This window comes from Ranitomeya variabilis, chromosome 7, assembly GCF_051348905.1.
Source record: "Ranitomeya variabilis isolate aRanVar5 chromosome 7, aRanVar5.hap1, whole genome shotgun sequence".
NCBI classification, from domain to species: domain Eukaryota; kingdom Metazoa; phylum Chordata; class Amphibia; order Anura; family Dendrobatidae; genus Ranitomeya; species Ranitomeya variabilis.
In genome coordinates this window covers 4,374,472-4,446,560 of record NC_135238.1, presented here as the reverse complement: position 1 = coordinate 4,446,560, position 72,089 = coordinate 4,374,472, and the positions used below count along the sequence as shown (strand labels likewise).

Here is a 72,089-nt window from a genome sequence, read left to right as displayed (position 1 = left end):
GTGCTGCACACAATGGTTGTTCTATACTCCTCCACCAGAGGGAGCCGTGCTGCACACAATGGTTGTTCTATGCTCCTCCACCAGGGGGAGCCGTGCTGCACACAATGGTTGTTCTATACTCCTCCACCAGAGGGAGCCGTGCTGCACACAATGGTTGTTCTATCCTCCTCCACCAGAGGGAGCCGTGCTGCACACAGTGGTTGTTCTATACTCCTCCACCAGGGGGAGCCGTGCTGCACACAATGGTTGTTCTATACTCCTCCACCAGGGGGAGCCGTGCTGCACACAATGGTTGTTCTATGCTCCTCCACCAGGGGGAGCCGTGCTGCACACAATGGTTGTTCTATACTCCTCCACCAGAGGGAGCCGTGCTGCACACAATGGTTGTTCTATCCTCCTCCACCAGAGGGAGCCGTGCTGCACACAATGGTTGTTCTATACTCCTCCACCAGGGGGAGCCGTGCTGCACACAATGGTTGTTCTATACTCCTCCACCAGGGGGAGCCGTGCTGCACACAATGGTTGTTCTATACTCCTCCACCAGGGGGAGCCGTGCTGCACACAATGGTTGTTCTATACTCCTCCACCAGGGGGAGCCGTGCTGCACACAATGGTTGTTCTATACTCCTCCACCAGAGGGAGCCGTGCTGCACACAATGGTTGTTCTATGCTCCTCCACCAGGGGGAGCCGTGCTGCACACAATGGTTGTTCTATACTCCACCACCAGGAGGAGCCGTGCTGCACACAATGGTTGTTCTATACTCCTCCACCAGAGGGAGCCGTGCCGCACACAATGGTTGTTCTATACTCCTCCACCAGAGGGAGCCGTGCTGCACACAATAGTTGTTCTATACCCCTCCACCAGGGGGAGCCGTGCTGCACACCATGGTTATTCTATACTCCTCCACCAGGGGGAGCCGTGCTGCACACAATGGTTGTTCTATACTCCTCCACCAGGTGGAGCCGTGCTGCACACAATGGTTGTTCTATACTCCTCCACCAGAGGGAGCCGTGCTGCACACAATGGTTGTTCTATACTCCTCCACCAAGGGGAGCCGTGCTGCACACAATGGTTGTTCTATACCCCTCCACCAGGGGGAGCCGTGCTGCACACAATGGTTGTTCTATACTCCTCCACCAGGGGGAGCCGTGCTGCACACAATGGTTCTATACTCCTCCACCAGAGGGAGCCATGCTGTACACAATGGTTGTTCTATGCTCCTCCACCAGGGGGAGCCGTGCTGCACACAATGGTTGTTCTATGCTCCTCCAACAGGGGGAGCCGTGCTGCACACAATGGTTGTTCTATACTCCTCCACCAGGGGGAGCCGTGCTGCACACTATGGTTGTTCTATACTCCTCCACCAGGGGGAGCCGTGCTGCACACAATGGTTGTTCTATACTCCTAAACCAGGGGGAGCCGTGCTGCACACAATGGTTGTTCTATACTCCTCCACCAGGGGGAGCCGTGCTGCACACAATGGTTGTTCTATACTCCTCCACCAGGGGGAGCCGTGCTGCACACAATGGTTGTTCTATACTCCTCCACCAGGGGGAGCCGTGCTGCACACAATGGTTGTTCTATACTCCTCCACCAGGGGGAGCCGTGCTGCACACAATGGTTGTTCTATACTCCTCCACCAGAGGGAGCCGTGCCGCACACAATGGTTGTTCTATACTCCTCCACCAGAGGGAGCCGTGCTGCACACAATGGTTGTTCTATACTCCTCCACCAGGGGGAGCCATGCTGCACACCATGGTTATTCTATACTCCTCCACCAGGGGGAGCCGTGCTGCACACCATGGTTATTCTATACTCCTCCACCAGGGGGAGCCGTGCTGCACACAATGGTTGTTCTATACTCCTCCACCAGGGGGAGCCGTGCTGCACACAATGGTTGTTCCATACTCCTCCACCAGGGGGAGCCGTGCTGCACACAATGGTTGTTTTATACTCCTCCACCAGGGGGAGCCGTGCTGCACACTATGGTTGTTCTATACTCCTAAACCAGAGGGAGCCGTGCTGTTGTGAATTAGACCTTTTGGCTCCCTCTTTTGGTTACTTGTGATATGACTCTGGGATTGTCTTTCCTCAGTTTGGCACCCACCTGGGTCGTTAGTCCAGGGGTGTTGCTATATAAGCTTCCTGGATCCTTAGTCCAGTGCCTGGCATCGTTGTAATCAGATCCTTTCTGTTTGCTCCTGTCTGCTGGTCTTGGTTCGTGCTAAATTAAGCTAAGTCCTGCTTCCTTGTTTTTTGGTTATTTGCTTTGCTCCTATTTTTGTCCAGCTTGTACTAAATGTGATTCCTGACTCTGCTGGAAGCTCTAGGGGGCTGGTGTTCTCCCCCCGGGCCGTTAGACGGTTCGGGGGTTCTTGAATATCCAGCGTGGATATTTTGATAGGGTTTTTGCTGACCATATAAGTCATCTTACTTATTCTGCTATTAGCTAGTGGGCCTCTCTTTGCTAAATACCTAGCTCATTCTTACGTTTGTCTTTTCCTCTTACCTCACCGTTATTATTTGTTGGGGGCTTGTATCCAACTTTTGGGGTCTTTTCTCTGGAGGCAAGAAAGGTCTATCTTTTCCCTTCTAGGGTTAGTTAGTTCTCCGGCTGGCGCGAGACGTCTAGAACCAACGTAGGCACGTTCCCCGGCTACTGTTATTTGTGGTGCTAGGATTAGATATATGGTCAGCTCAGTTACCACTGCCCTATGAGCTGGTTTTTTGTGTTTGCAGACTTAGTAATTATTTCTGAGACCCTCTGCCATTGGGGTCAGAACAGTATGCCAGGCCAACATTGAATGTTTAATGCATTGCAGAAGTGGGATAATAAGAAAGGAAATTCTGAGGTTTTTTTTTTTTTTTTCCTCTCTTCCTCCCCTTTACCTTTGAGTGGCTTGTGCTTGCTGCAGACATGAATGTCCAGACTTTGATTACAAGTGTGGATCAGCTTGCTGCTCGTGTGCAGGGCATACAAGATTTTGTTACCAGTAGTCCAATGTCTGAACCTAAAATACCTATTCCTGAACTGTTTTCTGGAGACCGATTTAAGTTTAGGAATTTTAGGAATAATTGTAAATTGTTTCTATCTCTGAGACCCCGTTCATCTGGAGATTCAGCTCAGCAAGTTAAAATTGTTATCTCTTTTTTACGGGGCGACCCTCAGGATTGGGCTTTCTCGCTAGCGCCAGGAGATCCGGCATTGGCAAATATTGATGCGTTTTTTCTGGCGCTCGGTTTGCTTTACGAGGAACCCAATCTTGAAGTTCAGGCAGAAAAAGCCTTGCTGGCTATTTCTCAGGGCCAGGATGAAGCTGAAGTGTATTGCCAAAAATTTCGGAAATGGTCCGTGCTTACTCAGTGGAATGAGTGTGCTCTGGCCGCAAATTTCAGAAATGGCCTTTCTGAAGCCATTAAGAATGTGATGGTGGGTTTCTCCATTCCTACAAGTCTGAATGATTCCATGGCACTGGCTATTCAAATTGACCAGTGTGTGCGGGAGCGCAAAACCGCTAATCCTCTGGTGGTGTTGTCTGAAAAAACACCTGATTTAATGCAATGTGATAGAATTCAGACCAGAAATGAGCGGAAAAATCATAGACGTCAGAATGGGTTGTGTTTTTACTGTGGTGATTCTACACATGTTATATCAGCATGCTCTAAACGCCTAACAAGGGTTGTTAGTCCTGTCGCCATTGGTAATTTGCAACCTAAATTTGTTTTGTGTGTGACTTTAATTTGCTCATTGTCTTCCTATCCTGTTATGGCGTTTGTGGATTCAGGTGCTGCCCTGAGTCTTATGGATCTGTCATTTGCCAAGCGCTGTGGTTTTGTTCTTGAGCCGTTGGTTAATCCTATCCCTCTTAGAGGTATTGATGCTACGCCATTGGCGGAAAATAAACCGCAGTTTTGGACACAGGTTACCATGTGCATGACTCCTGAACATCGGGAGGTAATACGTTTTCTTGTTCTGCATAAGATGCATGATTTGGTTGTTTTGGGGTTGCCATGGTTACCGACCCATAATCCAGTCTTGGACTGGAAGGCAATGTCAGTGTCAAGTTGGGGCTGTCAGGGAATTCATGCTGATTCCCCGCCGGTGTCTATTGCTTCCTCTACTCCTTCGGAAGTTCCTGAGTATTTGTCTGATTATCAGGATGTATTCAGCGAGTCCAGGTCCAGTGCTCTGCCTCCTCATAGGGACTGTGACTGTGCAATAGATTTGATTCCAGGTAGTAAATTTCCTAAGGGAAGACTGTTTAATCTGTCTGTACCTGAGCATGCCGCAATGCGTTCGTATATCAAGGAGTCTCTGGAGAAGGGGCATATCCGTCCATCCTCTTCCCCTCTTGGTGCGGGATTCTTTTTTGTGGCCAAGAAGGACGGATCTTTGAGACCTTGTATTGACTATCGGCTTCTGAATAAAATCACTGTTAAATTTCAGTATCCTTTGCCTCTGTTGTCGGACTTGTTTGCCCGGATTAAAGGTGCCAAGTGGTTCACCAAGATAGATCTTCGTGGTGCGTACAACCTTGTGCGCATTAAGCGAGGAGATGAATGGAAGACAGCATTTAATACGCCTGAAGGTCATTTTGAGTACTTGGTGATGCCTTTTGGGCTCTCTAATGCTCCCTCAGTGTTTCAGTCCTTTATGCATGATATTTTCCGGAAGTATCTGGATAAATTTATGATTGTTTATCTGGATGATATTCTGTTTTTTTCTGATGATTGGGACTCGCATGTAGAGCAGGTCAGGATGGTGTTTCAGGTTTTGCGTGAGAATGCTTTGTTCGTTAAGGGCTCAAAGTGTCTCTTTGGAGTACAGAAGGTTCCCTTTTTGGGTTTTATTTTCTCCCCTTCTGCTGTGGAGATGGACCCAGTCAAGGTCCGAGCTATTCATGATTGGACTCAACCCACGTCAGTTAAGAGTCTTCAGAAGTTCTTGGGTTTTGCTAACTTCTACCGTCGTTTTATCGCTAATTTTTCTAGCGTTGTTAAACCTTTGACGGATATGACCAAGAAAGGTTCTGATGTTGCTAACTGGGCTCCTGCAGCCGTGGAGGCGTTCTAAGAGTTGAAGCGCCGGTTTACTTCGGCGCCTGTTTTGTGCCAGCCTGATGTCTCACTTCCCTTTCAGGTCGAAGTGGATGCTTCTGAGATTGGGGCAGGGGCCGTTTTGTCGCAGAGAGGCCCTGGTTGCTCGGTAATGAGACCATGTGCTTTCTTCTCTAGGAAGTTTTCGCCTGCTGAGCGGAATTATGATGTTGGCAATCGGGAGTTGCTGGCCATGAAGTGGGCATTTGAGGAGTGGCGTCATTGGCTCGAGGGTGCTAAGCATCGTGTGGTGGTCTTGACTGATCACAAAAATTTGATGTATCTCGAGTCTGCTAAACGCCTGAATCCTAGACAGGCCCGCTGGTCATTGTTTTTCTCCCGTTTTGACTTTGTGGTCTCGTATTTACCAGGTTCAAAGAATGTGAAGGCTGATGCTCTTTCAAGGAGCTTTGTGCCTGACTCTCCTGGAGTCGCAGAACCAGTTGGTATTCTTAAAGAGGGAGTTATCTTGTCGGCCATTTCTCCTGATTTGCAACGTGTTTTGCAGAGATTTCAGGCTGGTAGACCTGACTCTTGTCCACCTGACAGACTGTTTGTTCCTGATAAGTGGACCAGCAGAGTCATTTCCGAGGTTCATTCCTCGGTGTTGGCAGGGCATCCGGGAATTTTTGGCACCAGAGATCTGGTGGCTAGGTCCTTTTGGTGGCCTTCCTTGTCACGGGATGTGCGGTCATTTGTGCAGTCCTGTGGGACTTGTGCTCGAGCTAAGCCTTGCTGTTCTCGTGCCAGCGGGTTGCTCTTGCCCTTGCCTGTCCCGAAGAGGCCTTGGACACACATTTCCATGGATTTCATTTCAGATCTCCCGGTGTCTCAGGGCATGTCTGTCATCTGGGTGGTATGTGATCGCTTTTCTAAAATGGTCCATTTGGTGCCTTTGCCTAAGCTGCCTTCCTCTTCCGATCTGGTTCCTGTGTTCTTTCAGAACGTGGTTCGTTTACACGGCATTCCTGAGAATATTGTGTCTGACAGAGGATCCCAGTTTGTTTCCAGGTTCTGGCGATCCTTTTGTGCTAGGATGGGCATTGATTTGTCGTTTTCGTCTGCCTTTCATCCTCAGACTAATGGACAAACGGAGCGAACTAATCAGACCCTGGAGGCTTATTTGAGGTGTTTTGTTTCGGCAGATCAGGATGATTGGGTGACCTTCTTGCCGTTGGCTGAGTTTGCCCTTAATAATCGGGCTAGTTCTGCTACTTTGGTTTCGCCATTTTTCTGCAACTCTGTTTTCCATCCTCGTTTTTCCTCGGGACATGTGGAGCCTTCTGACTGTCCTGGGGTAGATTCTGTGGTGGATAGGTTGCAGCAGATCTGGAATCATGTGGTGGACAACTTAAAGTTGTCACAGGAGAAGGCTCAGCGTTTTGCCAACCGCCGCCGCGGTGTGGGTCCCCGACTTCGTGTTGGGGATTTGGTATGGCTGTCTTCTCGATTTGTTCCTATGAAGGTCTCCTCTCCTAAATTTAAGCCTCCCTTCATCGGTCCTTACAAGATATTGGAAATCCTTAATCCTGTGTCCTTTCGCTTGGATCTTCCGGTGTCGTTTGCCATTCACAACGTGTTCCATAGGTCTTTGTTGCGGCGGTACGTTGTACCTGTGGTTCCTTCTGTTGAGCCTCCTGCTCTGGTGTTGGTTGAGGGCGAGTTGGAGTACGTGGTGGAGAAGATCTTGGATTCTCGTCTCTCCAGACGGAGGCTTCAGTATCTGGTCAAGTGGAAGGGCTATGGTCAGGAGGATAATTCCTGGGTGGTTGCTTCTGATGTGCATGCGGCCGATTTAGTTCGTGCCTTTCACGCTGCTCATCCTGATCGCCCTGGTGGTCTTGGTGAGGGTTCGGTGACCCCTCCTTAAGGGGGGGGTACTGTTGTGAATTAGACCTTTTGGCTCCCTCTTGTGGTTACTTGTGATATGACTCTGGGATTGTCTTTCCTCAGTTTGGCACCCACCTGGGTCGTTAGTCCAGGGGTGTTGCTATATAAGCTTCCTGGATCCTTAGTCCAGTGCCTGGCATCGTTGTAATCAGATCCTTTCTGTTTGCTCCTGTCTGCTGGTCTTGGTTCGTGCTAAATTAAGCTAAGTCCTGCTTCTTTGTTTTTTGGTTATTTGCTTTGCTCTTATTTTTGTCCAGCTTGTACTAAATGTGATTCCTGACTCTGCTGGAAGCTCTAGGGGGCTGGTGTTCTCCCCCCGGGCCGTTAGACGGTTCGGGGGTTCTTGAATATCCAGCGTGGATATTTTGATAGGGTTTTTGCTGACCATATAAGTCATCTTACTTATTCTGCTATTAGCTAGTGGGCCTCTCTTTGCTAAATACCTAGCTCATTCTTACGTTTGTCTTTTCCTCTTACCTCACCGTTATTATTTGTTGGGGGCTTGTATCCAACTTTTGGGGTCTTTTCTCTGGAGGCAAGAAAGGTCTTTCTTTTCCCTTCTAGGGTTAGTTAGTTCTCCGGCTGGCGCGAGACGTCTAGAACCAACGTAGGCACGTTCCCCGGCTGCTGCTATTTGTGGTGCTAGGATTAGATATATGGTCAGCTCAGTTACCACTGCCCTATGAGCTGTTTTTTTGTGTTTGCAGACTTAGTAATTATTTCTGAGACCCTCTGCCATTGGGGTCATAACACCGTGCTGCACACAATGGTTGTTCTATACTCCTCCACCAGGGGGAGCCGTGCTGCACACAATGGTTGTTCTATACTCATCCACCAGGGGGAGCCGTGCTGCACACAATGGTTGTTCTATACTCCTCCACCAGGGGGAGCCGTGCTGCACACAATGGTTGTTCTATACTCCTCCACCAGAGGGAGCCGTGCTGCACACAATGGTTGTTCTATGCTCTTCCACCAGAGGGAGCCGTGCTGCACACAATGGTTGTTCTATACTCCTCCACCAGGGGGAGCCGTGCTGCACACAATGGTTGTTCTATACTCCTCCACCAGGGGGAGCCGTGCTGCACACAATGGTTGTTCTATACTCCTCCACCAGAGGGAGCCGTGCTGCACACAATGGTTGTTCTATACTCCTCCACCAGAGGGAGCCGTGCCGCACACAATGGTTGTTCTAAACTCCTCCACCAGAGGGAGCCGTGCCGCACACAATGGTTGTTCTATACTCCTCCACCAGGGGGAGCCGTGCCGCACACAATGGTTGTTCTATACTCCTCCACCAGAGGGAGCCGTGCCGCACACAATGGTTGTTCTATACTCCTCCACCAGGGGGAGCCGTGCCGCACACAATGGTTGTTCTATACTCCTCCACCAGGGGGAGCCATGCCGCACACAATGGTTGTTCTATACTCCTCCACCAGGGGGAGCCGTGCCGCACACAATGGTTGTTCTATACTCCTCCACCAGAGGGAGCCGTGCTGCACACAATGGTTGTTCTATGCTCCTCCACCAGGGGGAGCCGTGCTGCACACAATGGTTGTTCTATGCTCCTCCACCAGAGGGAGCCGTGCTGCACACAATGGTTGTTCTATACTCCTCCACCAGGGGGAGCCGTGCTGCACACAATGGTTGTTCTATACTCCTCCACTAGGGGGAGCCGTGCTGCACACAATGGTTGTTCTATATTCCTCCACCAGGGGGAGCCGTGCTGCACACAATGGTTGTTCTATACTCCTCCACCAGGTGGAGCCGTGCTGCACACAATGGTTGTTCTATGCTCCTCCACCAGAGGGAACCGTGCTGCACACAATGGTTGTTCTATACTCCTCCACCAGGGGGAGCCGTGCCGCACACAGTGGTTGTTCTATCCTCCTCCACCAGAGGGAGCCGTGCTGCACACAATGGTTGTTCTATACTCCTCCACCAGGGGGAGCCGTGCTGCACACAATGGTTGTTCTATGCTCCTCCACCAGGGGGAGCCGTGCTGCACACAATGGTTGTTCTATACTCCTCCACCAGGGGGAGCCGTGCTGCACACAATGGTTGTTCTATACTCCTCCACCAGGGGGAGCCGTGCTGCACACAATGGTTGTTCTATACTCCTCCACCAGGGGGAGCCGTGCTGCACACAATGGTTGTTCTATGCTCCTCCACCAGAGGGAGCCGTGCTGCACACAATGGTTGTTCTATGCTCCTCCACCAGAGGGAGCTGTGCTGCACACAATGGTTGTTCTATACTCCTCCACCAGGGGGAGCCGTGCTGCACACAATGGTTGTTCTATACTCCTCCACCAGAGGGAGCCGTGCCGCACACAATGGTTGTTCTATACTCCTCCACCAGAGGGAGCCGTGCCGCACACAATGGTTGTTCTATACTCCTCCACCAGAGGGAGCCGTGCTGCACACAATGGTTGTTCTATACTCCTCCACCAGGGGGAGCCGTGCTGCACACAATGGTTGTTCTATACTCCTCCACCAGAGGGAGCCGTGCTGCACACAATGGTTGTTCTATACTCCTCCACCAGGGGGAGCCGTGCTGCACACAATGGTTGTTCTATACTCCTCCACCAGGGGGAGCCGTGCTGCACACAGTGGTTGTTCTATACTCCTCCACTAGGGGGAGCCGTGCTGCACACAATGGTTGTTCTATACTCCTCCACCAGGGGGAGCTGTGCTGCACACAATGGTTGTTCTATACTCCTCCACCAGGTGGAGCCGTGCTGCACACAATGGTTGTTCTATGGTCCTCCACCAGGGGGAGCCGTGCTGCACACAATGGTTGTTCTATGCTCCTCCACCAGGGGGAGCCGTGCTGCACACAATGGTTGTTCTATACTCCTCCACCAGGGGGAGCCGTGCTGCACACAATGGTTGTTCTATACTCCTCCACCAGGGGGAGCCGTGCTGCACACAATGGTTGTTCTATACTCCTCCACCAGGGGGAGCCGTGCTGCACACAATGGTTGTTCTATACTCCTCCACCAGGGGGAGCCGTGCTGCACACAATGGTTGTTCTATACTCCTCCACCAGAGGGAGCCGTGCTGCACACAATGGTTGTTCTATACTCCTCCACCAGGGGGAGCCGTGCTGCACACAATGGTTGTTCTATACTCCTCCACCAGGGGGAGCCGTGCTGCACACAATGGTTGTTCTATACTCCTCCACCAGGGGGAGCCGTGCCGCACACAATGGTTGTTCTATACTCCTCCACCAGGGGGAGCCATGCCGCACACAATGGTTGTTCTATACTCCTCCACCAGGGGGAGCCGTGCCGCACACAATGGTTGTTCTATACTCCTCCACCAGAGGGAGCCGTGCTGCACACAATGGTTGTTCTATGCTCCTCCACCAGGGGGAGCCGTGCTGCACACAATGGTTGTTCTATGCTCCTCCACCAGAGGGAGCCGTGCTGCACACAATGGTTTTTCTATACTCCTCCACCAGGGGGAGCCGTGCTGCACACAATGGTTGTTCTATACTCCTCCACTAGGGGGAGCCGTGCTGCACACAATGGTTGTTCTATATTCCTCCACCAGGGGGAGCCGTGCTGCACACAATGGTTGTTCTATACTCCTCCACCAGGTGGAGCCGTGCTGCACACAATGGTTGTTCTATGCTCCTCCACCAGAGGGAGCCGTGCTGCACACAATGGTTGTTCTATACTCCTCCACCAGGGGGAGCCGTGCCGCACACAGTGGTTGTTCTATCCTCCTCCACCAGAGGGAGCCGTGCTGCACACAATGGTTGTTCTATACTCCTCCACCAGGGGGAGCCGTGCTGCACACAATGGTTGTTCTATGCTCCTCCACCAGGGGGAGCCGTGCTGCACACAATGGTTGTTCTATACTCCTCCACCAGGGGGAGCCGTGCTGCACACAATGGTTGTTCTATACTCCTCCACCAGGGGGAGCCGTGCTGCACACAATGGTTGTTCTATACTCCTCCACCAGGGGGAGCCGTGCTGCACACAATGGTTGTTCTATGCTCCTCCACCAGAGGGAGCCGTGCTGCACACAATGGTTGTTCTATGCTCCTCCACCAGAGGGAGCTGTGCTGCACACAATGGTTGTTCTATACTCCTCCACCAGGGGGAGCCGTGCTGCACACAATGGTTGTTCTATACTCCTCCACCAGAGGGAGCCGTGCCGCACACAATGGTTGTTCTATACTCCTCCACCAGAGGGAGCCGTGCCGCACACAATGGTTGTTCTATACTCCTCCACCAGAGGGAGCCGTGCTGCACACAATGGTTGTTCTATACTCCTCCACCAGGGGGAGCCGTGCTGCACACAATGGTTGTTCTATACTCCTCCACCAGAGGGAGCCGTGCTGCACACAATGGTTGTTCTATACTCCTCCACCAGGGGGAGCCGTGCTGCACACAATGGTTGTTCTATACTCCTCCACCAGGGGGAGCCGTGCTGCACACAGTGGTTGTTCTATACTCCTCCACTAGGGGGAGCCGTGCTGCACACAATGGTTGTTCTATACTCCTCCACCAGGGGGAGCTGTGCTGCACACAATGGTTGTTCTATACTCCTCCACCAGGTGGAGCCGTGCTGCACACAATGGTTGTTCTATGGTCCTCCACCAGGGGGAGCCGTGCTGCACACAATGGTTGTTCTATGCTCCTCCACCAGGGGGAGCCGTGCTGCACACAATGGTTGTTCTATACTCCTCCACCAGGGGGAGCCGTGCTGCACACAATGGTTGTTCTATACTCCTCCACCAGGGGGAGCCGTGCTGCACACAATGGTTGTTCTATACTCCTCCACCAGGGGGAGCCGTGCTGCACACAATGGTTGTTCTATACTCCTCCACCAGGGGGAGCCGTGCTGCACACAATGGTTGTTCTATACTCCTCCACCAGAGGGAGCCGTGCTGCACACAATGGTTGTTCTATACTCCTCCACCAGGGGGAGCCGTGCTGCACACAATGGTTGTTCTATACTCCTCCACCAGGGGGAGCCGTGCTGCACACAATGGTTGTTCTATACTCCTCCACCAGGGGGAGCCGTGCTGCACACAATGGTTTTTCTATACTCCTCCACCAGAGGGAGCCGTGCTGCACACAATGGTTGTTCTATACTCCTCCACCAGGGGGAGCCGTGCTGCACACAATGGTTATTCTATACTCCTCCACCAGAGGGAGCCGTGCTGCACACAATGGTTGTTCTATACTCCTCCACCAGGGGGAGCCGTGCTGCACACAATGGTTGTTCTATGCTCCTCCACCAGAGGGAGCCGTGCTGCACACAATGGTTGTTCTATACTCCTCCACCAGGGGGAGCCGTGCCGCACACAGTGGTTGTTCTATCCTCCTCCACCAGAGGGAGCCGTGCTGCACACAATGGTTGTTCTATACTCCTCCACCAGGGGGAGCCGTGCTGCACACAATGGTTGTTCTATGCTCCTCCACCAGGGGGAGCCGTGCTGCACACAATGGTTGTTCTATACTCCTCCACCAGGGGGAGCCGTGCTGCACACAATGGTTGTTCTATACTCCTCCACCAGGGGGAGCCGTGCTGCACACAATGGTTGTTCTATACTCCTCCACCAGGGGGAGCCGTGCTGCACACAATGGTTGTTCTATGCTCCTCCACCAGAGGGAGCCGTGCTGCACACAATGGTTGTTCTATGCTCCTCCACCAGAGGGAGCTGTGCTGCACACAATGGTTGTTCTATACTCCTCCACCAGAGGGAGCCGTGCTGCACACAATGGTTGTTCTATGCTCCTCCACCAGGGGGAGCCGTGCTGCACACAATGGTTGTTCTATGCTCCTCCACCAGAGGGAGCCGTGCTGCACACAATGGTTGTTCTATACTCCTCCACCAGGGGGAGCCGTGCTGCACACAATGGTTGTTCTATACTCCTCCACTAGGGGGAGCCGTGCTGCACACAATGGTTGTTCTATATTCCTCCACCAGGGGGAGCCGTGCTGCACACAATGGTTGTTCTATACTCCTCCACCAGGTGGAGCCGTGCTGCACACAATGGTTGTTCTATGCTCCTCCACCAGAGGGAGCCGTGCTGCACACAATGGTTGTTCTATACTCCTCCACCAGGGGGAGCCGTGCCGCACACAGTGGTTGTTCTATCCTCCTCCACCAGAGGGAGCCGTGCTGCACACAATGGTTGTTCTATACTCCTCCACCAGGGGGAGCCGTGCTGCACACAATGGTTGTTCTATGCTCCTCCACCAGGGGGAGCCGTGCTGCACACAATGGTTGTTCTATACTCCTCCACCAGGGGGAGCCGTGCTGCACACAATGGTTGTTCTATACTCCTCCACCAGGGGGAGCCGTGCTGCACACAATGGTTGTTCTATACTCCTCCACCAGGGGGAGCCGTGCTGCACACAATGGTTGTTCTATGCTCCTCCACCAGAGGGAGCCGTGCTGCACACAATGGTTGTTCTATGCTCCTCCACCAGAGGGAGCTGTGCTGCACACAATGGTTGTTCTATACTCCTCCACCAGGGGGAGCCGTGCTGCACACAATGGTTGTTCTATACTCCTCCACCAGAGGGAGCCGTGCCGCACACAATGGTTGTTCTATACTCCTCCACCAGAGGGAGCCGTGCCGCACACAATGGTTGTTCTATACTCCTCCACCAGAGGGAGCCGTGCTGCACACAATGGTTGTTCTATACTCCTCCACCAGGGGGAGCCGTGCTGCACACAATGGTTGTTCTATACTCCTCCACCAGAGGGAGCCGTGCTGCACACAATGGTTGTTCTATACTCCTCCACCAGGGGGAGCCGTGCTGCACACAATGGTTGTTCTATACTCCTCCACCAGGGGGAGCCGTGCTGCACACAGTGGTTGTTCTATACTCCTCCACTAGGGGGAGCCGTGCTGCACACAATGGTTGTTCTATACTCCTCCACCAGGGGGAGCTGTGCTGCACACAATGGTTGTTCTATACTCCTCCACCAGGTGGAGCCGTGCTGCACACAATGGTTGTTCTATGGTCCTCCACCAGGGGGAGCCGTGCTGCACACAATGGTTGTTCTATGCTCCTCCACCAGGGGGAGCCGTGCTGCACACAATGGTTGTTCTATACTCCTCCACCAGGGGGAGCCGTGCTGCACACAATGGTTGTTCTATACTCCTCCACCAGGGGGAGCCGTGCTGCACACAATGGTTGTTCTATACTCCTCCACCAGGGGGAGCCGTGCTGCACACAATGGTTGTTCTATACTCCTCCACCAGGGGGAGCCGTGCTGCACACAATGGTTGTTCTATACTCCTCCACCAGAGGGAGCCGTGCTGCACACAATGGTTGTTCTATACTCCTCCACCAGGGGGAGCCGTGCTGCACACAATGGTTGTTCTATACTCCTCCACCAGGGGGAGCCGTGCTGCACACAATGGTTGTTCTATACTCCTCCACCAGGGGGAGCCGTGCTGCACACAATGGTTTTTCTATACTCCTCCACCAGAGGGAGCCGTGCTGCACACAATGGTTGTTCTATACTCCTCCACCAGGGGGAGCCGTGCTGCACACAATGGTTATTCTATACTCCTCCACCAGAGGGAGCCGTGCTGCACACAATGGTTGTTCTATACTCCTCCACCAGGGGGAGCCGTGCTGCACACAATGGTTGTTCTATGCTCCTCCACCAGAGGGAGCCGTGCTGCACACAATGGTTGTTCTATACTCCTCCACCAGGGGGAGCCGTGCCGCACACAGTGGTTGTTCTATCCTCCTCCACCAGAGGGAGCCGTGCTGCACACAATGGTTGTTCTATACTCCTCCACCAGGGGGAGCCGTGCTGCACACAATGGTTGTTCTATGCTCCTCCACCAGGGGGAGCCGTGCTGCACACAATGGTTGTTCTATACTCCTCCACCAGGGGGAGCCGTGCTGCACACAATGGTTGTTCTATACTCCTCCACCAGGGGGAGCCGTGCTGCACACAATGGTTGTTCTATACTCCTCCACCAGGGGGAGCCGTGCTGCACACAATGGTTGTTCTATGCTCCTCCACCAGAGGGAGCCGTGCTGCACACAATGGTTGTTCTATGCTCCTCCACCAGAGGGAGCTGTGCTGCACACAATGGTTGTTCTATACTCCTCCACCAGGGGGAGCCGTGCTGCACACAATGGTTGTTCTATACTCCTCCACCAGAGGGAGCCGTGCCGCACACAATGGTTGTTCTATACTCCTCCACCAGAGGGAGCCGTGCCGCACACAATGGTTGTTCTATACTCCTCCACCAGAGGGAGCCGTGCTGCACACAATGGTTGTTCTATACTCCTCCACCAGGGGGAGCCGTGCTGCACACAATGGTTGTTCTATACTCCTCCACCAGAGGGAGCCGTGCTGCACACAATGGTTGTTCTATACTCCTCCACCAGGGGGAGCCGTGCTGCACACAATGGTTGTTCTATACTCCTCCACCAGGGGGAGCCGTGCTGCACACAGTGGTTGTTCTATACTCCTCCACTAGGGGGAGCCGTGCTGCACACAATGGTTGTTCTATACTCCTCCACCAGGGGGAGCTGTGCTGCACACAATGGTTGTTCTATACTCCTCCACCAGGTGGAGCCGTGCTGCACACAATGGTTGTTCTATGGTCCTCCACCAGGGGGAGCCGTGCTGCACACAATGGTTGTTCTATGCTCCTCCACCAGGGGGAGCCGTGCTGCACACAATGGTTGTTCTATACTCCTCCACCAGGGGGAGCCGTGCTGCACACAATGGTTGTTCTATACTCCTCCACCAGGGGGAGCCGTGCTGCACACAATGGTTGTTCTATACTCCTCCACCAGGGGGAGCCGTGCTGCACACAATGGTTGTTCTATACTCCTCCACCAGGGGGAGCCGTGCTGCACACAATGGTTGTTCTATACTCCTCCACCAGAGGGAGCCGTGCTGCACACAATGGTTGTTCTATACTCCTCCACCAGGGGGAGCCGTGCTGCACACAATGGTTGTTCTATACTCCTCCACCAGGGGGAGCCGTGCTGCACACAATGGTTGTTCTATACTCCTCCACCAGGGGGAGCCGTGCTGCACACAATGGTTTTTCTATACTCCTCCACCAGAGGGAGCCGTGCTGCACACAATGGTTGTTCTATACTCCTCCACCAGGGGGAGCCGTGCTGCACACAATGGTTATTCTATACTCCTCCACCAGAGGGAGCCGTGCTGCACACAATGGTTGTTCTATACTCCTCCACCAGGGGGAGCCGTGCTGCACACAATGGTTGTTCTATAGTTGTTGTTCTATAATTTTATGATTTTAGCAAACAACAAAAAGTATAAAATAACTGGAATGTTATATACAAACTAGAATGACATCAGTATGTTCTTAATATACAACCTGTGTGAGGGATGAGGGGTTAATAGTGGGGTGGAGGATGGATGAGGGGTAATGGTGCACAGGTACGGTGGCAGACAACACTGAGTCCGGGGGCAGACAACACTGGGTCCGGGGGCAGACAACACTGGGTCCGGGGGCAGACAACACTGGGTCCGGGGGCAGACAACACTGGGTCCGGGCTGCGCTGACGCTTTATGCTGCCGCTTTATGCTGCCGCTGTGATTTTCCTTCTGATCTTTCAGAATCTCTAGATTATAGATTCCGTCCGGAGCTCGGACTTTGGAGTCATAAATGGCGACTAATAACTGTGGAGAGGAGAATTATGTAAAATCTGGAGAAAGTCCCGGAATCTGAAGGATCCGAGCAAAGGAACGATTCCTGCATTTGTGAATATTGGAAATGAGACTTTAGGAGCAGAAAGGTCGATTGTAAGAAGAGCAACAAAAATGTCACAACCCCAAGGAAAAGTCTGAGGGGGCTGACAACCTCCCACGCCATATACGGGCTGGTTGTCAGTTGTCAGTCAGTAGTGATCTGGTGCTGCAGTATATGGGCTGGGTGTCAGCAGTATATGGGCTTGTTGTCAGCAGTTTATGGGCTGGTTGTCAGCAGTATATGGGCTGGTTGTCAGCAGTATAGGGGCTGGTTGTCAGCAGTATATGGGCTGATTGTCAGCAGTATATGGGCTGGTTGTCAGTATATGGGCTGGTTGTCAGCAGTATACGGGCTGGTTGTCAGCAGCATACGGGCTAGTTGTCAGCAGTTTATGGGCTGGTTGTCAGCAGTATATGGGCTGGTTGTCAGTAGTATAGGGGCTGGTTGTCAGCAGTATATGGGCTGGTTGTCAGTAGTATAGGGGCTGGTTGTCAGCAGTATATGGGCTGGTTGTCAGTATATGGGCTGGTTGTCAGTATATGGGCTGGTTGTCAGTATATGGGCTAGTTGTCAGCAGTATATGGGCTGGTTGTCAGCAGTTTATGGGCTGGTTGTCAGCAGTATATGGGCTTGTTGTCAGCAGTATACGGGCTGGTTGTCAGCAGTATACGGGCTGGTTGTCAGCAGTATACGGGCTTGTTGTCAGCAGTATACGGGCTTGTTGTCAGCAGTATATGGGCTGGTTGTCAGCAGTATACGGGCTGGTTGTCAGCAGTATACGGGCTTGTTGTCAGCAGTATACGGGCTTGTTGTCAGCAGTATATGGGCTGGTTGTCAGCAGTATATGGGCTAGTTGTCAGCAGTATATGGGCTGGTTGTCAGCAGTATATGGGCTGGTTGTCAGCAGTATATGGGCTGGTTGTCAGCAGCATACGGGCTAGTTGTCAGCAGTATATGGGCGGGTTGTCAGCAGTATATGGGCTGGTTTTCAGCAGTATATGGGCAGGCTGTCAGCAGTATACGGGCTAGTTGTCAGCAGTATATGGGCTGGTTGTCAGCAGTATATGGGCTGGTTGTCAGCAGTATACGGGCTAGTTGTCAGCAGTATATGGGCTGGTTGTCAGCAGTATATGGGCAGGCTGTCAGCAGTATACGGGCTAGTTGTCAGCAGTATACGGGCTAGTTGTCAGCAGTATATGGGCTGGTTGTCAGCAGTATACAGGCTGGTTGTCAGCAGTATACGGGCTGGTTGTCAGTATACGGTCTAGTTGTCAGTAGTATACAGGCTGGTTGTCAGCAGTATATGGGCTGGTTGTCAGCAGTATATGGGCTGGTTGTCAGCAGTATATGGGCTGGTTGTCAGCAGTATACAGGTTGGTTGTCAGCAGTATACGGGTGTTGTTCCATCTCAGGGTTTCATTATTTCCTGATTGTCTTGGACTTTGACAACCTTTCGACTGTAAATCTTCCAGCGCAGTAATGATCCCGCAGATCTCCAGTGATCGCTGTCTGGTGAGTACAACGTGCAGAATAATGCAATATCTTTATCATGGAGCCCAACATTCCCCCGGGGGCCGGGGATGGGGGTCTCGGTCTGAACCTCAGGGGTGGAAATAACGAGAAGGAAAATGCTAAGGCTGCCGTCACACTATCAGTATTTGGTCAGTATTTTACATCAGTATTTGTAGCCAAAACCAGGAGTGGTGATAAATACAGAAGTGGTGCATGTTTTTCTATTATACTTTTCCTCTAATTGTTCCACTCCTGGTTTTGGCTGAGAAATACTGATGGAAAATACTGACCTAATACTGAGCGTGTGACGGCAGCCTGACACTTTCCTTGATGTTAACGCCTTTTTGCTGCTGTTCTCGTTTTCTCTAGCGGACACTTCTCGTCACCGGCGACTTCACCTCTCGCTGTCGCTTTTGCGCCAGATTAGTCGAATTGTCAGTAATACAAGAAATGGCGACAACTCCTCATTCTTAGGAGGAAGTCAAAGTGTCAGAGCGAAGTCAGAGGTCGGGGGAATTGTCCGGGGTCCTGATCGTGTCCAGACTGATAGGTTATTATTGATCACATATTATCAGCAGTGTTTTCTGACTTTAGATACAAATGGCCATCATTTCCCAGAAACAGCGCCACTCCTGTCTGCAGCCTGTGTCAGGTACTGCCACTCAGACTAATTCATGCTGATTGTAGACCTTTGTCATATCAGGAGGGTGGAGGTCTCCGCTGTGTGGTCTCCGTCAGGTAATGCACGGGGTCTAATGGAGTTGGGCATCTCTAGGGCTTCATGTGGCTTTACTGAGAGGTAATCTACTGCTGAAAACTCCACAGCAGAAGCTCCTGCCATTTCGCCTGGATTCACAGCACATGAAAATCATGGTCTTCATCTGAGAATCCATGACCAGGTGAAAACTGAACCTCATCAGCAGGTCTACTAACTCTAGATTGCAAGAAAAGCAGCAAATTGTTGGCAAATTGCCAAGTTGCCGATCTCCTAAAACCAAATCACCTCTCTTCTTCTTGTTTCCCATCCATTCATGTCCTTCTCCACTTATCTGTGAAGAAAGAAACCTCCCAGAAAAGAGAGAGTGCAGGAGATCCTGATTCTTGTGGGCCTCCAGGAGGTCTAATGTCTCTCGTGTCCCTGGTACTGATGCTCAGCTTGACCTCTCAATGTCGCCCTGTCCTTACAGTGTGTCACTCATAGTCACAGTGGTCAGGGGTATTCATGACCATCATGTGTTGGGCCTCGTGGTTGGTAAAGTATAGTAGATGTAGAAGGTCCTGGAATTTTGGTGGATGTTCTATGAGGATGAATCCTCATTCTGCTCCGAGTCCTCTTTTCATAGTGACATCGTGGAGTTTGACTCTACAACATAACTGGTTGTGTCCTTCCTCAGAGCAGCTTACCGAGGCACAAAAGGACATGGAACCCGTGAGGCCGGTTGTGGGAATTTTCTCCTGAGAAGATCCTGAATCCTATGAATGGTTGTCTCCTTTCATCTCATCCTTGCCAGAAGTAAAGGCAGCATTCTCCATCTTCTGCACCGACGACATCTCCCTGGACTTCAGGCACAAACTATCACTCTGTGACCTTATAGTTATTACCTACAATAACAGCGGAGTATGAAGGGTGGACATCTCGCCCGACAACAACATTGAAGATGTTTGTGAATTACATGGTAAGGGAAAATGTCAGAACATCACTCAGTCACCAATGCGGAAGGAGAAAAGAAACACTAGAAATAGAGAACATTCCCAGAGTCTGAAAAGAACGGAGAGGATGATGAAGGAGTGGATGACAATGATGGAGTGGATGATGAGCATGATGGAGTGGATGACAATGATGGAGTGGATGACAATGATGGAGTGGATGATGAGCATGATGGAGTGGATGATGGAGTGGATGACAATGATGGAGTGGATGATGAACATGATGGAGTGGATATTGATAATGGAGTGGATGACGATGATGGAGTGGATGGTGATGATGGAGTGGATGATGATTGAGTGGATGATGATGATGGAGTGGATGATGATGGAGTGGATGATGATGATGGAGTGAATGACAATGATGGAGTGGATGATGAGCATGATGGAGTGGATGATGAAGGAGTGGATATTGATTATGGAGTGGATGATGATGGAGTGGATGATGATAATGGAGTGGATGACAATAATAGAGTAATGATGAACATGATGGAGTGGATGATGATGAAGTGGATGACAATGATAGAGTGGATGATGAGCATGATGGAGTGGATGATGGAGGAGTGGATATTGATAATGGAGTGTATGATGAAGATGGAGTGGATGATGATGGAATGGATGATTATGAAATGGGTGATGATAAAATGGATGGTGATGGAGTGGATGATGAAGAGGGTGACGATGGAGTGGATGATGAAGTGGATGATAGATAGGATGATGATGGAGTGGATGATGATAGACTGAATAACGATGAAGTGATGATGGCAGAGTGGATGATAGAATGGTGATGATGGAGTGGATGATGATAGAATGATAGACTGAATAATGATGGAGTGGATAATGTTATAGAGTGGATGATGAAGTGGATGACTATGATACAGTGGCTGATGATGGTGGAGTGGCTGATGATGGAGTGGATGATGGAATGGGTGACGATGATAGAGTGAATGAAGGTCGAGTGGATGATGATGGAGTGGATGATGGAGTGGATGATGATAGAGTGAATGATGATGATGCACAGTTTGGCGCTGCAGATTATCCTGCCCTACGCAATAATAGATTTAGAGAATTCTTACTATAAAAAGTCTCATTTCTACTGCTCTGTGGCCCATGGCAGAGTCCCCACCGATACTATATCATTCACTTTTCTCACTAGTGGATGATGATAGAGTGGATGATGGCATGGATGATGATGATACAGTGAATGATGGTGATGTAGTGGATGATGATGTAGCGGATAATGTGGAGTGACTGATGATGATAGAGTGGATGATGATGATACAGTGGATGATGGAGTGGCTGACGATATTAGAGTAGATGATGATGATGAAATGGATGATGATGATGATGACAATGACTCAGGGTTTCTGTTGTGCTTTGTAAAATATTTTTGTGGTTTCTAGAATGCATTCACCTTCTAGTGGTGACCAAAGATCTGGAGGACAGAAGTCTCGAGCAAAAGATCCAGAACCTTCGGAGACTGGATGACTACACATGGACACAAGAGCTGACCCCCTTTCTAGTGAAGCACACAACTCATCTGTGGTCTGAAACCCCCCGATGATCCCTGGAGTGAGATCTGAGGAGTCCGAGGTGTTCGGAATGGAAGAAACTGGTGAGAAAGGTAAACTGGAGTCTGATGGGTTTATATAGAATATCATCCCTGATCATGGACAGTAGAGTGTGTAGAGTACAGAGGGGTCCCCAGTTGGCGCCCCTCTATCAGCCAGCCAGTCTGTGTCCTTCGGCCTCCCCAGCTGCCGCCCACCACAGGACCTGATGTCTGTCTGTAGGGGCATCAGGCTGGTATCTGTGCACAGGCCCTGTACCCACTGTCCGGGGCACTGGAGCTCGGCTTTCCTCCAGGCCATAGTCTGCCTCCCGCAGAGAAGAAGCACAAGTTATAAGAATTATCACCGGGGGGTTTGTCGGGTATCATCTCAGTTGTGGTTGATGAAGTCCTAGAGGACAGAGGTTCGGGGTAGAACCTGGACTGTTATGACCCCAATGGCGAGGGTCTCAGAGGAACGTGGAAGTCTGCAGAATACAAAAATCCAGCTCATAGGGCAGTGGTAACTGGGTTGACCATATATCTACTCCTAACGCAAACACTAGAAGTAGCCGGGGATCATTCCTACGTTGATTCTAGATGACACGCGCCAGCCGGAGAATCTAGCTACCCCTAGTAGAGGAAAACAAAGACCTTTCTTGCCTCCAGAGAAGGGGACCCCAAAGCTGGATAGAAGCCCCCCACAAATAATGACGGTGAGGTAAGAGGAAATGACAAACACAGAAATGAACCAGGTTTAGCACAGAGAGGCCCGCTTACTGATAGCAGAATTAAGAAAGGTAACTTATATGGTCAACAAAAACCCTATCAAAATCCACACTGGAAATTCAAGAACCCCCGAACCGTCTAACGGTCCGGGGGGAGAACACCAGCCCCCTAGAGCTTCCAGCAAAGGTCAGGATATAGATTAGGAACAAGCTGGACAAAAATACAAAACCAAAACAAATAGCAAAAAGCAAAAGGCAGACTTAGCTGATATAACTGGAACCAGGATCAGTAGACAAGAGCACAGCAGACTAGCTCTGATAACTACGTTGCCAGGCATTGAACTGAAGGTCCAGGGAGCTTATATAGCAACACCCCTAACTAACGACCCAGGTGCGGATAAAAGGAATGACAGAAAAACCAGAGTCAAAAAACTAGTAACCACTAGAGGGAGCAAAAAGCAAATTCACAACAGTACCCCCCCCTTAGTGAGGGGTCACCGAACCCTCACCACGACCACCAGGGCGATCAGGATGAGCGGCATGAAAGGCACGAACTAAATCGGCCGCATGAACATCAGAGGCGACCACCCAGGAATTATCCTCCTGACCATAGCCCTTCCACTTGACCAGGTACTGAAGCCTCCGCCTGGAGAGGCGAGAATCCAAGATCTTCTCCACCACGTACTCCAACTCGCCCTCAACCAACACCGGAGCAGGAGGCTCAGCAGAAGGAACTACAGGCACAATGTACCGCCGCAACAAGGACCTATGAAATACATTGTGAATAGCAAACGACACAGGAAGATCCAGACGAAAAGATACAGGATTAAGGATTTCCAATATCTTGTAAGGCCCAATAAAACGAGGTTTAAATTTGGGAGAGGAGACCTTCATAGGAACAAAGCGGGAAGAAAGCCATACCAAATCCCCAACGCGTAGTCGGGGACCCACACCGCGGCGGCGGTTGGCAAAGCGCTGAGCCTTCTCCTGTGACAACTTCAAGTTGTCCACCACATGATTCCAGATCTGCTGCAACCTATCCACCACAGAATCCACCCCAGGACAGTCAGAAGGCTCCACATGACCCGAAGAAAAGCGAGGATGGAAACCAGAGTTGCAGAAAAAAGGCGAAACCAAGGTGGCGGAACTAGCCCGATTATTAAGGGCAAACTCAGCCAACGGCAAGAATGTCACCCAATCGTCCTGATCAGCAGAGACAAAACACCTCAAATAAGCCTCCAAAGTCTGATTGGTTCGCTCCGTCTGTCCATTAGTCTGAGGATGGAAAGCAGACGAAAACGACAAATCAATGCCCATCCTACTACAAAAGGATCGCCAGAACCTGGAAACGAACTGGGATCCTCTGTCTGACACAATATTCTCAGGGATACCGTGCAAGCGAACCACGTTCTGGAAAAACACAGGAACCAGATCGGAAGAGGAAGGCAGCTTAGGCAAAGGAACCAAATGGACCATCTTGGAGAAGCGATCACATATCACCCAGATAACGGACATGCCCTGAGATAGCGGAAGATCAGAAATGAAATCCATGGAGATATGTGTCCAAGGTCTCTTCGGGACAGGCAAGGGCAAGAGCAAACCGCTGGCACGAGAACAGCAAGGCTTAGCTCGAGCACAAGTCCCACAGGACTGCACAAATGACCGCACATCCCTTGACAAGGAAGGCCACCAAAAGGACCTGGCCACCAGATCTCTGGTGCCAAAAATTCCCGGGTGACCTGCCAACACCGAGGAATGAACCTCGGAAATGACTCTGCTGGTCCACTTATCCGGGACAAACAGTCTGTCAGGTGGACAAGACTCAGGCCTATCAGCCTGAAATCTCTGCAACACACGTCGCAGATCCGGAGAAATGGCTGACAAGATAACTCCATCTTTAAGAATACCAACAGGATCCGCGACTCCAGGAGCATCAGGCACAAAGCTCCTAGAAAGAGCATCGGCCTTCACATTCTTTGAACCTGGTAAATACGAGACAACAAAATCAAAGCGGGAGAAAAACAATGACCAGCGGGCCTGTCTCGGATTAAGGCGTTTAGCAGACTCGAGATACATCAGATTTTTGTGATCAGTCAAGACCACCACACGATGCTTAGCACCCTCGAGCCAATGACGCCACTCCTCAAATGCCCATTTCATGGCCAACAACTCCCGATTGCCCACATCATAATTTCGCTCGGCAGGCGAAAACTTCCTAGAGAAAAAGGCACAAGGTTTCATAATAGAGCAACCAGGGCCTCTCTGCGACAAAACGGCCCCTGCCCCAATCTCCGAAGCATCCACCTCAACCTGAAAGGGAAGTGAGACGTCAGGCTGGCACAAAACAGGCGCCGAAGTAAACCGGCGTTTCAACTCCTGGAAAGCCTCCACGGCAGCAGGAGCCCAGTTAGCTACATCGGAGCCCTTCTTGGTCATATCCGTCAAAGGTTTCACAATGCTAGAAAAATTAGCGATAAAACGACGGTAGAAGTTAGCGAAGCCCAAGAACTTCTGAAGACTCTTAACTGACGAGGGCTGAGTCCAATCAAGAATAGCTCGGACCTTGACTGGGTCCATCTCCACAGCAGAAGGGGAAAAAATGAACCCCAAAAAGGGAACCTTCTGTACACCAAAGAGACACTTTGAGCCCTTGACAAACAAAGAATTTTCACGCAAAATTTTAAAGACCAACCTGACCTGCTCCACATGCGAATCCCAATTATCAGAAAAAACCAAAATATCATCCAGATAAACAATCAAAAATTTATCCAGATACTTCCGGAAAATGTCATGCATAAAGGACTGAAAAACTGAAGGCGCATTGGAGAGCCCAAAAGGCATCACCAAGTACTCAAAATGACCTTCGGGCGTATTGAATGCGGTTTTCCATTCATCACCTTGCTTAATGCGCACAAGGTTGTACGCACCACGAAGGTCTATCTTGGTGAACCACTTGGCACCCTTAATCCGGGCAAACAAGTCAGACAACAGCGGTAAAGGATACTGAAATTTGACAGTGATCTTATTCAAAAGCCGATAATCAATACAAGGTCTCAAAGATCCGTCCTTTTTTGCCACAAAAAAGAATCCCGCACCAAGAGGGGAAGAAGACGGACGAATATGTCCTTTTTCCAGAGACTCCTTGATATATGAACGCATAGCGGTATGTTCAGGTACCGACAGATTAAACAGTCTTCCCTTAGGAAATTTACTGCCCGGGATCAAATCTATAGCACAGTCACAGTCCCTATGAGGAGGCAGTGCACTGGACTCAGACTCACTGAAGACATCCTGATAATCAGACAAATACTCCGGAACTTCCGAAGGCGTAGAAGAAGCAATAGACACAGGCAGGGAATCCCCATGAATACCACGACAGCCCCAACTTGAGACTGACATAGCCTTCCAGTCCAGGACTGGATTATGGGTCTGTAACCATGGCAGCCCTAAAACAACCAAATCATGCATTTTATGTAAAACCAGGAAACGTATCACCTCGCGGTGTTCAGGAGTCATGCACATGGTAACCTGTGTCCAATACTGCGGTTTATTTGCTGCCAATGGTGTAGCATCAATACCCCTAAGAGGTATAGGATTTTCTAATGGTTCAAGAGTAAATCCACAGCGCTTAGCAAATGAGAGATCCATGAGACTCAGGGCAGCACCTGAATCTACAAACGCCATGACAGGATAAGATGACAGTGAGCAAATCAAAGTTACAGACAGAATAAATTTAGGTTGCAAATTACCAACGGTGACAGGACTAACAACCTTAGCTATACGTTTAGAGCATGCTGAGATAACATGTGTAGAATCACCACAGTAGTAGCACAAGCCATTCCGGCGTCTATGAATTTTCCGCTCATTTCTAGTCAGGATTCTATCACATTGCATTAAATCAGGTGTCTGTTCAGACAACACCATGAGGGAATTTGCGGTTTTTCTATCACATTGCATCGAATTAGGTGTCTGTTCAGACAACACCATGAGGGAATTTGCGGTTTTGCGCTCCCGCAACCGCCGGTCAATTTGAATAGCCAGTGCCATAGTATCATTCAGACCTGTGGGAATGGGAAAACCCACCATAACATTCTTAATGGCTTCAGAAAGGCCATTTCTAAAATTAGCGGCCAGTGCACACTCGTTCCAATGTGTCAGCACGGACCATTTCCGAAATTTTTGGCAATACACTTCAGCCTCGTCCTGCCCCTGAGACATAGCCAGCAAGGCCTTTTCTGCCTGAATCTCAAGATTGGGTTCCTCATAAAGTAAACCGAGCGCCAGAAAAAACACATCAATATCAGCCAATGCCGGATCTCCTGGCGCCAGCGAAAAAGCCCAATCCTGAGGGTCGCCCCGTAAGAACGAAATAACAATTTTTACTTGCTGAGCAGAATCTCCAGATGAACAGGGTCTCAGGGACAAAAACAATTTACAATTATTCACGAAATTCCTAAACTTAAACCTGTCTCCGGAAAACAGTTCAGGAATCGGTATTTTAGGTTCTGACCTAGGATTTCTGATAACATAGTCTTGTATGCCCTGCACACGAGTAGCCAGCTGGTCCACACTTGTAATCAAGGTCTGGACATTCATGTCTGCAGCAAGCATAGCCACTCTGAGGTAAAGGGGAAGAAGGAAAAAAAAAAAAAAAACTCAGAATCTTCTTTCTTGTAATCCCTCTTCTGCAATGCATTAAACATTTAATACTGGCCTGGCAAACTGTTATGACCCCAATGGCGAGGGTCTCAGAGGAACGTGGAAGTCTGCAGAATACAAAAATCCAGCTCATAGGGTAGTGGTAACTGGGTTGACCATATATCTACTCCTAACGCCAACACTAGAAGTAGCCGGGGATCATTCCTACGTTGATTCTAGATGACACGCGCCAGCCGGAGAATCTAGCTACCCCTAGTAGAGGAAAACAAAGACCTTTCTTGCCTCCAGAGAAGGGGACCCCAAAGCTGGATAGAAGCCCCCCACAAATAATGACGGTGAGGTAAGAGGAAATGACAAACACAGAAATGAACCAGGTTTAGCACAGAGAGGCCCGCTTACTGATAGCAGAATAAAGAAAGGTAACTTATATGGTCAACAAAAACCCTATCAAAATCCACACTGGAAATTCAAGAACCCCCGAACCGTCTAACGGTCCGGGGGGAGAACACCAGCCCCCTAGAGCTTCCAGCAAAGGTCAGGATATAGATTAGGAACAAGCTGGACAAAAATACAAAACCAAAACAAATAGCAAAAAGCAAAAGGCAGACTTAGCTGATATAACTGGAACCAGGATCAGTAGACAAGAGCACAGCAGACTAGCTCTGATAACTACGTTGCCAGGCATTGAACTGAAGGTCCAGGGAGCTTATATAGCAACACCCCTAACTAACGACCCAGGTGCGGATAAAAGGAATGACAGAAAAACCAGAGTCAAAAAACTAGTAACCACTAGAGGGAGCAAAAAGCAAATTCACAACACTGGACAGTGAGGGAACATGGACACCAGTGAAAGTGGATCTCATCACCAAGACAATGTCTCCGGGCTCTGAGGACATCGACAGGAGGGCAACAGCCAGACCAGAATCACACAGGTGAAGTCTCCCCGCCTGACCGCGCTGTCACCTGAGGGATGGCTCTGGGTATAGGGGAGCTCAGATCCACAATCACCTATTGTTTCCATGAGGTCTTTGTTTTACAAAATGGGAATGTTTGTTCTCACAATCTCTACACAGAGAACATAATAGAAATCTGGTCATTATTACCCGTCCGCTTCTTATTGGTTCTTCCTGCACTTTTTGGAGAAGATTTCAGCAGTTTTCATCTCATCATTGACAGCAAAATGCATATATTGTTAAATTTTCTTCTTTTTAAAATTTTTGATTTCTCCTTTAGGAGGACTTTTCACAAACTTTTCCATTTTGAACTGCACATTCCTGCTGAACTGTAGATCAGGGCTTTTTTAAGTTTTTTGCTTTTTTCTCTCCACTGCGTTGTGGTGATACAGGTGTAAGAGGGTGAACTGTAGTCCCACTGAGAGAGCACTAGGACCCTGTGGTTTTTGCCTGCTGCAGCAAGGGACAGACACTGTGAGACTCCCGGAGACAATGTGTGCTGGTGGGTGGGGTCTGGTGTCCTGTGTGTAAAGTGTCAGATAAGGAAGTGAGAGAAGAAAAAGGCGGCAAGAGGAGAAGAAGCTGCAGTGATATAGCAAGAGACTGTGTGAATTTACTGCGAGTGTGTTGGAGGAAAAGCTTTTGAGAGACTTTTTGTTGCTAACGTTTTTCTGGAGAAGAGCTAACCTTTTATTTAACCCTGTGAGAGACTTTTTGTTGCTAACGTTTTTCTGGAGAAGAGCTAACCTTTTATTTTGGAAGACTGAGACTTCACTGGAAACTCAGTACGTATTTGAGAGTTTGTGGAGTCCCTGTGCATTGAGTGGAGAAATAAGTTTGGACAGACTGCTGATATAGAGATGGACGGGTTGTTGTGGAGCATTTCTAGGAGCTACAGAAGCAGAGAGAACATCGTGAGGCCACCAAACTAAGTCCCCGGCGTTTGGGCTCGGCATCGGCCGACAAGACAGAGGAGCCTGCTGTAATTTATTGGCGCTGAAGATCTGGACTGGCTGCAGCCTGTGCAGATTCCTGCCTGAGACGAGATCTATCTCAGGATACGGTACCATAGTTATAGATACCCGGGTATCCCTGTTCAGAGTGTTTAATTGTTAATATTAGATGTGTATAAGTTATACTCAGTGTGCCATGCCAGGGGCTCCCTTGATTGCACTACAATCAATTTACACTTGTTCTTGTATTGAGTTGTTCTGTTAGGTAAATTGATTATTAGACTGTTGGAGCATACACTTCTCAGGAGACCTTGGAGTGGTACAGTGATTTCAGCTGATGCTGAATTGGTGTATCTTTGGGGTGCATCTGCCTTGGTATTCTCCATACTACCTTAGTTATTTTGCCTTTGAGTAAACAACTGTTGGAGATTTCTGCCTTAGTCTTGGTTTGTGACTCACTGGATCTTATTCGGACCTCTGGTCATTACACAGGCAGTGCGCCAAAATTACTGGTGACTTCTGAGTTAATTTCTTTTATCATTCATCTGTAAGTGATCACCAGCAACTGACTATGAAATCATAACAAGGCAGCGTCACAGCCTGGGGAAAGTAGACGCTCTCAGAGCTCACCGAAATGTATGGCCAACGGAGGAGCTTAGAACCGTAGCACTGAGGTCATGTGACCTGGCTGACACTGCCTCCCTCCAACACTCCCTGCCAGTGACGCCTCCCTCTGACACTCCATGACAGTGATGCCTCACTCCAACACTCCCTGCCAGTAATACCATCCTCTGGCACTCCCCATCAGTGACACCTCCCTCTGACACTCCCCATTAGTGACACCTCCCTTGGAACTCCTGTTGGTTTTGCCACCTCCCTCCTGTACACCCTGCCAGTGACACCTCCCTCAGGCACTCAATGTCAGTGATGCCTCCCTCTGGCACTCCCGATCAGTGACACCTCCCTATGGCACAAATCATCAGTGACACCTCCTTCTGGCACTCCCCATCAGTGATACCATCCTCTGGCACTCCCTATCAGTGACACCTCTTGCTGGCACTCATCAGTGACATCTCCCTTGGAACTACTGTTGGCTTGGTTTTGCCACCTCCCTCCTGTACATCCTGCCAGTGACACCTCCCTCTGGCACTCAGCATCAGTGACGCCTCCTTTTGGCACTCCGTGTCAGTGATGCCTCCCCATCAGTGAGAGCTGTCTCCGGCACTCCCCATCACTGACGCCTCCCTTTGGCACTCCTGTAAATAATGCCACCTCCGACACTCCCTGACAGTGACACCAGTGATGCCTCCCTGCTAGTGATACCTCCCTCAGGTACTCAGCATCAGTGATGCCTCCCTTTGGCACTCAGTGTTAGTGATGACTCCCTGCTAGTGACACCTCCCTCTGGCACTCAGCATCAGTGATGCCTCCCTACTAGTGATACCTCCCTCAGGTACTCAGCGTCAGTGATGCCTCCCTTTGGCACTCAGTGTTAGTGATGACTCCCTGCTAGTGACACCTCCCTCTGGCACTCAGCATCAGTGATGCCTCCCTACTAGTGATACCTCCCTCAGGTACTCAGCGTCAGTGACGCCTCCCTTTGGCACTCAGTGTCAGTGATGCCTGCCTGCTAGTCATATCTTCCACTGGCACTCAGCATCAGTGATGCCTCTCTGCTAGTCATACCTCTCTCTGGCACTCAGCAAAAGTGATGCCTTCCTTCTAGTGATACCTCCCTCAGGCACTCAGCTTCAGTGATGTCTCCCTGCTAGTGATACCTCCCTCAAGCACTCAGCTTCAGTGATGCCTCCCTACTAGTGACACCTCCCTCTGGCACTCAGCATCAGTGATGCCTGTGCAGCGCCCCCACTGCCACAGGGCCGAGGGGTACCCGGTACCGGGCCTCTGGGTCTCTGCTCTGGGGTTGTCACGGTGGCTAGACCCGGTCCGTGACCCTGCTGAGGGGCGCCCAATGAAAGGTGTGGATGGTGGTGGTAGTGCGGTGCAGTGCTGGTCACAGTAAATAACGAGGACACCAGGTTGCAGTCTCTTTACCTCTTTACTGAAGGCTTCAGGATCCTCAGTCCGGAATATGGTTAACCAGGCTGCGCAAGTCCGGCCGGTCCGATGGCACCTCCAGAGTTCCCTTTGCAGGTGGAAATCTGTGCCTACCTTCTAGCGCTTGTGTGTTGTGGTCCTCCCCTGCTGTGCTCACGGGATAGTCCCCACAACTGTTGTGTCTGTTTCTCGTGTTCCCTCACAACTCGATTCTGATGTTCTTCTTCGTCCCCCAGATGATATGGCTAGGATGCACCCGTATGACGGGTAGGCTCGGAGCTCTTCCTGGACCCTAGTGTCGCCCTTCTCCTATTGTTGCCCCCTGTGTCTTCGTAGGTGATTTGTGTGAGACAGCCCGCCTATAGCTGACTGTCCTGCCGTAGGTTTGAAGTATTGCTTGGAGCCTAGTACTTCCTCGGCGTTCCGGCCACCGGCTACGCGCCTCAGTAGGATGTTGCCTCGTCTTACAGCACGACTCCTACTGGTATTTCTCCTTGTTGCGTTGTTCTTGTTTCTCACTCAGCACAATATACCTCGCTTCTTGTCCTTTCTTAGGGCACCGCCGCTATCTAGTGCAGGCGCGGTCCCGTAACGTTCTCTCTGTTCGCTAGGTCTCTGCCAGGATCCCACCCCTGACAGGGACCCCCCTGAGTCTCTCCCCGCAACACCCTCTGCCACAGGGTGTTGCCTGTTCGATTCCCAGTCAGCTTCTCTCTAACTTCCTATCCAACCCCCAGTTTTACCAGATTGTGAGGAGTGGCCTAATACATAGTACCCTTAGCTCCCCCTGGAGGCCAGACTGTGAAGTGTATTGGTGTCTGTGATACCTGGTCAGGTGAACCCCTTCAGTGCCATCAGACGTACCATAGCCCCCCTTAGCGGCGGAGCATCAGTACTGCAACGACCAGGACTCTGGGGCGCTGCACTCCCCCCCGGTTAAATCCAGTACTCCTGGACTGGGAAGAAAACAACAATACATGTCAGCAAAAAGACATACAATTTTGAAATGCAATAACAATAAGTAAGTTTGAACAGAGCTTCCCTTTATGGGAGGTGAGGACACTTGAACGTTACAAACATAGTTAAATACTTTAAATAACATACTATAAATAACTTTTCTTACCCAACCGGGTATTCTACTTAGTGCAAATTTCTAAACAATAATTTAACATTGCCTTTAAGGACGTACACGCTGAATCCACTAAAGACCTTCTTATAAAACACTATAAGGCTAATCAACTTTTCCTTCATTTTCCATCCTTACATCTGCAGCTCCGCCTGTCTATCTGCCCCAGGCCTACTGCCTCTCGTTCTGTTGCAGGACCACCCCTTTCCGCCCGGGCCTACTGCCTTTCTGCTACTATACACAGTATAGAACTTATCATCCATCTCTCAGTTCAGGATCACCGAGCCATCTCTGTATAGCTCCTAGGAGGACTCACCGACTAACCCCGTACGGGTTCACTTCCTGTCCTCATTCTCTAACACACCATCAAACATTCCTCACAATTAACTAGCTAACTACATATAACTGCTACATGTCAGCATTATTGCTTCTTCTGTCAAAGTATCATCATTCTCTAAGTGCTATCGATGAACGTCCCCTTTAAGAAGGGACCAAGTCTCTAAGAGGTAGTGCAACTTCTCAAGCTGCGAGTTCATATACTGCAAGGGCTCCAGTGCTGTTTCCAGGAACAGTTTCTTCGCAAAGAGTCCCTTCTTTTGTAAGACCAGTAGAGGGCACCTTTAAGAAGGTGCAAACTATTTACAATAAGTTTGTAATCATGCAGTGTTCATGATCCAACAGTTCTTTTCCAAATAGGGGGTTAAAAGGAGCAGAAAGGGAAAACAAAAAAACAAAAATAAAAAGCTATAGGGATCCCGGGTAAACAAAGGGATCCCTTTAAGAATAACCCTAGTCGGGTTTAAAGCAGCAAAAAGCAGGGAAACAAACAGTTAACTATTTACATATCCATGGCATCGAGGTTTACTCTCGCTCTGGCGGCCGTAGCTCTGCATAGACCTCGCTCGGCAAGGTGATCGGCGAGATCGGGGCCTTTAAGAAGTGCTCCATACCCGTGGCCCGATCCCAGGGTGTAAGGCGCTGGAGTCTATAGGTCCCAGGGAGAGGGGGTACCGTAGCGGGGCCTATCAGCAGGTCCTCTACTGGTGAGGCAGGGTCGTTCTTCATACCTGCTTCAGATGCGGTCCCTCCGGTGCCGATCTGCTCCGTCTCCGCTGGGATCTGGAACGCTGGTTGCAGGGCCTTGCGCTGCGGCGTTGTCATCTCCGTTTGCAGCATTTCGCTTTCCGGCAGAGCCTTGCTTTCTGGCTTCGGAGCGCTGGAACTTCTTTCTTGCTCCGGACCAGACGAGGCTGCCGACAGACGTCTGGTGAGGCTCCCGATGAAGGTCTTCTTCCACCCGGCCTCAGTGCTCAGCTGCGTCCACAGGAGTTGGTCGCTGAACTCATCCACTCCGGCCGGCAGGAAGTCAGTATCAGCGGTGGAAGCCTGGTCACGGTGTCCCTCCGGGTAGCTGGGGGAGTCCTCTGCTCCGACCCCACGCTCCGGTTCCGGGCAGCTCGCCATGGCGTCCTCCACATGGTTCGCTTCTTCTTCCTCATCCTTTTCCCTCTCTCTCCTCCGTGGGCGGTTTCGCTTTCTTTGCCTCCGCCCTCCATTAAGGATTAGGAGGCGGATCTCGGCTGCTGACGGACACGTCCTCAAGGGACAGAAATACTTAGACTGGGCGGCCATTGTCTTTCGCGCTCTTCAGCTTATTTACGCCCACTTCACGCCCCTCTTCTTCTCCTGCGCTCTCCTTAGCGCTGTAATGGCGGCGGTTTTGGCGGGAACTTTTGGCGGCAAGTGGCAGTCCACAGTCTTTGCAATAAGTCACAGTCCAAGCACAATAAATCACAGTCCCAAGGCACACATGACCTGATTCTTCAGGCTTAAGTAGATCCTGTTCGTGACGCCAAGTTGCAGCGCCCCCACTGCCGCAGGGCCGAGGGGTACCCGGTACCGGGCCTCTGGGTCTCTGCTCTGGGGTTGTCACGGTGGCTAGACCCGGACCGTGACCCTGCTGAGGGGCGCCCAATGAAAGGTGTGGATGGTGGTGGTAGTGCGGTGCAGTGCTGGTCACCGTAAATAACGAGGACACCAGGTTGCAGTCTCTTTACCTCTTTACTGAAGGCTTCAGGATCCTCAGTCCGGAATACGGTTAACCAGGCTGCGCAAGTCCGGCCGGTCCGATGGCACCTCCAGAGTTCCCTTTGCAGGTGGAAATCTGTGCCTACCTTCTAGCGCTTGTGTGTTGTGGTCCTCCCCTGCTGTGCTCACGGGATAGTCCCCACAACTGTTGTGTCTGTTTCTCGTGTTCCCTCACAACTCGATTCTGATGTTCTTCTTCGTCCCCCAGATGATATGGCTAGGATGCACCCGTATGATGGGTAGGCTCGGAGCTCTTCCTGGACCCTAGTGTCGCCCTTCTCCTATTGTTGCCCCCTGTGTCTTCGTAGGTGATTTGTGTGAGACAGCCCGCCTATAGCTGACTGTCCTGCCGTAGGTTTGAAGTATTGCTTGGAGCCTAGTACTTCCTCGGCGTTCCAGCCACCGGCTACGCGCCTCAGTAGGATGTTGCCTCGTCTTACAGCACTACTCCTACTGGTATTTCTCCTTGTTGCGTTGATCTTGTTTCTCACTCAGCACAATATACCTCGCTTCTTGTCCTTTCTTAGGGCACCGCCGCTATCTAGTGCAGGCGCGGTCCCGTAACGTTCTCTCTGTTCGCTAGGTCTCTGCCAGGATCCCACCCCTGACAGGGACCCCCCTGAGTCTCTCCCCGCAACACCCTCTGCCACAGGGTGTTGCCTGTTCGATTCCCAGTCAGCTTCTCTCTAACTTCCTATCCAACCCCCAGTTTTACCAGATTGTGAGGAGTGGCCTAATACAAAGTACCCTTAGCTCCCCCTGGAGGCCAGACTGTGAAGTGTATTGGTGTCTGTGATACCTGGTCAGGTGAACTCCTTCAGTGCCATCAGACGTACCATAGCCCCCCCTTAGCGGCGGAGCATCAGTACTGCAACGACCAGGACTCTGGGGCGCTGCACCTGCCTGCTAGTCATACCTCCCTCAGGCACTCAGCATCAGTGATGCCTCCCTGCTAGTGGTACCTCCCTCAGGCACTCAGCTTCAGTGATGCCTCCATACTAGTGACACCTCCCTCAGGTACTCAGCATCAGTGACGCCTCCCTTTGGCACTCAGTGTTAGTGATGCCTCCCTGCTAGTCATGCCTCCCTCTGGCACTCAGCGTCAGTGACGCCTCCCTTTGGCACTCAGTGTTAGTGATGCCTCCCTACTAGTCATACCTCCCTCAGACACTCACTGTCAATTACGCAAAAGGAGCGGAGGTTTGCATCAACATAAGAGCAGTAGCTGGGGATAAGAATTGTTGCAGGAGCGGCTGCGGACCCGGGGCAGCAGATCCACCACAGGTGTTATTAAACTCCTACTACAAAACGAGCATTGCCCTGTAAATAATTGTGATGGCCACCATCTTTTCTGCTAGTTTGCAGACCCCATTATAGTCACTTATACAGTGACTATTACCCCAAGTGTAACAATGTGGGCGGGGGCTGATTTCACCCAATGATAATGAGCAGTATAATGAGGGGCACATATCACCTTCCTTATTATACTGATGTATATACTCATTGTCCTTGGATCATGCTTTTGACTTTTTGTAACTTTTTTGCGGCAGTCACAATACTCAACCCCATTCAGTTGCACAGTGGAGCTGCAGCAAAAAAACCATCTTTGACCTTGTGACCTATGATGCATCCTATTCTGCAGCTGTCTAGCCTCAGCCTATGTCCACTAAAGTCTTCTGTGTGTACCACTTATATTAAGTCCATGTATTCCATCTTTTTTCTCAGATTCTGGAGAGGGAACAGCTGGAGCCTCGGACGATGTCATTCCAAACAACTCCAGCAGGGGGCAAACTGAGAGGGCAAAAATAAATATCACCCAGGTATCCTTGGATTCCAAGAATTTTATCCACTGTCTTCAACATGTTGGTCTCCACCAACCCCCAACCTGCATCTGTCATTACCGGATGGGAGTTGGAAGGCCCCAGCTTGGAGAGCACAGAGATGCTACACTCCATTAGCCTCAAGGACACCGTTCTCTCCTGGTTCTCCTTCTATCTCTCTGACTGATCCTTCACTGTATGTTTTGCTGGTTCCTCCTCCTCTCACCTTCCCCTTACTGTTGGGGTTCCTCAAGGATCAGTCCAAGCCCCCTCCTCTTCGTATACTGCCCCTATTGGACAATCAGTAGATTTGGGTTCCAGTACCATCTCTATGCTGACGACACCCAATTATACACCTCTTCTCCTGTTATCACGCCGACCTTCTTAGAAAACACCAGTGATTGTCTTACCGCTGTCTCTAACATCATGTCCTCCCTCTATCTGAAACTGAACCTGTCAAAAACTGAACTCCTCGTGTTCTCTCCCTCCACTAACCTACCTTTGCCTGACATTGCCATCTCCGTGTGCAGTTCCACCATTACTCCAAAGCAACATGCCCGCTGCCTTGGGGTCATCCTTGATTCCGAGCTTTCATTCACCCCCCACATCCGATCACTGGCTCGCTCTTCTTATCTCCATCTCAAAAGCATTTCTAGAATTCGCCCTTTTCTTACTTTCGACTCTGCAAAAACTCTTACTGTCTCACTTATTCATTCCCGTCTGGACTATTGTAACTCTCTACTAATCGGCCTCCCTCTTACCAAACTCTCCCCGCTCCAATCTGTCCTGAATGCTGCAGCCAGGATCATATTCCTCACCAACCGTTACACCGATGCCTCTACCTTGTGCCAGTCATTACACTGGCTACCCATCCACTCCAGAATCCAGTACAAAACTACTACCCTCATCCACAAAGCACTCCATGGCTCAGCACCACCCTACATCTCCTCTCTGGTCTCAGTCTACCACCCTACCCGTGCCCTCCGCTCCGCTAATGACCTCAGGTTAGCATCCTCAATAATCAGAACCTCCCATTCCCGTCTCCAAGACTTTACACGTGCTGAGCTGATTCTTTGGAATGCACTACCCAGGTTAATACGATTAATCCCCAATCCCCACAGTTTTAAGCGTGCCCTAAAAACTCATTTGTTCAGACTGGCCTACCGCCTCAACGCATTAACCTAACTATCCCTGTGTGGCCCATTCACAAAACTTAAACCATAATCAGGTTCCTCTCATCATGTTCTCATACACTTTATGCAGTTAATAGCCTCTGTGTCTGTACTGCTACATACTTAGGCAGTTAACTGGTTCATGCAGCTTTACATGAACACCCGAGCCTTACACTATGGCTGGTCCAAATAACGAAAGCAATTGTTACCATCCACCTCTCGTGTCTCCCTTTTTCCTATAGATTGTAAGCTTGCGAGCAGGGCCCTCATTCCTCCTGGTATCTGTTTTGATCTGTGTCTGTTGTTATGCTGTAATGTCTATTGTCTGTTCAAGTCCCCTCTATACTGTAAAGTGCTGCGGAATATGTTGGCGCTACAGAAATAAATAATTATTATTAGATATATTTGCAGGGTGATCAGTCACAAGTTCATTGTAGAGGAGAATCTTGCACGTTTTACATTGATGACTATTCCCGTTCTAACACACACTTTCTTCTGCTTTATAGGATGACATTGAAAGTTTTCCACAAGACAAAAGAAAGAAAAACTTCCTTCAGGTTTGTGACTTCATGTCTCTGGGCTTAGTAAGAATAAGTCTATGAAATGAAACGTACTCACGGATCCGGTGATCACCACTTGGCCAGGAGGAAATCTCAGTGTGGTGCTGTCAACAGTGGTTGTTCCCATTTACTGACATAAAGCAGAAATATTAAAAATGATCTCCCAGTCCATAAGTTCCTATACACCTCTTGTCTCCATTGTTCCTGATGCTCCTCTATTCCTATTCTCTGGAGGGATCATGTTGTACATGCTGGGCAGCAGATCATACTGTGTCAGCGTCTCAGCAGCAGACTCTGTTCTATGTGAAGACGAGGAGTAAACACCTATATCGTACAATGGGTGATAGAGGGGCATCGGCAGCTGTAAGTACAGCAATGTCTGGGGAGGAGAATCCTAAATCTTCACCCCATAGTGTATGGATGTATTCCTGTACATAGTGCAGCCGCAGAACAGCAGTCATTGTGAGACCCTGTACAGCTAGGAGCGTCACGACTAGTAGGTCCATTGCTATTGTTTTCTGGTCTACTAATCTCATGTCTGGTCTATTACAAGGTCACAGACTTACTTCCATCTTTTCAATCCCTTCTTTCTACAGAAGTTCGGCTACTGGCTGACGATCTCAGCAATCCTAGTGGTTATGGTGATCATTTCAGGCCTGGGAGCAGCCAATGTGGCAAATAGAGGAAATAATGAACTTGTCACATCACCTCCTGCAACTCCCAGTTCCTCTACGGAGTACAGCACAGGAACTGTAGGGACAGAATCCTCCACAACCCATAATATTGTGACACATGGAAATTACTCTAGTCCGAACTCGTCAACATTAATTCCAGAAGTTTCCAGCCGATATTTGGAGTATAGCACCACCACTGAAGGGATCAACCAGACAGAAGCCTTCACAGTCCTTCAAACAACCCATAATACCACAACACAGGGAAATGCCACACATACTGTGAACTTGTCAACATTACTTCCAGAAGTTTCCAGCCAATATCCTGAGGACATCACCACCACTGTAGGGATCAATAGGACAGAAACCTCCACAACCCATAATATCGTGACACATGGAAATTACTCTACTCCGAACTCGTCAACATTACTTCCAGAAGTTTCCAGCCAATATTTGGAGTATAGCACCACCACTGAAGGGATCAACCAGACAGAAGCCTTCACAGTCCTTCAAACAACCCATAATACCACAACACAGGGAAATGCCACACATACTGTGAACTCGTCAACATTAATTCCAGAAGTTTCCAGCCAATATTCGGAGTATAGCACCACCACTGAAGGGATCAACCAGACAGAAGCCTTCACAGTCCTTCAAACAACCCATAATACCACAACAACGGGAAATGCCACACATAGTGTGAACTCGTCAACATTACTTCCAGATGTTTCCAGCCAATATCTTGAGGACATCACCACCACTGTAGGGATCAACTGGACAGAAACCTCCACAACCCATAATATTGTGACACATGGAAATTACTCTAGTCCGAACTCGTCAACATTACTTCCAGAAGTTTCCAGCCAATATTCGGAGTATAGCACCACCACTGAAGGGATTAAACAGACAGAAGCCTTCACAGTCCTTCAAACAACCCATAATACCACAACACAGGGAAATGCCACAAATACTGTGAACTCATCAACATTACTTCCAGAAGTTTCCAGCCAATATTCGGAGTATAGCACCACCACTGAAGGGATCAACCAGACAGAAGCTTACACAGTCCTTCAAACAACCCATAATACCACATCAGATGGAAATTTCACAACTAGTCCTTATAAATCAGCATTATTTCCAGAATTTTCTAGCCAGTACCCAGAGTACAATATCACAACTGTAGGGATCCAGACAGAATCCTCCACAGTCCTTCATGTAACCTATAATACCACAACACAGGGAAATTCCTCACATACTGTGAACTTGTCAACATTACTTCCAGAAGTTTCCAGCCATTATCCTGAGGACATCACCACCACTGTAGGGATCAACTGGACAGAAACCTCCACAACCCATAATATCGTGACACATGGAAATTACTCTAGTCCGAACTCGTCAACATTAAATCCAGATGTTTCCAGCCAATATTCGGAGTATAGCACCACCACTGAAGGGATCAACCAGACAGAAGCTTCCACAGTCCTTCAAACAATCCATAATATCACAACATTGGGAAATTCCTCACATAGTGTGAACTCATCAACATTACTTCCAGAAGTTTCCAGCCAATATTTGGAGTATAGTACCACCACTGAAGGGATCAACCAGACAGAAGCCTTCACAGTCCTTCATACAACTCATAATATAACAACACAGGGAAATTCCTCACATACTGTGAACTCATCAACATTACTTCCAGAAGTTTCCAGCCAATATTCGGAGTATAGCACCACCACTGACGTGATCAACCAGACAGAAGCTTCCACAGTCCTTCAAACAACCCATAATATCACAACACAGGGAAATTACTCACATACTGTGAACTCATCAACATTACTTCCAGAAGTTTCCAGCCAATATTCGGAGTATAGCACCACCACTGACGTGATCAACCAGACAGAAGCTTCCACAGTCCCTCAAACAACCCATAATACCATGTCAGATGGATATTCCAAAACTAGTCCTTATATATCAGCATTATTTCCAGAAATTTCTAGCCAGTACCCAGAGTACAATATCACAACTGTAGGGATTAAGACAGAATCCTCCACAGCCCATCATGCCACCTATAATGCCACAACACAGGGAAATTCCTCACATACTATGAACTCATCAACCTAAATTTTAGAAATTTCCAACCATCATCCAGAGGACACCACTGTAGGGATCAAATGGACAGAAACCTCCACAACCCATAATACCGTGACACATGGAAATTCCTCTAGTCTAAACTCGTCAACATTGATTCCAGAAGTTTCCAGCCAATATTCGGAGTATAGCACCACCACTGAAGGGATCAACCAGACAGAAGACTCCAGTCCTTCATACAACTCATAACACCAAAACACATGGAAATTCCTCTAGTTCGAACTTGTCAACATTACTTCCAGAAGTTTCCAGCCAATATTCGGAGTATAACACCACCACTGAAGGGCTCAACTGGACAGAAGCCTCCACAACCCATAATACCATGACATATGGAAATTACTCTAGTCTGAACTCATCAACATTACTTCCAGAAGTTTCCAGCCAATATTCAGAGTATAGCACCACACCACTGAAGCCTCCACAGTCCTTTATATAACTCATAACACCAAAACACATGGAAAGTCCTCCAGTACGAAGTCGTCAACATAATTCCAAGCGAGTTCAGCCAATATCCAAAGTACATAACCATTACTGTAGGAATCAACTGGACAGAAGTTCCACAACACAATACCACAATGAGTCTTTATATGTCAGCATTACTTCTGAAAATTTCCAGAAAATATCCAGAGTACACCACCACTACTGTAGGGATCAACCAGACAGAATCTGTACTACTCCATGACGGTATACAACACCTACTACAACAAAACAACACTCCACCACTGTTCGCTACACATCTGGTCCAGAAATCTCCACAAATAATCTGATCTCATTACCAGGAATTACTACTGAGGGATCAGATGCTAAAATTATAACCTCTGATAATCAATAGTTCTGGATGATACATCTCTAATGTCAACCATGAAAGAAAACGCCACAGCTGGTCTTCTAGTAACCAGAAGTATAGAAGATTCTACCACCCTGCATCTGTCAGCATTACCTCTGGCCACTCTCCGAGTACAAAGCCAGCCCCACAGGGATCAGACAGAAGCTTTTACATCTGGCCACTTCCCTGAGTACAAAGCTGGCACCGCAGGGATAAATCAGATGGAAGCTTTTACTTCTGGCCACTCCCTTGAATACAAAACCAGCCCCACAGGGATCAACCAGATGGAAGCTTCTACTTATGACCACTCCTTTGAGTACAAAGCCGTTTCCATAGGGATCAACCAGATGGAAGTGTAGCGCCCCCACTGCCGCAGGGCCGAGGGGTACCCGGTACCGGGCCTCTGAGTCTCTGCTCTGGGGTTGTCACGGTGGCTAGACCCGCTCCGTGACCCTGCTGAGGGGCGCCCAATGAAAGGTGTGGGTGGTGATGCTGTATTGATGCGGGTCGCAGTAAATAACGAGGACACCAGGCTGCAGTCTCCTTACCTCTTTACTGAAGGCCTCAGGATCCTCAGTCCGGAATACGGTTAACCGGGCTGCGCAAGTCCGGCCGGTCCGATGGCACCTCCAGAGTTCCCTTTGCAGGTGGAAATCTGTGCCTACCTTCTAGCGCTTGTGTGTTGTGGTCCTCCCCTGCTGTGCTTACGGTATAGTCCCCACAACTGTTGTGTCTGCTTCTGAAGTTCCCTCACAACTCGATTATGATGTTCTGCTTTGTCCCCCAGATCATATGGATAGGACGCACCCGTATGACGGGTAGGCTCGGAGCTCTTCCGGGACCCTAGTGTCGCCCCTCTCCAGTTGTTGCCCCCTATGTCTTCTTAGGTGAATTGAGTGAGACAGCCCGCCTATAACTGACTGTCCTGCCGTAGGTTTGAAGTAAGGCCTGGAGCTCTATACTTACTCGGCGTTCCGGCCACCGGCTGCGCGCCTCAGTAGGATGTTGCCTCGTCTTGCAGCACGACTCCTACTGGTGTTTCTCCTTGTTGCGTTGATCTCGTTTCTCACTCAGCACAATAAACCTCGCTTCTTGTCCTTTCTTAGGGCACCGCCGCTATCTCGTGCAGGCGCGGTCCCAAAACGTTCTCTCTGTTCGCTAGGCCTCTGTCAGGATCCCACCCCTGACAGTGACCCCCTGAATCTTCCCCGGCAACACCCTCTGCCACAGGATGTTGCCTGGCTCCAACCCAGTCAGCTTCTGTCTAACTTCCTATCTGACCCCCAGTTTTACCAGACTGTGAGGAGTGGCCTAATACATAGCGCCCTTAGCTCCCCCTGGAGGCCAGACTGTGAAGTGTATTGGTGTCTGTGATACCTGGTCAGGTGAACTCCTTCAGTGCCATCAGACGTACCATAGCCCCCCTTAGCGGCGGAGTATCAGTACTGCAACGACCAGGACTCTGGGGCGCTGCACCCCCCCCGGTTAAATCCAGTACTCCTGGACTGGGAAGAAGACAACAATACATGTCAGCAAAAAGACATACAATTTTTTGAAATGCAGTTACAATAAGCAAATTTGAACAGAGCTTCCCTTTATGGGAGGTAAGGACACTTGAGCGTTACAAACATGGTTAAATACTTTAAATAACATACTATAAATAACTTTTCTGACCCGGTATTCTACTAAGTGCAAATTTTTGAACAATAATTTAACGTTGCCTTTAAGGACGTACTCGCTAAATCCACTAAAGACCTTCTTATAAAACACTATAAGGCTAATCAACTTTTCTTCATTTTCAATCTTTACATCTGCAGGACCGCCTGTCTATCTGCCCCAGGCCTACTGCCTCTCGTTCTGTTGCAGGACCGCCCCTTTCTGCCCGGGCCTACTGCCTTTCTGCTACTATACACAGTATAGAACGTATCATCCATCTCTCAGTTCAGGATCACCGAGCCATCTCTGTATGGCTCCTAGGAGGACTCACCGACTAACCCTGTACGGGTTCACGTCCTGTCCTCATTCTCTAACACATTATTAAACATTTCTCACAATTAACTAGCTATCTACATATAACTTTGACATGTAAGCATTATCTGACTTTAAGTGCTATTGGTAAACGTCCCCTTTAAGAGGGGACCAAGTCTCTATGAGGTAGTGCAACTTCTCAAGCTGCAAGTCCGTATGCAGTAAGGACTCTGATGCTGTTTCCAGGAACAGTTTCTTCGCAAAGAGTCCCTTTCTTTGTAAAACCAGTAGAGGACACCTTTAAGAAGGTGCAAACTATTTACAATAAGTTTGTAATCATGCTGTGTTCATGATCCAGCAGTTCTTTCAACAATGATAAAACAGGAAACAAAAGCAAAAGCAGAGGAAGGGATCCCGGGTAAACAAAGGGATCCCTTTAAGAGTTACCCTGATCGGGTTGTAGCAGCAAGAAGACAAACAGTTAACTATTTACATTTTCGTGGTATCAGGGTTTATTCCTCAAAGTCTGGGGGTGGCTTCCGTGAGGACTGCCCTCCACCTACTACCACATAGAGTGCGTCCGCACCCTGGATAGGGGTTTGTGTACTCACAGTTCTCCTCGGGGTGATGGTCCGCAGGCATTTGGCACACAGGGAGATTGGAGCGATGACCGCGCGTCCCGGGGGGGTCGCCGGATGGTGGCACAGTCACTTCCAACTTGTATTTGTGCACATGCAAGGCATACCACCCTTTGTCTCCCCAGTGGCGGGTGTACCGGACTCGGTCCCCCGGGTACAGATCCCGGCCTGGGTGTCCCTCGATGAGGTGCGCCTCCACATCCCGCTGGTTCACGAATACCTCCAACGCAAGACCGGGCTCTTTGATAAAGCCCCAACCTCCCTGCAGCCGGAAGGTGCTGATGACTCCACAGCGTTGCGGGCCCCGGTCCTCTACAGCAGCTTGCCTGACCCGGGCTTTAGCCTGAAGGTCCTTTTCCCGCTCTGCCTGACGCCGTAGCTCTTTCTTGCGGGCCCACTCCTCCTGCTGGCGATATTCCCTCTGACGGATGACCTCGATACTCTCCCCCTTCTCCTGGACGTCCCCTGGGAACCCAATCAGATCGGTGGTGGCCGCACGGGTCCACTTGAAGGTCACCCATTCTCCCTGGAAATTTACGGGCTGCTTGGTGGGTTGCAGGGGGTTGTCGGCCGTCTGCAGGGTTTCCCAGGGCCTCTCGCATTCAATGCGACTACACACCCGTCCGGGTGGTCGTGGGGGAGGTGAGTTCACATCCACCAGCAAGGACTCTTCGGTGGCCTCGGCAGGGTCGGCGCTGTTACCTGCTTCCGGAGCATCTTCGGCGTTGGCCTCCTCTGCTGCCGGTTGAGGTACCAGTGCCTGGTGATGACGCGGTCCCTCACCAGCGATGGCCGCTCGCTGGCACAGACTCTGGAACTGCCGGCACAGCTCTTCCACCTCCGCTCCGAGGATTTCCTGGTCTGCGCAGCCTGGTAGGAACTCTCCCGGCTCCCATTGGCGGGGACTGGTACTGGTCTTCTCCCCCTCTCCTGGGTCACTTCCGCTCGCCATGCTGCCAACCAGATTCTGCCTCGTGGCATCCAGTGGTTCTTGCTCCTCCCCGTCCGGAGGGCGGCCTCTCTCTCCTCCACCATCCCACACTAGGAGGCGGACCTTTCTCGTTGATGGACATATCTCCCGGACATAGTAGTATCTGTGAGGGGCTGGTTCCACCTTCGCGCCACTCTTCCAGGCTACACCCACGATGACACGCCCCACTCTTCCTGCACGCCACATGGTACTACAATGGTGGCGGTTTTGGCGGCAATACACAGTCTTTGCAACAAGTCACAGTCCAAGTACAATAAATCACAGTCTCAAGGCACACATGACCTGACTCTTCAGGCTTAAGTACATCCTGTTCGTGACGCCAAGTTGTAGCGCCCCCACTGCCGCAGGGCCGAGGGGTACCCGGTACCGGGCCTCTGAGTCTCTGCTCTGGGGTTGTCACGGTGGCTAGACCCGGTCCGTGACCCTGCTGAGGGGCGCCCAATGAAAGGTGTGGGTGGTGATGCTGTATTGATGCGGGTCGCAGTAAATAACGAGGACACCAGGTTGCAGTCTCCTTACCTCTTTACTGAAGGCCTCAGGATCCTCAGTCCGGAATACGGTTAACCGGGCTGCGCAAGTCCGGCCGGTCCGATGGCACCTCCAGAGTTCCCTTTGCAGGTGGAAATCTGTGCCTACCTTCTAGCGCTTGTGTGTTGTGGTCCTCCCCTGCTGTGCTTACGGGATTGTCCCCACAACTGTTGTGTCTGTTTCTGAAGTTCCCTCACAACTCGATTATGATGTTCTGCTTCGTCCCCCAGATCATATGGATAGGACGCACCCGTATGACGGGTAGGCTCGGAGCTCTTCCGGGACCCTAGTGTCGCCCCTCTCCAGTTGTTGCCCCCTATGTCTTCTTAGGTGAATTGAGTGAGACAGCCCGCCTATAACTGACTGTCCTGCCGTAGGTTTGAAGTTAGGCCTGGAGCTCTATACTTACTCGGCGTTCCGGCCACCGGCTGCGCGCCTCAGTAGGATGTTGCCTCGTCTTGCAGCACGACTCCTACTGGTGTTTTCTCCTTGTTGCGTTGATCTCGTTTCTCACTCAGCACAATAAACCTCGCTTCTTGTCCTTTCTTAGGGCACCGCCGCTATCTCGTGCAGGTGCAGTCCCGTAACGTTCTCTCTGTTCGCTAGGCCTCTGTCAGGATCCCACCCCTGACAGTGACCCCCCTGAATCTTCCCCGGCAACACCCTCTGCCACAGGATGTTGCCTGGCTCCAACCCAGTCAGCTTCTGTCTAACTTCCTATCTGACCCCCAGTTTTACCAGACTGTGAGGAGTGGCCTAATACATAGCGCCCTTAGCTCCCCCTGGAGGCCAGACTGTGAAGTGTATTAGTGTCTGTGATACCTGGTCAGTTGAACTCCTTCAGTGCCATCAGACGTACCATAGCCCCCCTTAGCGGCGGAGTATCAGTACTGCAATGACCAGGACTCTGGGCGCGCTGCAGAAGCTTTTACATCTGGCCACTCCCCTGAGTACAAAGCTGGCTCCGCAGGGATCAACCAGAAGGAAGCTTTTATTTCTGACCACTCCCCTAAGTACAAAGCCGGACCTGCAGGGATCAACCAGATGGAAGCTTCTACTACTGTACCACAGTGCACAACTTGTGCCACCACCACTGATTCTACAGCTGCTCCATGAGACGCGACCGGATGTTTCTCAGACTCTCCCTATAATCTGATGATTAGTGACTGCTCAGGACTGGGGATGACAGTATCCATTTTAGTACAATTTCTTTTAAATTCATTGCATTTTAGGAATTTCAATAGTTATCAATATGTTTCAGATAAATTGTCTGAAACTATGGCTGAAATGTTGCAGGTGGGACAACATTGAGGGTCACAGGACTCGGGAGGGGCAGTTGGATCAATATACTGTCTTGTGGACACCCCAACTGGCAGCACAGCCAATCACGAGAGGCGATAGGTGTGAGGTCGCCGAGGACTAATAGCAGAAGCAACTCTACGCTTGATAACCAGTAATGGCTCTGCCCTCGATAACCAGGGATGGTTCTGCGCTTGATAACCAGAGACTGCACTATGCTTGATAACCAGGGATGGCTCTATGCTCGACAACCAGTGATGGCTCTATGCTCGACAACCAGTGATGGCTCTGTGCTCGATAACCAGTAAAAGAAAGAGGTAAAAGGTAAGAGTCTCCCGAGGTGCGTCATTTGCAGGAAGGATGTGGGATCATGTAGAGCAGTCAGCATCACAGTTGGCACCTGCCATCTGGCTGGTGTATTACCATGGAGGAAGCAGAAGACCTTGTGGAATGGACGGGCCATGCATGACCTCCGTCACAGCAGGAATGAGGTGACCTGTGCGTTCTTCCGCTTCCTCCAGCACTGCTGTAACTGCTCCACTCAGTAGCGGCTTTTCTATTGGGTCATCTCAGTCTTCACTGACCACTAGTTAGGTTCCTTCCATGACGATACACTGCTGGTAGGTGCTGGGACACACAGGGATCCGGTTTCTTCAGTTCAAACAACGAAGCGGTTTATTTAGTAAGATTCCATAAACCACTCAGGATAACAAAAAAAACAGCTTTTTTCCAGCACAAAGTGAGAACATAAAGTAAATAGCCCATACAGTAGTGCGGGTTCGTCTGCTTGGGTCAGTGTCCAGCTCTTTAGTCCTCAGCAAAGACAGACAGCACTGGAGGTCTGCACACCTCCAGACACAGACACTGAGTGAGGCAGGTGAACTGCCTTTTATAGCCTGTTACAAGACCTGGACCGGAGGTAAGTGAGCAGTCGATCCCACCCAGCTCTTTCAGCTGCTTGAAAAAGCCCTGAATCTGGGTCCATAGAAAAAAACTCTCAGCACTATATGCAATATACATGCTTCACCAGGTCCTACGTCCATGAGGATTGGCACCTCGTGGACACACACCTCCCATCCACACCCTGTCCAGCTGCCACCTTACAATACATATACACACAGTATATCGCAGACACTGACAACTCCATATATGTTATAAAAAAATCTTTTTATTTTGACAAGTTATAAATGTAATCTGTAATTTAATAAGAATTAATATTGCAGTTTTCTGAAGAAAGTCTGAAAAGTTGTCAGGAATCTGTGGTTTGTCGTCAGGCGCCATATCATCAGGAGTGATCCAATTCCCAGCGCGATCCTCACCAAGATAATAATCTGCAAAAGAAGAACCATCCCGGATGAGACTGGATTGTGCTCAGGAGGGGCCACAATGTGATCCGCCCCTGAAGAGCTTATTAATGATGGGATGTGGAGGCAAATATCGGGGATTTACCAGAAGTTTCAAATAAAAGCTCCAAAATCTCCCATCTACGTATATACTGTACATATACATTTAGGAACAACGATCAGCTCGGTTATTGAATGTTTAATAAGTTCATTTCAATCACATTTCAGTTTATTGATCCATGATGTATATGATATTTTATTTTCTATATGCAATAAAGTTGGATTACTCAAACTGTGACCAGACAGTCTGGATGTATAATACCGCACTCTGCCTAGATAGTGCCATACAGTGCTATACAAATAATACCACATTGCCCAGATAGGGCCATACAGTGCTAGATAGATAATACCACAGTGCCCAGATAGTGCCATACAGTGCCTAGATAAGTAATACCACATTGCCCAGATAGTGCCATACAGAGCCTAGATAAGTAATGCCACATTGCCCAGATAGGACCATACAGTGCCTAGATAAATAATGCAACATCTATGTCCAGCTATCGCCCAATATCGCTGCTCCCATTTGCTTCCAAACTCCTGGAGCAGCACGTCCACACTGAACTTTCCTCCCACCTCTTATCTAACTTGCTCTTTGACAGTCTACAATCTGGTTTCCACCCCCATCACTCAACTGAGACTGCCCTGACCAAAATCACTAATGACCTATTTACCGCCAAAGCTAACGGACAATACTCTGTACTCCTCCTCCTAGACCTGTCCTCTGCTTTTGACACAGTTGACCACTGCCTCCTACAACAGATCCTCTCCTCCTTTGGCATCAAAGACCTTGCCCTATCCTGGATCTCCTCATACCTTTCCAACTGCACATTCAGCGTCTCCCACTCCCACGCTACCTCCTCATCCCACCCTCTCTCTGTTGGAGTCCCCCAAGGCTCTGTTCTAGGACCCCTACTCTTCTCAATCTATACACTTGGCCTGGGACAACTCATAAAGTCCCATGGATTCCAGTACCACCTTTATGCTGATGACACTCAGATCTAACTCTCTGGCCCAGACGTCACCTCCCTGATGTCCAGAATCCTGGACTGTCTATCAGCCATATCCTCCTTCTTCTCCTCTCGCTTCCTCAAACTCAATGTGGACAAATCTGAAATCATCATCTTTCCTCCATCTCATAGATCTTCCTTACCTGACCTATCTATCGCAAGTAATGACATCACGCTTTACCCTGTACCGGAAGTCCGCTGCCTCGGAGTAACCCTTGACTCTGCCCTGTCCTTCAAACCGCACATCCAAGCTCTTTCCGTATAGGGACTCATGAGGAGTTCCTGTCGTGCTACGTCTTGGGGGGAACACCAACACCCATCGTTTTAGGACTCCCTTGGTTGAAAAAACACAACCCGGTCATAGATTGGCGGTCAAGGGAAGTGGTCAGCTGGGATCAGTCGTATGAGGGCTGTTGCCCAGGGGCAACTGTCTCTGCCGTCCTTCTACAACCTACCCCTTCCTCTCCAGTGGGGGCAGCAGAGGTCCTGTCTGTTATGATCTGGTGACCTTGGAGCCGCATGGACTTTCTCTGGAGTAGGTGGAACCTATACTGACAGCAAACCCTAAACTGACACCGCAACTAGAAGTAGCCGTGGGGTGTACCTAACACATCCTAGACACCTCGACACAGCCGGAGGACTAAATACCCCTATAGATGGAAATGGGAATTCTATCTTGCCTCAGAGCAGTACCCCAAAGGATAGGCAGCCCCCCACAAATATTGACTGTGAGTATAAGAGGAAAGACACACACAGGCAGAAAAACAGGATTTAGCAAAAGAGGCCACTCTAGCCACCTGGCTAAGGAATTCCTAATCGCTTCCAGGCTGGCTGGACCTCATCATCAGCTGTCATCCCTACTCTGGACTGTGGCTGAATACCACCAGTAAAAGTTAGAGACTGCAACCTTGAGTCCTCTGATACTTTCTGGCACTACACCGCCTGTCATCTTTGCCACTACACTGGGAGTCCTGGGGACTAAGCTTCACCTGTGGGAAGCCATACTATCCCTGTTGCAGTGCCATCATTCCCATTGGACCTCTAATCAGCGCCAGTCACCCCTGAGCGAATACCACAGGTGGCGTCATGAATATTCATTTTTCAAAACAACCCGTTAAAGACTATCCCTTTAATAAGTTGGACTGCCAGGGCCACGGACCTGGTCACTGCCACTGTGACTACCCCTTTAACGAGCAACGGACCCAGTATGTGTAAATGGGTGTTGTCAGTAAAATGGGTGTGGCATTACAAAGGGGCATGTCCTGTTAATTGTAATGCCTCCCAGTAAAGGGGTGTGTCCTGTTAATTGTAATCCCTCCCTCTGTGATGACGGCTTCCTGTTTTGGTTCCCCATCATATCCATGGTTCGCTCTCTGCTCCTGACTGTACACTTGTGGCCCTGATACAGCAATCTGCACAGTGATGAGCACCATTGTCTACGATATCCTTACAGATGTCTGCACAGACAGCGCCACATCACAGCCATTCTCTTGCCTGCCTTCTAGCGGAGCGGTCATGCTCTGCAGTTTACATACAGACATCCGGCAGATGCTCACGTTGTACCGATTCCTTCTAGAAGGAGTAACTGCACTTTCAGGAGACTTCACAATAAGCTGAGGGATGACACGATTTCTTCCACCATTTCTTGGCCATTCTACGTCCTGCATTTCTAGCACTTTTCCCCTCTCATTAGATTTTCTCTTTGTGAGATCGGCCATTTTCTCCCTCCGGCTTCTCCGCTCCCCTCTCCTTCAGCTTTTATAGGCAACGCAGATGTTTTTGCTGACAAATCTAGGCAGGTTTTGAGCGTGAACGACGGGTGCAGGAGACCCAAACCTGACTAATAAGCAGGGAAAGGAGCAGATTTTGGATCATTGCTTGTACTATCGATGTCTGAATAATGTGCAATTACTATTATAAATGGTTTTCTAATCTTCATTAGTTTGGTAAAATTGAGAAGTGCTTGTAGAAACAAATAACTTTGCAATTTGCAGGAATGGAGGGTTTATTAACTCTATAGTTTACAGCTCATTGCCGAGGTAAACTGCCCCCTCGGAGGTCTCCTGGGCAATGGCCGTGAGTTTGCAAGCTGTTTGCTCTGCATCTTGAACGTAGTGCTCAGTACTGGCCAGACCACTGTATCCGGACCACTTCAGAGCCCTGCGTCTTTCCAATGCTGAGGCAAAACTATCTTTACTGTCAGCATCCAGAGCAGACAGTTCAGGCCGGTGGGAAGGGGAGCGATGTGCTCCTGAAGATGGTAGATGAGGACCTTTTACAGATTGCTACATTTGTATCCCACATCACTCATTATCGTTCATAGTAGAAGAGTGTGTACCACACCGTACATATTTTTTCTGGGATCAATCTGTATTGAAAAGCAAAGTCGACTGCACGTAACGTGCTGATTTATACTTATATGGAAATCTGTGCCAGCAAAGATCCAATCTTCACAGGGATTTGAATGAAAAAAACACCTTTATTTAGAATAAGTATTACAATTAAAAAGGGATAAAGATAATAGATAAAAACTGTATATGGAGACCTGTATAAAAATGAGAGCAAATGATCTGATTCATTACAAAAAAAGTGGAGTATCGAAGTCAGAATTCTGTCTCACGGCCATTGGGTTCCTACACAAGCCTGAACCAAAGAATGTGGACTTCAGTAATAACGACGCGATTCATAGGAAATACAATCATTAGATTTAGAGGATCATTATGTCTGAAAACAATTAGCTGCGTTCTGGTTCTGTGAATACATTTTATCTAGAGAACGTCATCTTACAGAACGTTCTAATAACTTCTGCAGGTTAAGTCTTGGTTTCTTTTAGCGGAAACAAAACATGATTTTCTAAAGTGGGTACATAATGACAAAGAATAGGAAGCCTCCATGGAAAGGACTCAGCGCTCATCATCGCACATTCCTGCTTCTCCATATCTACATGTTGAAGGTTTTCTTGAGACTTTCTTTTGCCATTTCCTTGGTCAGATTGTTCCACTCTTCGGGATGTTCAGCACGTTTGGCTCTATACTCTTCTGCAAATTGTTCATTGAACTCCTTAAAAACAAATTTCCAGTAATCAGAGGCTTCGATGCTGGAGTCAGGCTGGATTTTCCAATCAGGATAAATCTCTTTATATCTCTTATATGGATGATCTTCTGCGTCCTTATTAGTAAATGTTACATCTCCACAGACATGAGTGGTACAAATGTCATGAGAAAGAATAGATGTGAACTCCCATCTGCACATTCCTAATCCTTCAGGTCGATGTATAGAAGCGAAATGTTCTTTGTGTTCTTCACCTCCGGCCTCACAAGGAACCTTACAGAATGGACACTGCTTTCCACATCCAAACACCTTCTTAAACAGCACATCTTGGGGTTTCACTGTTACTCTGGAAAGTATCGCTTCCACACCCTGAGATTCATTGTCTGATATGATTTCTTCTTTTATGTCACTCAGGAAGTTCTGCAGATTTTTTATAAACTCCTTTGTGTTTGCTGAGTTTTGGAAGAGAATTGCTTTCATTGTTTCTTGTGGAAACACCAAATCACTGCTCAGTTCCTCTTGGAAACCATCAAGAAAATCTTCCATGTTCACCAACGGATTCCACATGTCAGTATTGTTAAGCAGCAATTCGATCTTTTTTGTAATGCGTGATAAGATATTGCTTTGTATTGAGCTGAAGTTTTTGTATTTGCCTTTAATATATTCCAAAATCCAGTTTTTCACAAACTCTTCATAGTTTCCTGAATAATCTACATATTTTTGAAAAATATTTTCTTCCAGTAGATTTAGGAGAACAGTGTACTGGAAAAATGTGCGAGAGGTGTACGTCTTCGACCCTTCAGAATTCATGATGTCATCTACGAGCTCGATACCTAGATTTCGAATGGTGTAATGTATTACTGCTGGTTTTAGACAATTGTCATAGATTCTCCTGGCAAGATTCTGGCTTTCATTTTTCTCTTGGAAAAGATTCATAAATGTTTTTAAGTATTCAGATTTTAATGTTTCCATCTGTAGATAAGGGTCGTTCTTCTTTGTGAAGTTGTCATGCATCTTCTGGAAATCTTCTACAGTGTGTCCGAGAATGTTCAATTTAAAATCAAGCTCAACTTCAGCTGAAATATTCGACTCCTCTTTAAGATTATCATCAATTATGTTCAGCAGATGTTTACAGTAGGTGTCGTCATAGTCAACGTCTCGACCAGCTTGCTCTTTAGAATATTTACAACATTTTCTTAGTAGAGACTCAAAAAATGAATTGTGATTTTCAGTTCTTTTCCGGCCCTTAACTATGCTTTTAAGATATTCATAAGATGCAGTGACTACAGCCCATCCTTTTTTTTTCTCACCACCAGACTTTTCGTTAGGTTTTGGCAATTGTTGTGTTTTATGTAGTCTTTCGTTGACGGCTGGTCCTTTGTCTCTCATGGTCTTGGTAAGCTCTAGTAGCATGTCCTTCTCCACATCACGAGGTATGAGGGGTTTAACTTTTAATTCTTCCACCGTATGATGCCACATATTCTCAAACTCCTTCTCCATCGTTTCATCATCCAGTTGATGTCTTTTCTTTCTACATTCCTCCATCAGGCTGGACACTTTCTGTTCAATCTTCTCAATGTACTGCATACGAATATTTTTAATGCTGAGTTGCTGTTTTTGGATTTGGACTGCGTTGTTGTATTTCTCATTTGAGGACAGTCTAAGGTTTTCTCCAAGCCTCTTTGCACTGATTTTAAAGTCTTCTTTGTATTTAATTAAATAAACGCAATCTGTTTTTTGTTGGAAATAATCTTCCACCCATGTTGTTAACTTATTCTGCTCAGCTGAAATCAGGCTTTCCAACTTAATACAGCATTCTTTACCTTTGTTTTCCAAAGTTTCCGCAGATTGGTTCTTGATAACAGTTTCAGTATTGGTGAACCATTCATGGATCAATTTGTTGAATTTCCACTCTAATTCAGAATATTGCATGGACAGTTTGTTGTAGGCACTGGCAACCTTGCTGTTACGGAAACTGAATATAAAGTTCTCGTGTTTGACTGCATTCCATAAATCTTCCATCCATTTAATGAATTCAGGAATGATTTGTGGCTGATTATGGCTTTCTTGAATCAGTTTTAGTAAATTTTGTTTCATTTCCGCAACACTTTCACTGTATCCAGCGCTGACAGGAGCCATTGGTGGCACTCCTTTCCACAGACTGGGAATGTACCAGTGGTGATGCTCTGGATCATACTCCATAACATCAGCAAATACCTTATATTGAGGCTTCTTTTCCATAGTTGCTACGGTTTTGGTCATTTCATTTAGTTGTTCCAGCAGCTTATTCCTGTCTCTCATGTTCATTACAGGAGCTGACACATCACTCACATTCTGATGAACAAACTGGCAATTAGGCTTCTTCCCAATTTCCTTCATTCTTAGAAATGAGTGGACAACAATCTGTAAAATATCTTTCATTTCTGCTGTATTCTCCATGGCCATGTTGACTATGGTGATGTCACTCAACCCAACCACTAATGTGGCCAATTCATTGTCATGCTCATAACTGTCCTCCAGAGAATCCAGCTCAGGTGCTTTTAGCCCTTCGGTGTCGATGACCAGGAGAAATTCACAGCCTAGCTCCTTAGAGAGGTTCTTTTTTACTTTAATCAGAGTCATGAAGGCTCCTCGCGTGCATCGTCCACTGGCCACAGGGAACTGTAGACCAAACATGGTGTTCAGAAGGGTGGATTTCCCTGTGCTTTGTACCCCGAGCACAGTAATCACCCTAATTCTGCATCTGCCACCTGTCTTACCATTCACTACATTGAGAACATCTGTTATCCAGTGCACAGGGATCCTGGAGGCATCTCCATCAATCAGCTCTAGTGGGAAGCCATCAAGAAGAAGATCGGCTACTGATTCAGGAAGATTGTTGCGTTCTTTATGTAGATACTTTTTTTTCCCCATAATATTCCAAACCTCATAAAACTGAGACACCTCTCTCAGGAAATGCTCGATTCCTAATGAACTGTCTGATATCTTCTGATCAATTTCTTTCAGCTCTTTGGATTCACCGGCCTGGGAAGATTTCTCCTTGTATTCTTGCTGTAAAGATGTGAGAGTTTTCCTTGCTGCTAAGTCCAAAGAATATTTTAACCAACTTAAAAAATAAAACTTTTCCGATGGATTGTCGTTTTGAATTCCTTTTATAAAATGATCAATTCCTTCCGGGACGTCACATTCCCACTGTTTTCTCCGTATCTCATCACATTTACGTCTCAGTTCAGATTTGTATTCTTCCCCATTTCTATTTCCCTGCCTTTTCATCTGGCAGCATTCTTTTTCTAGCTTCGACAAGTCTTTGAGAAGTTGTGCTTGTAGCGTCATTGTTTTTCCTTTATACTTGACGACATCACAGATCTCTCGAGTTATTTTTGTGGCTTGTTCTTTTGCGGCCTGACATTCTGCTACATCTTCATCTACACAGATCTCTTGCACTGTTGCTGTATGGGCCATGTTTTCTATACTGACTTTATTAACATTTTCCTTCTGTAACCTCAGCAGAGCAGAGCGAATCTTCTTAACAGTTTGTGCTTCATTTGTAGCTTTTGTAATTACTAAGACATGGTCCTCTTTTCTTTCAGTCATGGTCATCACTGATTCGCTCATCTCTTCTATTTCTGCTTCATTCTGCTGCTCTTCAGGGGCAATAATGAAGAGATACTTGGTGTTGGAGTTTTTATATCTCTGTAATAATTCACAATGAGACTTACTGACAGTTTCTGCAAATACAACAACAGTTGAAGATATCTCTGCTAGAATGCGGAATGGCTTTAAGTTGCTCTCCAACGCCCCACGAAGGTTTGTAACAGCAACAGGCTCAGCAAAGACGCCTTTACCAGCAGGAAAGTACCAAGACACCTCCACCAGCCCCAATGAAATGGTCCTTTCCACATTTCCACCTTCCATGTCTCTGTGAACAAAGATGTCTTGGCAATGTTGTGTGGAACTCAGAACCAGGTTGAGAATTTTAGACTTGGAAAGTCGGCATCTTCCCAGTCTCACAAAAGAAACCGTTGGCATGGAGATGTTCACCAAGTGTTCTTCCTGAAACCCTTTGCTCTCTGCCATAGATTGAGGTCTCCATTTCTTCACTATTCCCCTCATTGCCCACAACATAAAGGTGTAGTCTGGACTATCGATAGCCGGCAGCAGCAGAGGGACAGAAAACTGACACATGGACATTTTTGATATCATCTCCTGCTGCAGGAAGTGATCTGAGCAGTGGAAGATAGCGCACTGTAGGTCTAATGGGTGGATAGTGTCTGACAAGTCACTGTCCGCATCCAGCGTAACTGTCCGCATCCAGCGTAAAACGGTCATCTCTGCTCATCCCAGCTCTGTTCCCCATTGTACTGACATTTCTCGCTTCCTCGTGCAACGACATCAGTTTTCTTATAAAACACCAAGCCACATTTTGCCCAGGAGTAATGGATGACGGCAAACATTCAGCACCAATGTCGAGAACTTTTTGTAATGTAAGCTTGGATACATAGAAACTCTGGAAATCAATTTTCTTGAGAAGATCCTGGAAGTGAGACATTTTATCTGAAAAATAAAGGTAAATAATGAAATTTATTCCATCAACTTTGATTGATCTTCTATTACTATGTAATGCATGTAAGACATTGATATCAAACGATAACGCAAACATGCTTGTAGGAGGTGGTTGTGGATGGTGAGTGTGCAGCCATTTAAATTGGACGTAGTAGTAGCGGCCCTTAGTGGTAAAGTGGCACCACACTGGAGGATGGAGGAAGGATGCAGGCGTCCAAAATAATGTCTGATGCTGGTATAAGGGGTGTGCAAGCGACTGGTTTGGGCCCTGCATTCCTGTGCATACCTGTCAAATAAAACCGGGTACGATTTAAATGTTTTAATATGTGTACCGTGTAATATGGTAGCATTTGATTCTATTTAGTGTGCTGACCAATGTACTTGTGTTTATACATTGTGCCAGTAATGTTCGTATGCCTCTAGGTGTAAGGTAGGGATATGTAGTGATACAGTTAGGTCTTGTGTTCAGTCAGGGTTATGTAGGATTTAGGACAGTGGGGGCGCTAGAGAGTTAGAGATTAGATTGTGCTGAGAACTGGTTTCAGTCAGAGTAGTGACAGTGGAGAAAGGGGCGGAGCCAGTGTAGTGGCAGGGAGAGGGTCTCCTGAGGTAATTTTCAGTTAGTGGGAGGAGCTAGAGCTGTGTGAGGAGAATTGTTCTAGAAGGAGTTGTGACAGAAAGCTGAACAGAGCAGCAGTGCAGAGTTGAGAGAGCGAGGCAGCCTGGAAGGATCAGTGGCTCGTCTGTGGGTTACCTCCCGTAACGTCCGGGAATTACAGTCCGAACAGGAATTGCGGAGGCAACCTGAATTTTCGCCCAAGATGGGGAAAGAAGACGGGGTGCACTCAGTATCAGCTAGCTGGACGGTTCAGGAAGCTGCAGGCCTGGGAGCCACTTCTAATGTGGTGTACCTAATTATTTGTACTAAATGTCCAACTGGGGGTCTGTATGTGGGGGAGACAGGGCAGAAACTGAGAACAAGGATGAATTCTCATCGCCATACAATAAGAGAAAAAAGAATGGATCTACCTGTGGCCAAACATTTCTGTATCCCTGATCACAGCACCATGGACCTAAAATTACTTGTATTAACCCCTTCCTGCCGAGGCCCTTTTTCGTTTTTGTGTTTTCGTTTTTCGCTCCCCTCCTTCCCAGAGCCATAACTTTTTTGTTTCTCCGTCAATATGGCCATGTGAGGGCTTATTTTTTGCAGGACGAGTTGTACTTTTGAACGACACCATTGGTTTTACCATGTCTTGTAATGGAAAACGGGAAAAAAAACTCCAAGTGTGGTGAAATTACAAAAAAATTGCAAAAAAAGTGCAATCCCACAGTTTTCTTTTTGTTTGGGTTTTTTGCTAGGTTCACTAAATGCTAAAACTGACCTGCTATTGTGATTTTTTATCTAAGTGGAGAAAAAAAATTTAAAACTTTGCTAAAAAAAATAAAAAATTGCGCCATTTTCCGATATCCATAGCGTCTCCATTTTTCGTGATCTGGGGTCAGGTGAGGGCTTATTTGTTGCGTGCTGATGTTTTTAATGATACCACTTTTGTGCAGATAAGTTCTTTTGATCGCCCGTTATTGCATTTTAATGCAATGACGCGGCGACAAAAAAAAGTAATTTTGGCGTTTCAAATTTTTTTCTCGCTATGCCGTTTAGCGATCAGGTTAATCCTTTTTTTGTATTGATAGATCGGGCGATTCTGAATGTGGCAAAACCAAATATGTGTAGGTTTGATTTTTTTTACATTTTTTGGGGGGATGGGGCGAAAGGGGGGTGATTTAAACTTTTATATATATTTTTTTCATATTTTTAAAAACATTTTTTTAAACTTTTGCCATGCTTCAATAGCCTCCATGGGAGGCTAGAAGCTGGCATAGCCTGATCAGCTCTGCTATCTGATGATCGCTGCTATGTAGCTGAAATGCAGGCTTGCTATGAGCGCTGTCCACAGGGGGGGGGGCGCTCACAGCAGGCCGGCATCAGTAACCATAGAGGTCTCAAGGACCTCTATGGTTACCATCCTGATGCATCGCCGACCCCAGATCATGTGACGGGGGTCGGTGATGAGGTCATTTCTGTCCGTGCGGCCGGAAGCGCCGGTTAAATGCCGCTGTCAGCATTTGACAGTGGCATTTAACAGGTTAATAGCGGCGGGTGAATCGCAATTTCACCCGCCGCTATTGCGCGCACATGTCAGCTGTACAAAAACAGCTGACATGTCGCGACTGATGTGGGCTCCAGCGGTGAGCCCACATCAAAGCAGGGGACCTGACATGCGCCGTACTAGTACGGGGCATGTCGGGAAGGGGTTAAAAAGGTAACTTCAAATGTCAGAGAGACAGAAGAGTCTGGCAATATAAGCTGATGACAACCTGTGACACTCAGTGCAGGAATGAATGTGTCGCATGGATTTATGTCTTTTTACATCAATTAAGGAATTTGCTCTTCAGACCTTCTGGGGGCATCATAACAGAACCAGACCCCAATCACTGGACAAAAAAAACATTCCTTATCTAAGAACTGGCCCAATATTTATGGCTATCCCTCTGACATAATGATGATTCTGCTTCATGTCACCTGTCTTACTGTCTTATCTATGGCATTTTTCTGTGCTATGTTGTGTATAAATATGTGATTTTTCAGAATTTCTTTTAGTCTTTGCCTGATGAAGAGACCTGAGTAGTCTCGAAAGCGGCAATTTGTTACCATATTTTCAGTTCGCCATTAAAAGGTATCAACCACTGAGGACTCTCAATTCCAAATATTTTCCTATCTACTGGGTAACACGGTACTAAGATATATATGTTTCCTCCTCTCCTTAGAAAGTCAATGCGTCTCTGTCTGTATCAATGATATGGCAAAAAGTAATGAAGGCAGCAACGCTGATTACAGTGAACATGATGGACCAGATGTTTCATCTCCCACTGCATCAACCTGACACGTCCGTAGATACATGGGCCGTCTTTATACAAAGACTGTGTGCTTTCTCTGGTAGATACCCTGAGCCTCAACCCCATGTGTTTCTGTGTCAGAAAATTGGACCAGTGGCGAGTACCGTCTTAGTTTGCTATATGTGTACGGTCAACTCCAGTGTCATGTCAGAGACGGTATTCAGCTTGGCAGGTGGCTTTGACACACCCAAGTGGACCAGATTGTCCTCTACTAGGTGGATCTTACATTTGTCAAAAGAAATTAGGCATGGATAAGTGAGAATCTTAATTCCCATGCAGCTGGTGCTAATAAATAGATTGGCCATCTGCCATAGCATCCGCCCATCTGGCACATGGTTCTTGTGTAATAGAGTGCAGGGTTGCGTATGTCACCATGGAACAGACAGACCAACTGTTGAGGGGAATTTATTAACAGGAGTAGATTCTCCTCGCAGGGAGTAAACAGGGGGTTAATAGAGGTAAATCAATAGTAAACAGTTAAACGGAAACTAAAGGGTTAACGAGTGTTCTTGTAACTTATCAGTCCAGGGAGGTCCTGACTGAAGGGTCCTTATTCCAATGTGGGTACAGTCACCAGCAGCACTTGAAGAGTCTGAAGTCTTTCCTGTCTTCTGAGAACTGGAGACTCCTGGAGACTCCGGGGTTAAACTTTTGCAGCCTGTTCTTCTCAAAGTGAAACTGGAACCAGGAAATAGCACAGTCTCCGTTGTCCCTGCTGCAGGAGCCTCTGTGCACCAGGCTGACAGTCTCTCTGTAATAACGCTGTCACACACACACTGGGCAGTTACTTATCACACTCAGGGATCTTTGCTTGTCACTGCGGTCACCAGGGCTGCACAGTCACTGTCTCTGATTCAGGAGGCTTCCAAATCTACACCCCCACATCCAGCCTTCACTCTGGTGGGTATCTCAGCCTCAGTGCCCTCACGGGGAGCACTACTTTTAGGGGAGCACGGCGCTGCAGCCTGCCCTCTCTTTGGCGCGCTGCCTTCTCTCTGCTCTCCCGCTCTTTTCTGACCACTCCCCTCTCTTTTCCCAGCAGTCACCACGTCCCCTCTGTCCAGGGCAGAAAGTCTTCCCCCCAACAACCCAGCTGTCTGGCTAAGTGGTTCCAGGCAAGGAGCAGGGAAAGCAACCTCCTTACACTTGTACCACCAGTGCCAAAGCCTCCACCCAGCCGGGCATCTACTTACTGCACATCATGTTCTCTTCAATACTGTGTTGGTGCCAGCGCTCGCCCCACATCTCTTCACCTGTCCTCTAAGGCTAGTTTCACACATCACGTTTTTGTTTTCAGGCTAAATCCGGTGCATTGGTAAAAAACTGATGCGCCGGATCCGTTTTTTAGCTGGATCCTTCTTTGTTTAATGAGCATTGATTTTTGACTTCCTGTTCCGGGAACACGAGAACCAGAACGAGAGAGAGAGAGACTCCAGAATCGAAAACGAAGGTTCTGGGCATGCTCAATGTGGAAAAACCGGATTCGGTAGCCGGATCCAGTCACTTCGACACCCGTTCCATCCATTTATCGCTGGAAACATCTCTCGCGTTTTTTTCGCCGCACAGAAAAAAAATGTTCCTATGAACATTTTCTCTGTCCGCCGATACATTTGTTTAGGACGGATCTGGAACAAAACGGATTAAACGCATGTCCATCAGGGGCAATCCGGCGCTAATATAACTATGAGAAAAAGACGGATCCGTTTTTTTCACAAACAGCCGGATTGCGCCTGAAACAAAAAACCTGATGTGTGAAAGTAGCCCAATATTGTAAAATGCTGCCAGTACTGGCCCTACATTGTTAGACGTCTTCTTGCCTATTTATCATATCCTATACTGTGCGGTTGCTCCATTGCCAGCAGTGAGTCACACATCTTGCCATGGCATTCTATAGCGACACTGTCCTCCTGCTCGGAATCCTACTTTCCACGGAGTAAATAAACCTGGAACCGCTCTCAGGAAAAAAAGGATAATTTGTGCACCGCAATTTAATGGTCATTGCTTCTGCATTATCGAAAAAGTAAACTTGTACATCAAGAATTCTTTATGGATCATTACTTTTGAAAAAGCCAAAGCTTCTTCCGCCGTATATGTACAGCACATGTGAACAGCGGGTGTATGGAGCGGGCTCCTGCAGCGAGCCCGCCCCATACCGGGCAAGTGACGGCTGTGTATTGCAGCCAAGATCTCCAATAACATCCGCGGGTGGAGCAGTGCTCACCCCTCAATTGTTTACTTGTTAAATGTTGCTGTCAATCTCGGACAGCAGCATTTATCTTGTGCCGACGTGTGAGCATGTCATTGACTCAGCTCATTGGTATGATTGCGGGTCACGAATGGGTTGTCAGCCGGGGGTCAACCTGTCATAGCGGAGCCCCCTCAGGACCCTGCCTGTGGTCTGGCTTCACAAGAAACCGTGATTTCTGCTATATGAAACGATGCTGCAGCATTACGGTATGTAGCTATGAGGACTAACAATTATGGTATAAAGAAAAAAAAATGTTTAAAAAAATATAACAAAAATAAAAAAGCTAAGTGTTGAAATTACCCCCTTTCCTCCAATTGAAAATAAAGATATTTTAAAAAAGTAAAAAAAAAAAAAAGTACAGATCTGGTATCATTGAGGTCAAAAAGTCCGATCTATCAAAGTATAAAAACAATTAACCCGATTGGGAAATATGGTAAACAGAAAAAAATTCAAGAACACCAAAATTACAATTTTTTTAATACCGCAATTCCACTAAAAATGCTGTAACAAGTGATCAACAGGTCACATCTATTCCAAAATGCTACGAATAAAAACGTCATCTCACCCCACAAAAAATAAATAAAAATGTTACAAGGAAAATGGCGAAACAACTGCCAAAGCATTCTATCTGCAAACTTCTGTTTTATTTACCATTAAAATAATAAAAAACTGGATGTTTGGTGTCACCATATCCGTATTGATGAGGAGAATCATACCGCGAGGTCACTTTTACCACAAAATGTACACCGTAAAAACAAGTCCCATAAAACAGTGTCAGAACTCTATTTTGTTTTCACAATTTCATCACACTTTTTTCCCATTTTTGAATACACGATGTGATAAAATAAATGATATCAGTGAGTACAACCCGTCCTGCAAAAAACAAGCCCTTATATATCAATGTGGGCAGAAAAATAAGAGTTTAAGAGTTATGTCTGTGGGAAGACGGGATGGAAAAAAATGGAAACGCAAAAATGGAAATTGGCCACGGCTTGAAGTGGTTAAAAGTACGAGATCCAGTACTAGGAGACCTCAGAGTGTTACACCCCTCTTATTAAACTGGAGGGTTCGCAGAAAATCAATTTGAAAAGATTCAGTCATCTCTAGTGATTAATGTGTCGTTACCTTTGTCACTTTCCGCTTTCTTTGATTCTTCACCTCTTGCTCAGGAGAATTTTCCTCCTCTGATTAATAAAACATAAGAATCTGTAAATTATTGTGCACAGGTCTTAGCTAATTGTATCTACAGAAAGAAAGTAATTAACACCCGAGACTCCAGAATGTTACTAATTATGACATGAGACCCTCCAGTCACTCCATACTATTGCACATATAATCCCTTTCTCCTTTAACCCTGTGGTGAAATATGTATAAATATATATGTGTGCAGTGAACTATGCATAGGTTTATTGTGTGACTAGTAATAATGTAACATCTGTCCTGAAGGCTGCAGGTCTCACACAGGTGTTAAATATGGATTTTCCTGAGACAGCAGACTTCTGTCTCCAATCTTGCTAGGGGGTCTAGCTAGGACCAAGAAGGAGAGGAAGCGCTTCACACCTTCGGCTCTTTGGAAGAGAGATGTCAATTACAGTCTGACACTATCTGTGGCAAGCTTTACACAAAGGATCTCAGAGAAAATAATATATTCATTGGGGGCGTGGCCATGGTCCAATCAAAACAAGCAATTAGAATATCAACTTGAGGGGCTGGTCTAGAAATCTGACCTCCAGGGTGACTCTATAAAGTAGGCTTGTATACATTTAAAATTGCTCACATGTGGGGGCAGCCTGGGAAGCTGATGTGTTCCATTCCATATTTCACCCTCCCTCAGGGACAGAGTACCAGACTGCAAAGTTTGATATTTCTGTAAGTTTCTCCCTTTATTTTATAGCTGTTTTTGCATATTTGTATGTCTTTTTATTACGATATTTTTATATCTTTTTCTTTACTGCAAGCGCTGAATCTTATTTGTATTAAAGCATAAAACTTTAACAGTTGAACCTTGTATGGTCTAAAAAATCCATAGCCTACGGTGTGGGAGCCTTATGAGTGGTAGACAGTATTAGTATTAATATTTCCCGGACTCATCGCCCGTGTGTTCGAAGAGTGGTGGCAGCTTGTATGAGCGGGTGTGTGGCCTGGGTCGGTGTGTGATTTATATTCCCATTACAGCATAAGACAGAGGTTGAATGCTGGGCTGAGAGTGGGGAGATAGATTAACCCTTGCAGGCACAACCCCAAGTCACTTGTGAGAGCGGGCACGTGACGAATTAGTGACAGCACGGAGAAGGGATCCGTGACAAACCCATTAAGATCCGAACCACTTTTGGCCTTAATGATGGAGCTGACTTTTTACTTTATGTGGTAATAACCCTGGACTCAAGGCCACCAGTCTCCTTAGGCATTAGGGGTACAGTGGCTGCACCACAGGGCGTTTGTGAAGATATTGTTTAAGCATATATTTGATTTCTGTATAATTAATACATAATCTTTCAGCACTTACCCGGGTTCAGTGGCAAGCATTGGAGGAAGGCTCTACAAGTTGATTCATCTTTTTGAAGTATCAGGTTCATTAAGGTCCGTGCTTTTTTGTCATTTTCCATATTTTCAACCTTAAAATATTCATCTTGTGTGATAATGTTCTCTGCATCGATTTTATCCAGAAATTTATCAAAGTCCTTCTGTAGAACAGCCATAATCTGTTCCCTCGATCTTCGTATGTAATTAACAGCCTTCTTCTGTAAAGACTCCACTTTAGGCAGAATTCCGACTGAAGATCTTAAAATGAAGTTAATAATTATATTTAGCAACTTTGTCAAATCATTTAATATTATACTGTTTCGTTTGAGCTGAATCACTTTACGGTCATCTAAATTTTCCAGGTAGAAATCAAATCCTAAACATCTAAAGGAATACATCAATAAGAAACAGACTATACCCAGCATTAAATACATCAATTCTATAGCTACCACTAGGGGGAGCTCCCTGTATACAGAGATACATGATAAGATCCTGTCTGCAGCCACCACTAGGGGGAGCTCCCTGTATACAGAGATACATGATAAGATCCTGTCTGCAGCCACCACTAGGGGGAGCTCCCTGTATACAGAGGTACATGATAAGATCCTGTCTGCAGCCACCACTAGGGGGAGCTCCCTGTATACAGAGATACATGATAAGATCCTGTCTGCAGCCACCACTAGGGGGAGCTCCCTGTATACAGAGATACATGATAAGATCCTGTCTGCAGCCACCACTAGGGGGAGCTCCCTGTATACAGAGATACATGATAAGATCCTGTCTGCAGCCACCACTGGGGGGAGCTCCCTGTATACAGAGATACATGATAAGATCCTGTCTGCAGCCACCACTAGGGGGAGCTCCCTGTATACAGAGATACATGATAAGATCCTGTCTGCAGTCACCACTAGGGGGAGCTCCCTGTATACAGAGATACGTGATAATATCCTGTCTGCAGCCACCACTAGGGGGAGCTCCCTGTATACAGAGATACATGATAAGATCCTGTCTGCAGCCACCACTAGGGGGAGCTCCCTGTATACAGAGATACATGATAAGATCCTGTCTGCAGCCACCACTAGGGGGAGCTCCCTGTATACAGAGATACATGATAAGATCCTGTCTGCAGCCACCACTAGGGGGAGCTCCCTGTATACAGAGATACATGATAAGATCCTGTCTGCAGCCACCACTAGGGGGAGCTCCCTGTATACAGAGATACATGATAAGATCCTGTCTGCAGCCACCACTAGGGGGAGCTCCCTGTATACAGAGAAACAATGTAAGATCCTGTCTGCAGCCACCACTAGGGAGAGCTCCCTGTATACAGAGATACATTGTAAGATCCTGTCTGCAGCCACCACTAGGGGGAGCTCCCTGTATACAGAGATACATTGTAAGATCCTGTCTGCAGCCACCACTAGGGGGAGCTCCCTGTATACAGAGATACATGATAAGATCCTGTCTGCAGCCACCACTAGGGGGAGCTCCCTGTATACAGAGATACATGATAAGATCCTGTCTGCAGCCACCACTAGGGGGAGCTCCCTGTATACAGAGATACACGATAAGATCCTGTCTGCAGACACCACTAGGGGGAGCTCCCTGTATACAGAGATACACGATAAGATCCTGTCTGCAGACACCACTAGTGGGAGCTCCCTGTATACAGAGATACATGATAAGATCCTGTCTGCAGCCACCGCTAGGGGGAGCTCCCTGTATACAGAGATACATGATAAGATCCTGTCTGCAGTCACCACTAGGGGGAGCTCCCTGTATACAGAGATACATGATAAGATCCTGTCTGCAGCCACCACTAGGGGGAGCTCCCTGTATACAGAGATACATGATAAGATCCTGTCTGCAGCCACCACTAGGGGGAGCTCCCTGTATACAGAGATACATGATAAGATCCTGTCTGCAGCCACCACTAGGGGGAGCGCCCTGTATACAGAGATACATGATAAGATCCTGTCTGCAGCCACCACTAGGGGGAGCTCCCTGTATACAGAGATTAATGATAAGATCCTGTCTGCAGCCACCACTAGGGGGAGCTCCCTGTATACAGAGATACATGATAAGATCCTGTCTGCAGTCACCACTAGGGGGAGCTCCCTGTATACAGAGATACATGATAAGATCCTGTCTGCAGACACCACTAGGGGGAGCTCCCTGTATACAGTGATAGATGATAAGATCCTGTCTGCAGCCACCACTAGGGGGAGCTCCCTGTATACAGAGATACATGATAAGATCCTGTCTGCAGCCACCACTAGGGGGAGCTCCCTGTATACAGAGATACATAATAAGATCCTGTCTGCAGCCACCACTAGGGGGAGCTCCCTGTATACAGAGATACATGATAAGATCCTGTCTGCAGCCACCACTAGGGGGAGCTCCCTGTATACAGAGATACATAATAAGATCCTGTCTGCAGCCACCACTAGGGGGAGCTCCCTGTATACAGAGATACATGATAAGATCCTGTCTGCAGACACCACTAGGGGGAGCTCCCTGTATACAGAGATACATAACATCCTGTCTGCAGCCACCACTAGGGAGAGCTCCCTGTATACAGAGATACATTGTAAGATCCTGTCTGCAGCCACCACTAGGGGGAGCTCCCTGTATACAGAGATACATTGTAAGATCCTGTCTGCAGCCACCACTAGGGGGAGCTCCCTGTATACAGAGATACATGATAAGATCCTGTCTGCAGCCACCACTAGGGGGAGCTCCCTGTATACAGAGATACATGATAAGATCCTGTCTGCAGCCACCACTAGGGGGAGCTCCCTGTATACAGAGATACACGATAAGATCCTGTCTGCAGACACCACTAGGGGGAGCTCCCTGTATACAGAGATACACGATAAGATCCTGTCTGCAGACACCACTAGGGGGAGCTCCCTGTATACAGAGATACATGATAAGATCCTGTCTGCAGACACCACTAGGGGGAGCTCCCTGTATACAGTGATAGATGATAAGATCCTGTCTGCAGCCACCACTAGGGGGAGCTCCCTGTATACAGAGATACATGATAAGATCCTGTCTGCAGCCACCACTAGGGGGAGCTCCCTGTATACAGAGATACATAATAAGATCCTGTCTGCAGCCACCACTAGGGGGAGCTCCCTGTATACAGAGATACATGATAAGATCCTGTCTGCAGCCACCACTAGGGGGAGCTCCCTGTATACAGAGATACATAATAAGATCCTGTCTGCAGCCACCACTAGGGGGAGCTCCCTGTATACAGAGATACATGATAAGATCCTGTCTGCAGACACCACTAGGGGGAGCTCCCTGTATACAGTGATAGATGATAAGATCCTGTCTGCAGCCACCACTAGGGGGAGCTCCCTGTATACAGAGATACATGATAAGATCCTGTCTGCAGCCACCACTAGGGGGAGCTCCCTGTATACAGAGATACATAATAAGATCCTGTCTGCAGCCACCACTAGGGGGAGCTCCCTGTATACAGAGATACATGATAAGATCCTGTCTGCAGACACCACTAGGGGGAGCTCCCTGTATACAGAGATACATAACATCCTGTCTGCAGCCACCACTAGGGGGAGCTCCCTGTATACAGAGATACATGATAAGATTCTGTCTGCAGTCACCACTAGGGGGAGCTCCCTGTATACAGATACATGATAAGATCCTGTCTGCAGCCACCACTAGGGGGAGCTCCCTGTATACAGAGATAGATGATAAGATCCTGTCTGCAGCCACCACTAGGGGGAGCTCCCTGTATACAGAGATACATAATAAGATCCTGTCTGCAGCCACCACTAGGGGGAGCTCCCTGTATACAGAGATACATGATAAGATCCTGTCTGAAGCCACCACTAGGGGGAGCTCCCTGTATACAGAGATAGATGATAAGATCCTGTCTGCAGTCACCACTAGGGGGAGCTCCCTGTATACAGAGATACATAATAAGATCCTGTCTGCAGCCACCAGTAGGGGGAGCTCCCTGTATACAGATGGGTACACGTAGTCATAGTGGGATGGCTTTCATGTCTTTTTTTTTTTAATCAGAAAAGCATTAACATTCACCACATCCCCTTTGTTATTTACATGTACTATAGCTATTTACTTGCTGTTGACAGGGCCAGCATTTGGGGCAGGCAAACAAGGCAGATGCCTAGGGCACCCACCCACAAAGGAGGCCCCCCTGCATCTACAGTCCCTTTTAGGAAGTGCACAGAGGGTGTACAGCATTACTTACAGTGAATAATGTTGTACATGTGCTGTAGTCCCGGAGCATCTCTCTCCGGTCTCTCTCCCTCTCCCCGTCTTTCTCCCCTCTTCCCCATTTCTCTCCTTCTACCCCGTCTCTCTCCCTCTCCCCCGTCTCTTTCCCTCTCCCCCTTCTCTCTCCCTCTCCCCTGTCTCTCTCCGGTCTCTCTCCCTCTCCCCCGTCTCTCCCCCTTCTCTCTCCCTCTCCCCGTCTCTCTCCGGTCTCTGTCCTTCTCCCCTGTCTCTCTTCCTCTCCCCCTTCTCTCTCCCTCTCCCCCGTCTCTCTCCCCCATGTCTCTCTCTCTCCCCATCTCTCTCCGGTCTCTGTCCTTCTCCCCTGTCTCTCTCCCTCTCCCCCTTCTCTCTCCCTCTCCCCGTCTCTCTCCCCATCTCTCTCCCCCCATCTCTCTCCGATCTCTCTCCCTCTCCCCCGTCTCTCTCCCTCTCCCCGTCTCTCTCCGGTGTCTGTCCTTCTCCCCTGTCTCTCTCCCTCTCCCCCTTCTCTCTCCCTCTCCCCGTCTCTCTCCCCCATCTCTCTCTCCCCCCGTCTCTCTCCGATCTCTCCCCCTCTCCCCCGTCTCTCTCCCCCTCTCCCCCGTCTCTCTCCCTCTCCCCCGTCTCTCTCCCCCTCTCCCCCATGTCTCTCTCTCTCCCCATCTCTCTCCGGTCTCTGTCCTTCTCCCCTGTCTCTCTCCCTCTCCCCCTTCTCTCTCCCTCTCCCCGTGTCATGGTTCCCAATGGCAGGAGAACGTCAGAAAACATAAATAACGGACTAGCTCTTGGGTGATGGAATCTCGAGCTGACCGTGAGCTAAACCTACCACACAACTAATAGTGGCCGGGGGGCGTACCTACGTTTTATCCCTAGACGCCTCGCGCCAGCCGGAGGACTAACTAATCCTAATAGAGGAAAAACAGACCTGGCTTACCTCTAGGGAAATTCCCCCAAAAAGGAGACAGAAGCCCCCCACATATATTGACGGTGAATTCAGAGGAAAAGACACACACAGTATGAAAGTAGGTTCAGCAAAGCGAGGTCCGCTTACTAGATAGTAGGAAGATACAAAAAGGGAACTTCACGGTCAGCTGAAAACCCTTTTAAAAACCATCCTGAAATTACTTTAAGACTCATGTGTCAACTCATGACACCGGAGTGGTAATTTCAGCCCACAAGAGCTTCCAGCTACAGAAAATAACATAACTGTGAACTGGAACAAAAATTGCAAAACAAACTTAGGACAAGAGTCCAACTTAGCTGATCAGAAGACTAGGAGCAGGAACATGCAACAGAAAGGCTCTGGTTACATTGATAGCAGGCACTAGAATGACTGAGCAGCAAGGCTAAATAGGATACTCCCATATCCTGATGGAAACAGGTGAACAGAGAAAGTGAAGCACACAAGTCCAGTACCACCAGTGACCACCGGGGGAGCCCAAAAACCAAATTCACAACACCCCGTCTCTCTCCCCCATCTCTCTCTCTCCCCGTCTCTCTCCGATCTCTCTCCCTCTCCCCCATCTCTCTCCCCCTCTCCCCCGTCTCTCTCCCCCTCTCCCCCGTCTCTCTCCGGTCTCTGTCCTTCTCCCCTGTCTCTCTCCCTCTCCCCTTCTCTCTCCCTCTCCCCGTCTCTCTCCCCCATCTCTCTCTTCCCCCGTCTCTCTCCGATCTCTCTCCCTCTCCCCCGTCTCTCTCCCCCTCTCCCCCGTCTCTCTCCCCCGTCTCTCTCCCCCTCTCCCCCGTCTCTCTCCGGTCTCTGTCCTTCTCCCCTGTCTCTCTCCCTCTCCCCCTTCTCTCTCCCTCTCCCCCGTCTCTCTCCCCCTCTCCCCCGTCTCTCTCCGGTCTCTGTCCTTCTCCCCTGTCTCTCTCCCTCTCCCTCTTCTCTCTCCCTCTCCCCCGTCTCTCTCCCCCTCTCCCCCATGTCTCTCTCTCTCCCCGTCTCTCTCCGGTCTCTGTCCTTCTCCCCTGTCTCTCTCCCTCTCTCCGATCTCTCTCCCTCTCCCCCGTCTCTCTCCCTCTCCCCGTCTCTCTCCTCCATCTCTCTCTCCCCGTCTCTCTCCGATCTCTCTCCCTCTCCCCCGTCTCTCTCCCCCTCTCCCCCGTCTCTCTCCCCCTCTCCCCCGTCTCTCTCCCCCGTCTCTCTCCCCCTCTCCCCCGTCTCTCTCCGGTCTCTGTCCTTCTCCCCTGTCTCTCTCCCTCTCCCCCGTCTCTCTCCGGTCTCTCCCCCTCTCCCCCATCTCTCTCCCCGTCTCTCTCCGATCTCTGTCCTTCTCCCCTGTCTCTCTCCCTCTCCCCCTTCTCTCTCCCTCTCCCCGTCTCTCTCCCCCATCTCTCTCTCCCCGTCTCTCTCCGATCTCTCTCCCTCTCGCCCGTCTCTCTCCCCCGTCTCTCTCCCCCCGTCTCTCTCCCCCTCTCCCCCGTCTCTCTCCGGTCTCTGTCCTTCTCCCCTGTCTCTCTCCCTCTCCCCTTCTCTCTCCCTCTCCCCGTCTCTCTCCCCCATCTCTCTCTCTTCCCCCGTCTCTCTCCGATCTCTCTCCCTCTCCCCCGTCTCTCTCCCCCTCTCCCCCGTCTCTCTCCCCCTCTCCCCCATCTCTCTCTCCGGTCTCTGTCCTTCTCCCCTGTCTCTCTCCCTCTCCCCCTTCTCTCTCCCTCTCCTCCGTCTCTCTCCCCCTCTCCCCCATGTCTCTCTCTCTCCCCGTCTCTCTCCGGTCTCTGTCCTTCTCCCCCTTCTCTCTCCCTCTCCCCGTCTCTCTCCCCCATCTCTCTCTCTCTCCCCGTCTCTCTCCGATCTCTCTCCCTCTCCCCCGTCTCTCTCCCCCGTCTCTCTCCCCCTCTGTCCTTCTCCCCTGTCTCTCTCCCTCTCCCCCTTCTCTCTCTCTCCCCGTCTCTCTCCGATCTCTCCCCCGTCTCTCTCCCCCGTCTCTCTCCCCCTCTCCCCCATCTCTCTCTCTCCGGTCTCTGTCCTTCTCCCCTGTCTCTCTCCCTCTCCCCCTTCTCTCTCCCTCTCCCCCTCTCCCCCATGTCTCTCTCTCTCCCCATCTCTCTCCGGTCTCTGTCCTTCTCCCCTGTCTCTCTCCCTCTCCCCGTCTCTCTCCCCCATCTCTCTCTCCCCGTCTCTCTCCGATCTCTCTCCCTCTCCCCCGTCTCTCTCCCCCGTCTCTCTCCCCCTCTCCCCCGTCTCTCTCCCCCGTCTCTCTCCCCCTCTCCCCCGTCTCTCTCCGGTCTCTGTCCTTCTCCCCTGTCTCTCTCCCTCTCCCCCTTCTCTCTCCCTCTCCCCCGTCTCTCTCCGGTCTCGCCCCCTCTCCCCCATCTCTCTCTCTCCCCGTCTCTCTCCGATCTCTGTCCTTCTCCCCTGTCTCTCCCTCTCCCCCTTCTCTCTCCCCGTCTCTCTCCCCCATCTCTCTCTCCCCGTCTCTC

The 72,089-nt window shown here is 48.8% G+C and overlaps 1 protein-coding gene and 1 pseudogene across 3 annotated transcripts in view; one reads left to right on the top strand and one right to left on the bottom strand.

Moving 5' to 3' along the window:
- The first annotated feature begins 19,622 nt into the window (after positions 1 to 19,622).
- LOC143785045 (uncharacterized) lies at positions 19,623 to 41,991 on the top strand. Of its 2 annotated transcripts, none has more exons than XM_077273703.1 (5): positions 19,623 to 19,902; positions 21,352 to 21,554; positions 35,770 to 35,864; positions 37,543 to 37,593; positions 38,193 to 41,991. In XM_077273703.1, the coding sequence occupies exons 2-5, from the start codon at positions 21,491 to 21,493 to the stop codon at positions 40,386 to 40,388; spliced, it is 2,406 nt and encodes an 801-aa protein (XP_077129818.1). In that variant the 5' UTR covers positions 19,623 to 19,902; positions 21,352 to 21,490; the 3' UTR covers positions 40,389 to 41,991. The 2 variants fall into 2 exon arrangements, with proteins under 2 accessions (XP_077129818.1, XP_077129817.1); XM_077273702.1 differs by having other exon boundaries at positions 21,334 to 21,554.
- A 9,449-nt stretch (positions 41,992 to 51,440) lies between these two features.
- Positions 51,441 to 72,089, bottom strand: part of LOC143785044 (interferon-induced very large GTPase 1-like) — a 25,733-nt pseudogene continuing 5,084 nt past the window's right edge. The window contains exons 2-4 of the transcript XR_013217951.1: positions 64,402 to 64,676; positions 63,021 to 63,079; positions 51,441 to 56,680 (exon numbers count right to left, since the gene is read on the bottom strand). The product of XR_013217951.1 is annotated as an interferon-induced very large GTPase 1-like (transcript). The remainder of the gene's footprint in view (positions 56,681 to 63,020; positions 63,080 to 64,401; positions 64,677 to 72,089) is intronic.

What these genes read in the sequence shown, in the direction of transcription:
- LOC143785045 (XM_077273703.1), top strand. Translation starts at nt 21,491, where the DNA reads ATGATCCCTGGAGTGAGATCTGAGGAGTCCGAGGTGTTCGGAATGGAA. An exon ending in CAAAAATAAATATCACCCAG is followed by an intron (nt 35,865 to 37,542) that starts GTATCCTTGGAT and finishes TCTGCTTTATAG; the next exon opens with GATGACATTGAAAGTTTTCC. An exon ending in GAAAGAAAAACTTCCTTCAG is followed by an intron (nt 37,594 to 38,192) that starts GTTTGTGACTTC and finishes TTCTTTCTACAG; the next exon opens with AAGTTCGGCTACTGGCTGAC.